At 52.0% G+C, this 60,948-nt stretch overlaps 1 protein-coding gene and 1 long non-coding RNA gene across 3 annotated transcripts; one reads left to right on the top strand and one right to left on the bottom strand.

Annotated features, from left to right (window-relative positions):
- Nucleotides 1-2,767: 2,767 nt before the first annotated feature.
- HLF (HLF transcription factor, PAR bZIP family member) lies at nucleotides 2,768-52,012 on the top strand. 2 transcript variants are annotated; one of them, XM_036340512.1, is made up of 4 exons: nucleotides 2,768-3,296; nucleotides 5,479-5,811; nucleotides 42,518-42,738; nucleotides 47,786-52,012. In XM_036340512.1, the coding sequence occupies exons 1-4, from the start codon at nucleotides 3,182-3,184 to the stop codon at nucleotides 48,002-48,004; spliced, it is 888 nt and encodes a 295-aa protein (XP_036196405.1). In that variant the 5' UTR covers nucleotides 2,768-3,181; the 3' UTR covers nucleotides 48,005-52,012. The 2 variants fall into 2 exon arrangements, with proteins under 2 accessions (XP_036196405.1, XP_036196406.1); XM_036340513.1 differs by having other exon boundaries at nucleotides 2,773-3,296; nucleotides 47,789-52,012.
- On the bottom strand, nucleotides 9,540-12,848 carry LOC118671754. The gene is made up of 3 exons (XR_004972842.1): nucleotides 12,620-12,848; nucleotides 11,387-11,461; nucleotides 9,540-10,098 (listed from the first exon to the last, which is right to left on the bottom strand). It is a non-coding gene; the product is annotated as an uncharacterized LOC118671754 (long non-coding RNA).
- Nucleotides 52,013-60,948: the final 8,936 nt, after the last annotated feature.

Raw genomic sequence — 60,948 nt, 5'->3', positions numbered from 1 at the left:
ATCTCCATCTGTCTGAGTCTTTCCCACTGACGTTTACTAGAGCCGCAGGGACTCAGAGAAAGGCGAGGAGAGCCTGCCATGGCCTCTGCATGAGTCACCCTTCGGCGGAGAGCTCAGTCTTCCCAGCTCGAGTGTTATTGCTTTCGGTTTGCCTGTTCCTGCCCCGAGCCCATAGGTCGGAGTGTCTCCGGTAGTTAAGCGAGTTAAATGTAATTTCCCTGTTTGGGGTTTCAGTTGAGTTTGGAGGTTACAGGAGGGACAAGCTGCGTTAGGCGTAGCCAGTGAACGGCCATGTGATGCCTTTCACTTCGGAATTAATTCCCTGGATCAAGTGCCCTTTCTGGCAACAAGATAAACAGGTTCCGCTAGAGGTTTGGCGGATTGGCTTGGAAGCCCTTTAGCACCGCGCTCACCTCCATCCACCCCAGGCCCCGGCCCTGGCAGGAGACAGTGGCGGGCATTGTGTGCTCGCCCAGGCTTCACACCCACCGGGGACCTGGAAGACAGACGCTGTGGACACTGCACAGATCTCTCCGCAGACCTGCAGGGCCGGGCCAAGAGGCTCCTCACGCCTGCGCCCAGGGGCTACGGAAAAGGCTTCTGCACCCACCCTCACGATTCAAACTCCCGAAACGGGGCAGGTGGAAACGGCTGGCTGGCAGAGGCTCTGGGGCCATGTGGGGCTGTGCTGGCGTCTCTTAAGCAGTTGATTCTGAGAAGCCTTTCTTCTACGGCCATTGCCGTTTCTAGAAGAGTTCCAGGCCCTGGTCGCCTTTGCTGTCCTTCCTGCCCTCCTCCATGGGCCCAGTGAAGGGCTTCCCACTGACTTGTCAAATCCTCTAATAATGTGTAATTAGTTTGGATTTTTTCCAAGAAGGAGATTTCTCTGGGCTTTATTTTTATTGTTGTTGTATCGAAGTCTGATTTACAAACAGTGAAGTGCTCAGATCTTAAATATATTGTGTAATTGGTTTAGACAAAGGTGTACACGCTTGTGTAACCCACACTCCTCATCGCCCCAGAAAGTAGCATAACTTTTTAAAGTAAAACCCAGAAAATAAAAATAAAAAAAAGTAAAACCCAAGGCCATTCTCTGTGGGTCTTTGATAGAAGTAGCCACTTCCATTTCACAGAATTCTAGCGATTGCATTAGCTAAACAAGTAACTCGGCTTTTAAATTTTTTTTTTCTTTTTATTGAATTGATTGGGATGAGGCTGGTTAACAAAATTCTACAGGTTTCAGGGGCACAGTTCCACAGCACATCATCTGACGCTGTATTGTGTGCTCACCACCCCACGTCATTTAGAACGTTACCTTCCCGTTTTGTCTTACTTTTCAAATGGGGGCAAAATGTAGAGGTCACTTGATCATGTGCCCCTTTATGGTGAAACGGCAGCTCAGAGAGAGAAAGGCAGCTGCTAGAAGTCACTCTGCCTGGGACACCCTGCCCCCAGGTGGCCCTCCTGGCCTCCTGGCTTCCAGGTGCCTTCTCTCTGGGAGGCTTCCCTCCTGGGGCTCCAGGGAAGTGGAATGCACCAGGACTCCGCTGTACCCCACCCTGGGATGCAGCCTTTACAGAGGCCTGTGTATTGCAGAAGAGCTTTCCGTCTCACTGACAGAACATTTTCGTCCATTTGTACCCATTCCTTCTTGCAGGCCCCACCCCCACCCCCACCCCACCCCGCACTCCCCAGATCCTGCCACCACAGTCTCAGCGGGAGATGGGGGGAGTGAGGGGAAGACCCTGCCTGCCTGGGCTCTGCAGGCCTGGATGCCATGGCCCGGCCCACCGGGGTCAGGAGGGGGTCCCACCCACGCCGGGGACAGGGGTGCCCAGAGCTGCAGCGGGCCAAATGGACAGCGGGAGGTGCTGCTGCTGTGGCAATGAACGCGGAGATCTCCTTTAGGGATCCTTTACAAAAAATCATTTTAATGACCGTGCTGACCTCTTAACTCGAGGCCATCTGCACTCGCCTGGAGCAGATACTCCTAAAATGCCACTCAGTGTCTGTCTGTGTCTCTCTCCTGCCTTCATTCAATTGTGCAACTGTGTATCCCTGCTCAGACCCCGCTGGCAGCGTGGGAAACAGTTGACAGCGCTCCTTCCCGCGTTCCCCCCGCCCCCCGCTCCCCTCTCCAGGGTACTTTTTGTATCTTATGAGAACTTCCAGTAAGGAGCTATTTTGGGTGGTTGAGGGAGCGGGTCAGGACAGGGAGGGGCCAAGCCCGCCGGGGCCAGGAGAAGTATTCAGAGGAGTATCTACCTTCCATTGATCTACACTTGTCCTTCCCCAACTTGATTGCTCCTGGGAACCACGGGGGAGCTTTAAAGACTAATGATGCCTGGATGTCAGCGCGCAGGTCTGACTCCGTGATTCTGGGATGCCGCCCGGGCATCTGGGTTTTTAAGCTCCCCCGGCTGAAAACCACTGAAGTAAGCTCCTCCCTCCTCTTCCCTCTCCGACACAATCAGATTCTCGGTCCAGGTCCTTGGCCCTGGGGATCGGGCCCCTATCCCTTCGCAACCTGCCAGCTCCGCACGGTCCCGAAAAATCCGCGCGCGCGACCACGCCAAACATGACGCGGCGGCGGGCGGGGCGGGGGCGTGGCCGCGCGGGGCCCCGCCTCCTGTACGCCTATCGGCGAGCGGTGCGGGCCCTGACGTCACTCTTGTCAGGGCCGCGGCACATGGGTGGCCGGATGCGCTGAGCCCGGCGCTGCGGGGCCGCGGGGCGCAGGGGATCAGCGGCCACCCGCGCGGGGAGGGGGTGGGGTGGGACCGCGCGCGGCCTCGGGTGCTGGCGGGACGGGGCCGCGTTGGCGCGGTGTCTTCCGCCCTTCTGCGATCCTCTGCATATTTTGTCTTTTTTTTTTTTTTTTTTTGCAATTTTAAACATTTTGCAAGGCGGTGGGTTCAAGACAGGTGAGAGCATCCCGCAGGTCGCCGTCCAGGAGCCGGGGGGCACTTGGCGCGCTCTCCGGAGACAGGCTGCACTGGAAACCTGAAAGTTTTTGGCTTTTATTTTTTTATGCAGATGCACTTATAAAGATATAAGTACATTTTTGTTCTTCCCTTGTCTCCAAGCGAGTACTTTTGGCAAAGGACGGAGGAAAAAGCTCAGCAGCATTTTGGGGGGCGGTTGTTGTATTTTTTTTTTTAAGAAAAATATTTGCATCGCAATGGAGAAAATGTCCCGACCGCTCCCCCTGAACCCCACCTTTATCCCGCCTCCCTACGGCGTGCTCAGGTCCTTGCTGGAGAACCCGCTGAAGCTCCCCCTTCATCCTGAAGACGGTGAGCGCTGCCCTCCTGGCTGCCCCGCTCTGGGAGGGAACGACGCTCCTGGGGTCCCCCTCCTTCACAGGGCACCCCCCTCCCCGCAGCTAGCTGGCTGGAGCATCCATCTCCCTCCGTTCCCAGGGACCCTGGCTCTGCTTTAATGACATAGAGGAGCTCACCCATCACCCCACCTCTCCTCGAAAAATGGGGACCCCCCCCCTCACTGTGCAATGTTTAAAATAGTGCTGGGGACCCGGCCCGGCCTCCCTGGGTCCCGCTCCGGCTGCGCGGGTGGGAGATGTAACTTGACAGGTCAGTGTTTCCCTGTCTGAGGCTTAGGCGCCCGCAGGGAGAAACCGCCCGCTCCAGGGCAGAGCTTAGGCTGGGGGAGGAGAAATCAGGGGGCTTGCTTCCGAAGGGGTGGGGGCCCGAATGGGGGCCTCACTGCCTAGGCCGAGTATTGGGATCATATATTGTTTCTGTTCTTAGCTCGGATTTGGAGCTCACGAGGTGTGCGCGGAGACCCTAGTTCTCCAAGTGAAGAGTAATTGAGAAGCGGGGGAGGGGGGGAGCAGGCGGGGGGGGGGCGGGGATGGGGTGAGGGGTGCTGTCTCTCAGCGGGAAGCCGTGCACGCCTCCAGCGCCGACACTCGCCCGCTGCACTTTTCTCGGTGGGAGGGGAGCGAGGAGCAGGCTCACGTGTAGCCGCGCGGGAGCCTCCTCTGGCCTGAGCCCTTTCCCGGTAAGTCCCAAACCTTCCCCCCGCGGCCTTGGCTGCAGCGGGACCTGACGGAGGGGTCAGGGGTCGCTCAAGGAGGCGCTGAACCCAGCTGGTGCCGCCAGGGATTTGCATTTGGGCTGATCCCAGTAGCAAATGCAGACCCTGTGTGGCTCGGAGTGTAAGGTCCAGATCCTTTGGCTGCGAAGAGCTTGGGCGTGCTCGCATCTTCTTGCATCTTCTTTCCTGACAGGGGCCAACCTGTTGCATTGCACAAGTTGAGGGGTTCCTTCTTGGTCTGCAGAGCACAGCTTTCCACGGAACTCGCCTTTAAGGAGTAGCTCTTGGCAGGGAGGTGCTGCCTGCAGTCTTTTTTGCATCCGTGGGTGTTTTAAGTCAGATTCTCAGGAGATGAGACTGTAGAGGATTAGAATGGATGGCGGTGGAGGCTGTGTTTCTCCGAGGAAGAAACTCAGAAGCCAAATTCCTTAATCCCAGATTCCACCGGCGCCTGAGTACTAGACTTGGCAAAATTCTGAGCGCTGGTTACAGCCCTCCTGGGGGGAGGCAGTGCTTCCAGGTAAAAATTGCTGCACACCTCCATCATAGGGATGCCAAGTGGCCACCTTCTCCGTTAGCTGTGCTTTCACAGCTTGTGTACGTGTGTAATTTTTGTGAATCAGGTCATACTTATGTGTTTAGGGGAAGAGACTGAAAACACTTTGTATTTTTTAAAAAAAGAGAGAAAAGAAAACTCGTTTTGTAAAATCCAGTGTAGCCCAGTGGATTTAGAAGCAAAACCTGAGCTTAGGCGGTGTTCTCAGTTGTCTTCTGTGCCAATATGAGGCGTTGGTCAAGTTCCTTCCGGCTTAGAGCCTCCGTGTCTTCATTATAAATGGGGGTAATCACGATTTGCAAGTTGGTTCTGAGAGCTGGGGAGTTAATATATGGAAAGAACCGGGAATGTACTAGGTGCTCAATACACGGTTTCAAAGAAGGGTGGGGAGTCCCTGCTTTAGCAGAATTAGAGTCACCAACTCCCCGGCTTTCCACGTCCGAACGACTTCATGTTGTTACGGTGATGACTTTCCCGGATGCTAAATCATACCTGGTTATTGCCCTTTTCCTTAAAAATCCCAGCAGTTTTATATAACTGCAGGTGTTACTTCCCCACTGTGGATTTAAATGATTTGCCTCCTCAAATAACGCCCCAAAGACTGTGCCCTCTTGTTTACGTCCCAGAGCAGTCTGTCTCCCTGACCCAAGGACCAGCGCTTTCTTTCCAAAGTAAATAGGAAGATATTGAAAAACAGGCCAAGATCCATGTCCTGCCTGAACTTTTAACTCTAGATCCACAAAAGCCGGCGGCCAGACAACCCTGGTGTTTGTGACCAGTAGCTTTGTAGCAGAGGCCGGGAGAGGTGGTGAAAAAGCCCGCACTATTCCTTTGTTAAATCCGACTCTCCCCTTTCCCCGCAGCGTTTCATAAAGACAAAGACAAGGACAAGAAGCTGGACGATGAGAGTCACAGCCCGACCATCCCCCAGTCCGCCTTCCTGGGACCCACCTTATGGGACAAAACCCTTCCCTATGACGGAGACACTTTCCAGTTGGAGTACATGGACCTGGAGGAGTTTCTGTCCGAAAACGGCATCCCCCCCAGCCCTCAGCACGACCAAAGCCCGCACCCCCCGGGGCTGCCGCCCGCCTCCTCCGCTGCCCCCTCCGTGGTGGACCTCAGCAGCCGGGCCTCTGCACCCCTTCACCCTGGCATCCCGTCCCCGACCTGCATGCAGAGCCCCATCAGACCAGGTAACCTCTCCGAAGGCTCTCCCTCCGGACTCCAGGCGGGGAGGGGGGCTAAGGGAGAGGTGGGGAGGGAGGGTAAACTTCTTCATTGGGGGACTTAGCTCGCTCTGAAAGAGGAGCCTCGTACAGGGTGGGGCAAAGGTGGGTGTACAGTTGTTCATTTGGAAAATGGTGCAGGGATGAATAAATGCTCATACAAGAGTAAACCCCGTTTGGCGCGCTCACCACTGTGCACCTGCTTTTGCCCCATGCTGTTCCACCCCCAGCAGCCGTGGTCCCACTCCAGTGAGTGTCTGTATCACCTGGGGAGTTGGCTGAATGCAGACCAACCCTGGAAATGCTGGGTTTTCAGGCCTGGGGTCAGGGCCCAGGAATATGCACTTTAACCAGCTCCCTGGGGGATTGGATGCAGTTGGTCCAAGGATGGCAGTTTAAGAAACACCAGCTGACAGGTGGTGATTTGGAGAATTCAGGATCCCTCTCATCTCCTGCCCCTTGTCCGCATCCCCCAACTCCCCGGATACGAGGCTCTTGCTCAGTGATGTGTGGAGACTCTATAAGGCAGTGGTTTACTTATGTCCGCCCTTGTCTGGCCTAAAGGGGAAAATGATGTGAGTTAAGGGTGTGGAGCAGAGAGCCTTTTTATCTTTTCATCTCTCATTGTCACGACTGAGAAATGGGCTCTCAGACCCCTCTCCTAATAAGCACGATTTAGCCTTTTTCAGCACCCGGCCCCACAGTTCTCTCTTTAGTGTTCCTCTAGAGCAGTGGTTCTCAACCTTCCTAATGCCGCGACCCTTTAATACAGTTCCTCATGTTGTGGTGACCCCCAATTTCATTGTTAGAAATGGAACATAATTAAAGCATAGTGATTCATCACAAAAACAATATGTAATTATATATGTGTTTTCCGATGGTCTTAGGCGACCCCTGTGAAAGGGTCCTTCCACCCCCAAAGGGGTCGCGACCCACAGGTTGAGAACCGCTGCTCTAAAGCAAGTTGTCCTTACATTTCCTTTTGTCATTTTCCTCTGTCTGAGCACACTGAATCCACTTTCATCAATGCCTGCAAGGCCGCAAGGTCGGCTGTAAATGGTGTTGAAATATTACAAAAACCATCCCCTGAAATGACCAGGACTTCAAAACTCACTGCTGAGCGCTCTGCTACACACACGGGTAGAGGCAGCTGTGGCTCCGTGCCTGTAGCTCCCTGTAGTTCAAAAATGAGCAGGAAGAAAGGCCGTGTTTTGTGCACAGGTAACGAGGAACAAAGATTCAGCCAGATCCATTGTCAGGAAGGCCGCGGAGCCGAGGCCTTCGCTGCAGGGGAGGACAGAACGCAGGACAATGGGAGATTGTGCTGGAGATCATTCCTGAACCCCGCGTCCTCCATGCGGTGCGGGGAGAATCTCTGTGACACACAGAGCAGGTTTAAAACGAAGGACACGCGGCAAAGGAGGAAGAGCGCCCCCCTGCCTTGAATTGTTAGTGTTGGGGTTAAAGGTCTCCCATTCATAGCTCTCTGTGCCGGCCCCCCTCCTCCAAAACCTACTTTGAATGATAACCCGTGGCTACTGGCTGGCATGGAATTCAGTCTTTACCTCTGACCACCCAGGAGGCTGCGGAAGCTCTCGGGAAAACACTCTTTTATGTGACCCTGAGCCCCTGGTACGAAGCGCGCACAGTGCCACTGTCTTCAACTTCTTCCCGGGGACAGACAAGCAGCAAAACAAACCACCGTTCAAAGTGGCACAAAACCAGGGAGAAGGGGGCAGAGCCCCAGTGGGAAGGCACCGCTGTGCCTCGGGCTTTCTGCTCTGGGGAATGGGATGTGCCACTTCGTAGCCCTGTGGCCATTCACAGGGACAGCCTCTCGGAGCCTGTTTCCCTTCGTGTAGAATGACAGAGCATCTAGTTCAGTGGTCGGCAAACTCATTAGTCAACAGAGCCAAATTTCAACAGGACAACGATTGAAATTTCTTTTGAGAGCCACATTGTTTAAACTTAAACTCTATAGGTAGGTACATTGTTATTAACTTAATTAGGGTCCTCCTAAGGCTTAGGAAGAGCCACACTCAAGGGGCCAAAGAGCCGCATGTGGCTCGCGAGCCGCAGTTTGCCAACCACGGGTCTAGTTGATTGAGCTGTTGTGGAAAGTGGAGGTAAGGTACATAAAAGGTGCGGTGACTGGCGCAAATGTTCTGCTCACGAGAGCAGCGATGACCGTTGTCATGTGTGTCAGCTTTTATCCTTTAGTTTGATCCCTGTCTTCTGAAATGCCTTCTTAGAGTAATGAGGTACAGTATGCAGCTACTTCGTCTGGGGAGAACTCTCAGGAGGTGTGGACCAATCGTTATTGGAGTGGGGTGCTTGAACCCTACCACTTACAATCAACCCTCTGCCAAATACCATGTTAGAAATACTGTCTGTTTTCCCAGGAGGTCTGCAAATACTGGGCCCCACACCTTGGTTCATTAGGATCCGTGTTCATCAATGACTCAGGGAGCCGAGGTGCCCCAGTCCGATTCGCAGCCCAAAGCTAGGACTCCTGGTTTCAGCGCTGTCACTGGTTAGGTTGTGGGGGGAGGAGAGGCACTAGGACCAAAGGGGATCCTGGGGTCTATACACAAACTCTTCGTTGACACGTCTTTTTTTGATCATGGAAGCACACTTCAAAATAATCTCCTTCTTTGCATTGAAAACACAGTGATATTCCTAACAAAAAAGGGAAAACATGAAAGCTCTCCTTCAGATACCAAATGCAGATGAAATGCCCTCTGCTGTTGATCCTTCCAAAGATCATGATACAAACTAGAGCTCTCAGGGGGTGGGCCTGATGCAGGGCTCCTCATGAGCAAACTGACAAAGGAGAGCGTTCTCCATTGTCCTGTGTCATCGCAGTGGTGATCAGGGCGGAAATGCCAGGTGAATCTTGAGGAAAATAAATCCTCAGAAGGGAAGGGCACAGAGGTAGCCTGGAGCATTCTGGGAATTGTGTAATCTCAGTCTAGAGCAGGACTTCTCCACCTTGGCCATGCTGCTGTTGTAGGTAAGTCTTCGTTGTGGGGAACTGTCCTGTGCATTGTAGGAAATTTAACAGCACACACACACACTCACACACACACACTCACACACACACATTCACTCACACGCTCTCACACACTCACACACGCACACACACTCACACCCTCTCACACTCACAAACACACATACTCACACACACATTCACAAACTCACACACACTCATACACTTATCCACACACACTCATCCATCCATACACACTCACTTATTCTCACACATACTCTCACACTCGCACATACACTCTCACACACACACTTAGATACTTCTCCACACACACTCACTCATTCACACATACTCAAACACTCACACACACTTATTCACACACACACACACACACACACACACACACACACACTTCAGCTGTGACAAGTGAAAATGAATCCAGTCGCTGCCAGGTGTCCCCTGGAGGCAAAATCACCCCTGTTGAGAACTGATGTAGACTTTCCATGTGGACAGCAACCTGGGGCCTGAATTCGGGCCCTGTCACACACGTGGATGCTTTTGACCTCCTGTAATGCTCTGTGGCCAAACTCTCGAGAATGTCAGGAGACATTAGGTTTCAAGAAGAAATGTAATGTTAATAGAGCACAGGTGTACACTTTTAGTTTATAAAGCATGGCATCGGTGAACCAGGAAACATTTTCAGAGCCATTTTATTAAACATTCGTTTTCTGCTGTTGCATCTTCCGCGTTATGCTGGGGAGCACGTGTCATTAGGGCTCTCTGTGTGGCAGAAAGGAAACGAGGCCAGGCGGTAGCACATGGGGCATTTCTAGGTCTGCCCAAAGCATGTCTTGGAATGACAAGGTGAGCGTTCCTGTGAATTCTCATACTATCGACTGTGACTGGCCCCCACCCCCTTTCCTATTTGGCACACCTGTCCTTATTCCTCTGTCTAGCTCTCTGATCAAGAAATGAATCAAGTGTCTGGAGAAATACACTTTGCCTTGAAGAAATGACCCAGGGACCCTGCACCCTCCTGTGGCTCTGGGGTGCCGTGTGAACTTGGGTTCACAGCTTCCTGGGCTGACATCCTAATGAAAGAAGAGGAGCGGGGGTTGCTGGATGCTCTAGCACCTGCTCGGGCTGCTCGGTCACCTGGGTGCAGCCTCCTGGGTGTCCCAGGCAGCAGAGGCAGGAGTCGCCCAGACCACATGGGTGATTGTGTTCCAGGTGCCATCAGGGGTGGTACTTGGAAGCGCCAGGTCCTGGAAAAATAAGAATCTGTTTGCCCGGAGGATGGAGCGGCTGCTGTAAGGACAGCAGTCCCTTTAGGGAAAGTCGTCCACAGCAGACAAAGGCTGAGTTATTTTTAAATCGCATGCTGTAAAGCCAGAGTTGAAATCGTTTCCTCTGGTGGTTTTTCTTTGAATAGCTTGGGGGTGTCCTGCCCTGGTAGACCCATACCCAGCTGAGGGTTGAGGATCCTCCCTTTCCAGGTCTGAGCACAGAGAACGGGTCACGATGAAGGCCGGCTACGGGTGATGAGAAAACCCTTCCATGTGGTGGTGGGGGGGGGGGGGGGGGGGCGGTGGTATAGGGGGGAGGGGAGCATCAGGGAGCACCCAGCAAGCCCATGTGAGACGGAATGGGCGTGGTTTTGCTGGCCTTGCCTTGGGAGAAGGTCTTGGCCTGGAAGGAAAATGCTGGCCGTGGGCCTGAGTAATGACGGCAGGAGGTCGTGTGCTGGTGGCTCTGGGATGAGGGGAGGTCCTGCCTAGGCACAGCGTTCTCTTGCTTTTCCCAAACTCTGGAGATGAAGCTTCTCCCCGTATGTGCAGCGGCTCATAAATTTTCCCACCAGCATAGTGGTGTCTGCAGGCGGCCTGGGGCCGGAAGGTGGCTGTGTGCTATGCCTTGGGGAAGAGCCTCAGGACCCAGGATGTCACCCAGGGGAGGGTGTCAGCTTCGTCCTGGCGGCAGGCAGACTTCCCTCTGTCTCCTCTAAGAGTGTGTCTTCGCCACCAAGCACCGTGGAGGATGGGCTTGCCCTGTTCTCCTGGCTTTGTCGTGCTGTGGCTCCTAGGACAGTGGTTCCCGGCCTCTGGCAAGAGGGATTTCAGATGGGCATGGACAGCAAGGCAACTCGGTTGTTAAGAGCGTAGGCGCCCGGCTGGGGTGGCTCAATGGTTGAGCATCAACCTATGAACCAGGAGGTCACAGTTCGATTCCTGGTCAGGGCACATGCCTGGGTTGTGGGCTCGATCCCCAGTAGGGGGCGTGCAGGAGGCAGCCGATCCATGATTCTCTCTCATCATGGATGTTTCTCTCCCTCTCCCCTCCTCCCTGAAATCAGTAAAACTATATTAAAAAGAAAAAAAAAGCGTAGGCTCTGGACCCAGGGACTTGGGCTCACATCCTGGACCCACACTGGCCTTGTCTGTACGTTTGTGTCGATTTCTCGACCTCTTTAAGCCTCGGTTGACTCATCAATAGAATGAAGACTGTACCTAGCCCCTCCCCTGGGGTTCAGCAGGGCTCAGTAAGGTAACTCACCACAGACGATGGCACGGTGTGTGGCACACGGATACTCCGCGCTGGGAGCTGTCCTGGTGGTGCTAGGGGCATGGCCTAGGGAAGAGAATGACTGTGTTCCCAACCCCTGCCCTTCATCTGGGATTTGAGTCCAGTCCCCTTCCCTCTGCAAAAATAGGACATGCATTTTTTTCCCCAGCATGCCCAATATTCTGTGCAGCCTGCTTGACTTTTCTCCTTCATTCTGGGCTGGAACAAGTCCCTCCCCTGATGCTAACCCAGCATCCTCACTTCTGGGTGAGCGCCTCCCGATCTGCCAGGGTGGAACCAGCCACGCGCTCGGTGCCCAGCCGCCCTCCTCCCCTGCCCCCAGCTCTCGTGAGAGCCCTGGCAACCCTGGCCGCCGGCCTGCCTGCCTGCCCGTGTGCTGCAGGCACGTGGCCATGCCCTGTGGAGCTCGCCCAACTCCGGGTGGCCTGCTGGCTGGGCTTCCTCCCCCTCCCCCACGCCGGCTTCTCTCCCCAGGCGAACCTCAGCAAGCCAGCCAGAAATTGTAACGCTGGCCCTGGCATGGGAAAGCTGAGCTCCGGAGGGCAGTTCGGATGCCAGGGAAACCTGCTCTCTCCAGCATCCTAGCCAGACCCCAAACTTGGCCCTCTCTCCTGCCCGTCTGCCCGGAGGCCCTGTCTTCGCCGCGCCGCTGTGGTGGGCAGGATTCCTGTAGGCCGGCTCCTGCCAAGGGTCTTGGCAGAGCCTTCCCCGTTCAGCACTGTGCCTACCAGACTCGAAAAACAGCAGCGTGCAGACAGAACGAGGTGGAGGAAAGGGAAGGGCTGAGGAGGTGGGGAGAATAGAGGCCTTGATGCCACCCTAAGGTAGAAGGCAGAGGAGGAAAAGACAGCGGTGATTTATTAGGTTTTTTTCCCCCGAAACCTCGCTGCCAGCCAGCACTAATCACTTTTACCCAGGAGTCATTTTTTATGTCTCAGCAGTGAGAAGAGAGGGAAGAGGGGAGGTGGTAGGGGAAGTAATAAGATTTTTTAAGACAAATAAAACATTGGAAAAGAATATGTGAGAGAGGGACGGGGGGACAGGGTCTGTATTTGACTCTGTGATGGGAATGGGTGAGAATATTTTTCATTTACTACCTGGCATAATATCTGGAATCGTCCCAGCAAATGTCGACCTGAAACCACTAAGCCATTGTTTTGGAATAAACAAAGTTCCTTAAGATAGAGGTGCCTGCTGGCTCACCTTTCACAAGGTCCATCAGAATGTCCTGCGTTTGAGACACTGTTCGCATCCGGGCAATAATATAGCGACCTGTTAGAGCATAGGATGCGGCAAGAAGCAGGCTGGCTGTGCGCCCCACTCCGCCATGCTTGCCTGGGTCTGCGGCAGGTCATTTAAACACTCGGAGCTTCTGATTTCCCATCTGGAACTTTGGAACCATCATTGGCCTGCCTCGCGGGAGCGTGGAAGGTCCCGTGAGCCAAGGCGCGTAGAGCACTGGGTGTGGCCCCGGGCACACACACACAGGAAGTGCCCAGTCACAGCCGCCTCGGGAGGCATCCTCATACCACCTGATCCCATTTCTCACGGGAGGCCCTAGCACAAGAGTCTCTGTGCTTTTCCCTTCCTAGCCGATTGCAGCGGTTCTCAACCTGTAGGTCGCGACCCCTTTGGCCATCAAACGACCCTTTCACAGGGGTCGCCTAAGACCATCCTGCATATCAGATATTAACATTATGATTCATAACAGTAGCAACATTACAGTCATGAAGTAGCAACGAAAATAATTTTATGGTTGGGTCACAACATGAGGAACTATATTTAAAGGGCCAGACGGTTGAGAACCACTGGATTAAGGCCTTTGCTCAAGCCATTTACGCTTCTCCTCTGCTTCTCTCCCTACGTCGTGTCTGCCCCTCTTAGCCTCTGAGGTTTAGGTCACCTCGGGTTGCTAACTGGAATCTTCATTCATTCCTCCTCGCTCATGAGATTAAAAAATCAAACAAACAAAATGCAGTTCAAGTAAGTTCTTGATTAGATTTCCCCATGGCACATTTGCCAATCAGTCAATCAATCAACGTTGCTGTTGCATTTTTAATCATAGGCATCAGTCATTGTACCTGAAGGCTGTAGAATGGCCTTGGGGATAAATAACTGGAAAGGCATGGGATGGTGCTGGGAGGGGAAGGCGGGGAGAAAGGTCTCATGCAGTTCCTCCTCCTGCTGGCCAGCAAGACCCGACATAGGCATCCAGAATAACAATGCTCCTGCCCCCAAAGGGTCCTGTAACGGGCAAGTCCTTGCTCTTTCGGAACATGCGCTTTCTTGTCTGCAGGGTAACATCTTTGTCGGGTTTGTGTGAGCTTTCTCGAGCTGACATGCATGAAGGGTCCAGCGTGGCGCTGGCACACAGGAGGCCAGCCTCTGCCACAGGTCAGTTCCCTTAACTTTTCTCTAGTAAATGACACGAAGGTTAGGAAGCTACAGGGGAAGTGGTAGGAGCAAGGAGCCACGTGGACAGTCCCCAGAAGTGGCGTTGGCTTTGGGCTGCACCCTGGGGAAGACAGACAAGGGCACGATTTAGCTGCTGGTCTCAAGGAGTTGACCATGGAGTAGGGAAGATAGAACGTTTAGGTAAAAGGAGGAATGACAGGGCAAACTAGCATGTTCTCGGTGCTATACAGTGAGTACAGGTTGGCCTCCAGGATTTGTTGAAAAGAGGAGAGTGAAAGAAAGTGAGCGAAAACTTTCAAAATAAATAAGGGAACCGTGCAGACAATGAGATCTGCCAGACCTCACAGGAAGCAGCCACTGCCCAAGGCAAGAGTGCCCTGGGCGAGGCTCCTTGGAAGGCATGGACCTTCAGCTGGGCCTGGCCTGAGAGGTGGAGGAGCCAGAAGGGTGAGTGGGCCACGGTGCCCCAGAGTTGTGGAAGCAGGAGTGCCCACAGGGTGTTTAGGGAACAAGGTGTAGATCCAATTTGGCTGGTGCAGAAAATTCATCTGGAGGAGGCAGGGAGATGAGTCCGGAGAGGTGGGTGCCAGCCAGGCTGGCAGCTTCGGGGGCGCCAGGCTCCAGCGCCTGAGCCCGGTCCAGCAGGCCACAGGGAGCCCTGGAAGGGTTTTGAGTAGGGAAGTGGCCTGTGGACATTTCCCCTTGGGTTCAAGGTTGGATTGGAAACATTTTTAGACACTTCACAATAGTTTCCTCTGGCAAGCCGGGACTTCCTTATTATTATTGTTTTGAAAATAAATACTCTGCCCTGAACATCAAACAGCTTTCCAAAACACAGTGTTCTAATGATCTAGACAAAGTAATGCAAAAACACAGGGTTTAGGTTTCACTTATAAAGCCCATAATTTGGGTGATTGGGGGAAACACTCTTTGGCAAGAAAACCATGTGAGGGATTTGAATGGTTCCGAATTTAAAAGCCTGAAAGCAGGCCTGGTCTCACAGGAGTAGAGAAATAGATTTTCATAAACCCCAACCCATTCACGTTCATCACTTTCAAATGCTTCTATTTTATAAAGCTCACGAAGTTTGCAAACAAGTATAAGGAACAGATTTCTGTGAGTGTGTGTGTGTCTTTGATGTGTGTACGTGTCCACATGAGAGAAAGAGAGCGAGAAAGCAGGCGTTACTGCCTCAGTGATACAGATAGTCCTTGGTTATGAGGACTAACCTGCCGCAGGAATATCAAGCTAAAAATACTTAGCTACGTTTCCGGCCAGCTCATTAATTTTACTCCTGAGAGACAAAGGAATCATTATTGCAGTTTTGCATTCTTGAGTCCCGACCTTGTATGTGTGGCTTCCTTCTTCCCTGGAACGGGAACTAATTGCATGTCGCTCGGAGATACGGTGGCTCTGGGGGTGTGAGTGTTCTCTGTTGGGGAAAGGAGCATTGAGGGAGGACACGGGTTCTTGGGGGATTGGGGGGGGGGCTGCCGAGCGGCCCAGGCATGACATGACGTGCTCAAGTACCTCTGAAGTGGGCTTTGCCAGCCAGCCAGGCGTACAGAGAGCCGGGGAGTTGTCATGACCCAGACCAGTTCGCTCAGATAACAGGTAACAGTGGACATGTGCAATCTCACCTCCAGCTATGCAGAGCAGACAGTGACAGGAGTGTTGGCAGAGTTGAGTGTCTGTTGGGGGAAAACCACACAGTCCTTGTTTCTGTCCAGTTGGCTTCTGGTGGATACACACTCCATGACTTCATGGGAAGGTTCCTGAAATGTCTCCCTCCTTCTCTGACTTGACCAAATACTGTTATTGTCTCAACTCGCTCCCTCCCCATCCAACTCATCCCGGGCACCCGGCCTCGGGTTCCGTCCTGAGCAGGCCCACGGTTCCCCAGAAGTTTTGCTTTTGGAAGTTTCATCTAGGGTTTTGTTTTGTGTGTTTGTTTGTTTTTTTTTCCATGAATGATTTTTGGAAGATGCTTTGGAATCTGGGGCCTTATCATCAGAGACGGCTCATGGCTAATTAAACCCACTTCCCTCTCCAATCTTGCCGGGGAGACCCGAGATTCCTGAAAGCAATGAGTGCATGCTACAGAGAGATGCTCGAGGGAGCCTCCACACTAAATCATCTGTGACAAAATGTTCTCTCAGGAAGTGGGGTTGCATAAATGGATCAGCAGAAATAAATGCTTTGGCAGAATCTCCTTGAGTGGGAAAGAGCAGCGCTTTCTTTCCTAATTAGCTCTGGGTAGCAATGTGCCTGGATGTCTTTGCTGAGAAACCCAGGTGTGGACAGGGGGGCCAACAAGGGAAATCTCTGCACTGCTCTGTAAGTGCTGCTGCCCTGAATGGAAAGAGTTAAGCAAGGCTGTTCATTCATGCGCAATAAATGCCTCTTGAATTGGATGGAATGGGAAAAGCAAAAGCTTGCTTGGGGAAGGATGCCACCAGGCCCTGACCAATGGGAGCCCATGCTGTAAACCAGATGAACCAGATCATCTGGCTGGGCAGTAAGCAGATTACCGGGAGCGGAGCTCGCCGTACCCAAGACGGGCAGAGTGCTAAGGAGCGCCACAACAGCTAAACTCCACCTGCCCTGAGCCCTGGAACAGGAGACTTAAGTCGCCTTAGAGTGGAGTCATTATGCCGTGGCCTTGAATCGATGAAGGAGGCTTTTACTAGAGAAAAAAAAAACAAAACAGGATGGTGGTCAATACCCTCATGTCATTCTCTCACTTTCTTCTTGACTCTCCCTGCAAGAAGGAAACGTGGCAGGGCGGTCTCCAGGTGGGAAAGTGGAGCCTTCCGTCAGAGTGGAATGGAACCAGGAGGAAACTGAGGAAACAAAAGTAAATTATTTGGCCCAGGCTGGTGTGGCTCAGTGGTTGCACCTGTGAACCAGGAGGACATCGTTGGATTCTCAGTCAGGGCACGTGCCCGGGTTGTGGGCTCCATCCCCAATGGAGCATGCAGGAGGCAGTTGATCCATGATTCTCTTTCATCAATGATGTTTCTATCTCTCTCTCCCTCTCCCTTCCTCTCTGGAAGACAAGTGTGAAGATAGTTTTTACACAGAGGGGATAACTGAAAGTTGTTTAGTTAAGACTTGGTTTGAACCTGACATGACCGTTTCCCAACCAGATGAGAGATGAGGAGTTCTTGGCAATGGTCTTGATACAGTCTGTTATGTGATGTCCATATGGGTGAGGCAGGTTAGAGCTTTTGAAGGTACACCAGCCCAGCGTTAAGGACAGCGTCAAACTAGGCAAAATTTTCTCCTCTCAAGAGGGAGGTTTGAACCTAGCTAAAGCTCCCTCAGTGTATTTTTACATCCAATCAAATGTCTCTGAGTTTTATAAGAGAGTGCACACACACCGTGCTCCTAACTTTAAATCAGCGAAATGCATATGACATCATAGCAGTACCCATGGGATGTGAAAGCGGGGATGGTGCTAAGCATTGGCTGTAAGAGGCTGCAGGACATCAACTCATATTAGAAACGATGCTGGTTCGGGAATTGAGTCCGCTCCCAAGAGGCTGAGTGGTGGCTGCATTGCCAAAGTGTGTGTTCTCTTTCCTTCCCCAGCTCTCCCTTCTGATTACAGGCAGCTTAAAATACATGTGGGCATATCTCAGTGGCCAAAAACCATGGAGATCGGGATGAAATCATTCTCAAGGCAGAAATAGCAAGCTTTCACGAGGATATTCAGAGAAAAGCAGTCCTAATAGCTCCAGCACGTCACTGTCAGGCCCTCGGGCACTGAACTAGGTTGGGTTTGGAGTCGGAGGTCTCCTGAGAAGCCAGGATACCCGGACAAGTCACGTACACTCTGAACCCCTCGTTTTCTCCCCTGGAACACGGCAGCCTGTTGCACAGGACGTCCTGGGGGTTAAATGACATTGGGTTGGCTAACCAGTGAGCCAACCTGGGTCTGGGCCTGGGCAGAGCTGTCACCCAGCCAGCTTTAATTCCGAGTGAAAATCTGGTGTTTAAATACGCTTTTTCTAAGATATACTTGTAGTTCAGTTTTTGGAGTCGCACTTCCAGCTTTCTGAGTCGCTGGGCTGAGTCCTCGCGAGGTCCATGGTGCTCCCCGGATCCACTGGGACATTACAGTCCCAGCGATGCTGCTCATTAGAAGCATAACCCTAAGCAAGTCATCCGCCTGTCCAGGTTTTACTTCTTCATCTGTAAGGTGGGAACAGTCTGTGTCCTTCTCATTTACCAGTGTGTCATAATGTCAAATAAGATAGCCTATTCAAAAATTGGCCAAATAAAAGTCCAATCAAAGTATAATCTGGGGCCCGGCCGGTGTGGCTCAGCGGTTGAGCATTGACCCAGGAGCCAAGAGGTCACAGTTCCATTCCTTGTCAGGGCACATGCCCGGGTTGCAGGCTCGATCCCCAGTAGGGGGCATGCAGGAGGCATCCGATCAGTGATTCTCTCTCATCATTGATGTTTCTATCTCTCTCTCCCTCTCCCGACCTTTCTCTGAAATCAATAAGAATGTATTGAAAAAACTTAAGCTGCAAAGCAAAAGACATCTGACACCTTTTGGGGGAGAAATGCAACAGCATTAAATGTAGTTATTTCTTTTAAAATGGTCTTCGTTCTGAATGGGAGCCACTGGCTTCTGGCTGGTGTCCAGCCTTCCAGGGAGCCCTGAAACCAAGTTATCCGGGGGAATCATCGCCCCAAGGCTTGGATACTGTAGCAGTGGTTTGTGAGCCGGACAAAATAATTTTAAACAAGAAAAGGAAGACCCCCAAGACCCCCCCGCTCAGTCTTCTGATGACAGCTTTTCTGGAAGGGCGTGGCCAGCTGTGCACCTGGGCTGCGCCTCTGGGTGGCTGCTGGCAGGTCTGTAGGACCAGCCTCGCTCCCCCACGGCTCGTCAATGGACTCTTGGTGCTCAGATTGTCATCTTGTCCGACGGAGGCTGGGTCTGGGCACAGAGGGACCACCTCCGTGCCGGGTGCGGGCTGCCCTGACAGAGCAGGCTGCGAGGATCCTCCAGGACTTGCCCTTCCCTGGGCACAAGGTCAGGGACACGGGCCAGTGCTCCTTCCTGTGTCCTGGAGACGTGTTTTTCCAGCCCCGGGCACGTGCTGTTTTGCTCTCTGAGGGAGGCTTATCCTCGTTACCTTGACAGAGAGAGTGGAAGAAGGGCGGCCTATTGATTCCGCTCCCTGGTCACAGGACAGGAAGTGCGAGGTTGGCGGAGGCTGTAATTCCAGCAGTGCCCGTCGCATCCCCATGGGACCGGCAGCACACAGGCTGGGGGCTCGCTGCTCCAGCCACAAACCACAGAGCCTGGTGGCCATGGCCAGCGGTCACGGCTGCGGATTCCCTGGAAACCCTGCCCTTGGAAGGAGTAGGTGGCTGTCCTCTTCCCCCCCACCCCCACTCAATGCCCTGTGAGCCTTGCTGTTTAAGACAGAAGTGTCGCTACCTTCTTCGAGAGGCCCTGGGGTGTGTACCAGTCTGCTCAGGGCTGGAGATGGCCCTTAGGGACCCAGGCTGACGGCCCGATGTTCCGAAGGCAGCTTCTCTTCACCTTTGGAAAGTGCTCATGCGGATCTCTCCCGGTGATGTGTGTAGTCTTCAGATGCTCCTTCCTGTCAAGAGCGCTTGAGGAGGAGGGGCCTGGTGCTTCTCACAGCTCCCCCAACGTGCTGCCCACAGCCAGCCAGATGCCCCGGGCGCCGCCGCGGCTTAAATCCATGAACTGCACCAGTGGGAAAACAACAGTGGCATTTTACTGAGCACTTACTATGTGCTCCCTGGCATCCAGGTGGCCGTGACAAGGAGTGGGTCTGGGTGGGCGTGGTGCAGAGCGGGGCAGTGGGCTCGAGGTTACACAGGATCTGTGGACAGGCTCTCACAGGGAGTGGACCTGACTTCCTCTGCTTCTGCGGTTTCCTCCCGTTTCCCCTGGCTGCACCTGAGCTCTGCATCGGATTAACTTTCCATTATCCCAAGGCCGGTTAACCGGTTTGCAGATTAACCCTGGGGAGGGCTCGCCTGGGCCTGGGAGGTGCCCCTGCTCCGTAATTAGCTGGTTTGGGCTGATTGCCTGCCCCTGGTCAGGGAGCGGAGGTGCAGTGTCTTCTAGAACTTTCCTCTTCCTTCAACCAGAGGAGCCCGTTGGCCCATGAAGTCCTGCAATCCCCAGCATAGTCCTTAAGAGGTTCCGAAGCCCCACCAGGTCCTGGTGCTCTGCCCCGGGCACCTTTTGGGCCCAACACACTTCCCAAGTTGGGAAGATGGTGTTGGCTGGAGGACATAGGGAATGTGAAAGTTAGTGATTAATATGTTGAAAGGAAGCCCCAGGAGCAGGGCAGCAGCTCTCCTTTCTCCTCAGCCTGTGGACCCCCCGCACCACACCCCCAACTGCGGATTGACAGGCTGGAGACGCTGAGCAGCGGGTCCCTCCTGAGGGCAGAGGAGGCCACGGCCCAGTGGCAACGAAGCAGGCGTTGCCTACAAAGCAAGCTCCTGGCGGCCAAGGCCGTCCCACGTGATTACTGGGGCTGCTCTGAGCCCTCCCCGTGGCTGCATGGGTTCACAGAAAGTTGACTGCATTTGCCAGGCCCCCGTGGGATGAGGGAGTAGAAATAGGCGAATTTGCCGCACCTCCCACCAGACCAGAATGCACGCAGTTGAACCTGGGGCTCGCTCAGACTGCTGCACATTGGGAGTGATCTCAGGGTTGTGCGGAAGGTTCCCTGGGTCCCGGGTTTGCTGCCAATCCCGAGAAAGTGCGCACGAAGGACTTCGGTCCACGGGCTGCGAGAAGGAACGCGCACTCGCGTGGGATCATGCTCCACGGGTTATTTTTATGTCTGAAGCGGCGTTCGCCCGAGCCAGGGACATGTCTTTTCCTCTCCCCCCCTGTTCTGCCTTTGCATCTGGCAGGCCGGGGACGCCTGGCCTGGACACAGCCGAGCGTGAGGCCTCTGCGTCCCTTCCCGGCCAGGGCCAGGGGTTTCCTCGGGCCCTTCTGGCTGGCTCACGTTCTCCCAGGGCTGCCGGTGCGTACAGTCTATTTTATTAGCACAGAGGATCTGCCTGGGCTGCCTGGCTCTCGCAGTCACGTGGCGAGCAATGTGCTCCCCGGCTACGCCAGCCTGCAGCTCTCTGTGCAAAACACAGCCGCGCGCCGGGCGCCGGGCCAAGCTTACATTTCACTTTGGAACACGCTTTCGCATCGCTCCTGGCAGAACATCCACGGCGGCGTCTATTTGGGGAGTAAGTCGGAGAAGTGTTGTTTCCCTCTCCCGAGTGTCGAGAGATGGGACCTCTGCAAGCCACCCGACCTTTTCCCATCGTCGCCTGCAAGGTGCCCAGTCAGAAGGTGATCCAGCTCCGGCTCCTGGGGCAGCCTCCTCTGCAGAGCCCCGGCCTCCCTCCCTCCCTCCCTCCCTCCCAGCCTCTCCCGTTTCCCGTGCGAAATGAGTAAACACACCCAGGACCGCCCGCTCAGGACAGAGAAACCCAGGCCAAGGTAATAACATCAAAACCAAAGTCCTGGAGCTCTTGAGTAAACGAGTTACCCTCCCAGATAAAACAACGCTGTGGCCCAAACCTCTCTTTCCAAAGATCTAAGACTTTTCAGATGCTGGTCCGAGGCCAGGCCTGGGAGGAAGGAACACGGGCGAGCCTCCTGCAATGGCAGGCTCTGTGCAAACAAACACGCGACTCTCCCATTCAGCTTTCCCTCGCCGGCCTGTTTTTATTTCTCTGGCCATTTGGTAGTGGCCTCCCCTCTCCAGCCCTGCTCCCTTCTCCATCTCCCTTTTCTCAGGGCCCCAGCTGATCGGTTCACCTTCAGGAAAACAAGTATCTCGTTTCAGAAAGAGGAGGTGGCGTGGTTTACTTCCCCCGGTTTTTCCTCATACTCGGCCCTTTGCAGGTGGCTGCCTGAAGCTGGGCTCAGGGTTGAAATAAAGTTGATTTTAGCATTTTAAACCCTGCTTAGGAAAGGTCAGGATAGTTAGAAAACAAAGATTGATGGGAACAATACTGACTTGTCTTTTCTCAACGAAATAGACCCCTCTTGTAAGAACCATTGACAAACTCTTCCTCCCCCATCACACCAGCCCACAGATTCCATAGGACTGCCGGAGTGCCAAGCCTTACTCTGATTCTAGTGTTTACTGCCTTGGATCGTTGCATTTGCTGTCAGTACCCCCCAGCCAAGCAGCGACGAGTCAGGATTTAGAGGAGTTTTTCCAGCAAAGTGCATATGCCAGGCTGCTGTTTCTCGGGACAGGCCGCCCCGGAGGCCCCCACCGTGGCCAGGCTGCCCAGTCCCTCGGGGGCTGGGATGCAGATTCCTGTCTGTCACCTGGTGATGCTGTTGCCTGCTCTGCTTAGGGAGGTGACAGAAACCCATCCCACCTGCCTCAAAAGCCTGCTGGTAATTAGCTTTAAAAAAATAATGCCAAGTTGTCACATGGCCGGGAGATACACAGGCTCCGTGGGGGGGGGGGGGGGGGCAGAAGGAGGGGGGAAGAGTGCTACTTCCCAGCCTAACGCTGTTGCAATCTCATTAGTCATCCCTGGGGCGGTTAGCTAAAGTTATGGAGGGGTGAAAGTCATCCTGCTGGGTCAGAGCGGTCTCCAGAAAGGACAGAGACAGGGTTGAAGTTCAGAACTTTGTTTGAAACTCTGTTCCCCTTACCCTTATCCGCCAGATTGGTACTTTTGGGGGGGCACATTTTCTTTTCTTTTTAAAAATATATTTTCATTGATTTCAGAGAGAAAGGAAGAGGGAGAGAGAGAGATAGAAACATCAATGATGAGAGAATCATTGATCTGCTGCCTCCTGCATGACCCCCAGTGGTCGAGCCCTCAACCTGGGCATGTGGCCTGACCAGCAATCGAATCGTGACCTCCTGGTTCCTAGGTCGATGCTCTACCACTGAGCCACACCGGCTGGGCAGGTTTTCTTTCTTGAGGGACAGGAGCTCTGAGAGATGATTGAGATGGTCTGTTGTCAGCCTCGGGCATCCGGTCTCCATGGTGCATTAACCTCTTGGTGTCTTAGCCACGGTTAATATGTCAGCCCTGGCTGGTGGCCATTTGCCACCTGACGAGACAACACCTCGAGGCCTGTGCCCCTGCGCTCCGTTGGGGAAGAGTCCAGGGGGTGCAATTTCATTTTATAACTAACTGATGTCTTTGTACGGCGTCAGTTAGTGTGCAGACCGTTAGCGTGCAGCATTCACTGTGTCTGGCCCACTTTGAAAATCAGTATGTTCCATGGTTGGACCTGAGTTGGGCCAATCCTCCTGCCAGTGTGAGTACTTTCACGCTGCAGGATCTTGTCATTTTGCATAAAACTGGTGAAGGTCGGGGAACTGCCCCTCTGGGTGCTCTCGTCTCGGTAGCTGCCCGCTGGCTCTCCGCACCTCCCTGGGAGGTTTCTCAGAGGCAGGGACTGAGGAGGCTTCTATCCAGCACTACGCACATGCGCTACGCTACGGTGGGTACTTACTTAGCATTTGTTATTGCATTTATTTGGGTGACATTGGTTAGTAAAATTATATAAGCCCTAGCTGGTTTGGCTCAGTAGGTAGAGCGTCGGCCTGCGGACCGAAGGGTCTCAGGTTCGATTCCAGTTAAGGGCGCATGCCCAGGTTGGGGGCTCAATCCCTAGTAGGGGGCGTGCAGGAGGCAGCCAATCAATGATTCTCTCTCATCATTGGTGTTTCCATCTCTCTCTCCCTTCTCCCTTCCTCTCTGAAATCAATAAAGATATATTTTTTAAAAATTATATAGATTTCAGGTGTGCAATTCTATAGTACCACATCTGTATATTTATTGTGTGTTTTCCACCCCTAGGCATGTCTCCTTCCATCACGATTTGCGCCCCCTTTACCCTCTCCTACCTCCCCCTACCCCTCTTCCCTCTGGTAATCAGCATGCTGTTGTCTGAGTCTGTGAGTAGCCCCCTTCCCTCTGACAGCTGTCAGTCTGTTCTCTGAACCTGTGAGTCTGTTTCTATTTTGTTAGTTGGTTGATTCTGTTCATTAGATCCCACCTGTGAGTGAAATCGTATGGTTCTTGTCTTTCTCTCACTGGCTTACGTCACTGAGCAAAGCACTCCACAGGTCCATCCATGCTGTCGCAAAGGGCGTGTCGGGTGAGTGAAATGACAAGGACCTTACTTTCATTAGTATTGATTTTTAAAAATGTATTTTCATTGATTTCAGAGAGAGGAAAGGAGAGGGAAAGAGAGAGAGATAGAAACATCAATGATGAGAGAGAATCATTGATCAGCTGCCTCCTGCATGCCCCACACTGGGGATCGAGCCCGCATGCCACCTGGGCATGTGCTCTGACCAGGAATGGACCTGTGATCCCCTCGTTCACAGGCCGATGCTCAAACACGCCGGCGGCCGGGCAGTATTGATTTTGAAAGAGTTCCTGTGCCACCTGATGTCGTCAACGCGGTGCATCTTTGCCAAGGGTCATGATGGCGGGACGAGCTTTGGGGCTGGGTGGTCTCAGGAGGCGAAGTGCAGACAGGCCCCTGCTGAAGTGGGACGGGTCAGGGCTCCTCTGAGGCTTCAGTGAGCTGCTCTCCCACATGAACATTTCCCTGTTTTCTGATCGGTTGTTAATAGTCAAGGAGGAAGGGTGTTTTCAGACAAAGGATTAGGTGCGTACAAACACAGGTGCATCTAGCCCAGCCGGTGTTTCGGGCTCGATCCCCAGTAGGGGGCGTGCAGGAGGCAGCTGTTAAATGATTCTCTCTCATTGATGTTTCTCTCCCTCGCTCTGAAATCAATGAAAATATTTTAAAAACACACACACAAACAAATACAGATGGATCTTGACACAACTCCCCCCACCCTTTTTTCCAGCCTTGGTGACAGGGATGGAACTGGAAATTGGTAGCATGTTCCAGGATCACCTGTAAAAGTTCTTAAAACTCATCTCACACCTTAAGTGGGAACGTCCGCGGTGTGTGTGTGTGTGGTGGGCGGGGGTGGGGGGAGTGGAGGGGATGCCCATAAGAAACGCCGGCTTCCTTTGGTTTGGCTGGCAGAGGCGGGAGTTGCGTCTCCATGTGGCTTTTTGGAGTGCAGGCTTAGGCAATGGCACTCCTGCCCGTGCCAGCCAGAGGTGGGGCTACTGCAACGGGCACGGCCCTACCCTGGGAGGAGGGCAGGGCTCCCAAGGCCCACGCCCTGCGCATAACCCCCCGCCGAGGCTACGCTGCTGGTGGGCCTGCCCTCGGGCTTGCTGCGCGGGCAGCAGCAGGCCAGGCGCTGGGACGGGCTGATCCAGGGATTTGTGTCCTCAATCCCCTGGCAGAGTTCACCCGAAGCCCCTCCACGCTGTGTGCCCACCGGAGGGTCTGCCCCTTCCCATGCGCTGCTGCTCTTCATTTCCTGCGTCTCAATGTAGCTGTCTACAGGGGAACCCATCCCTCCTACCGGCCAGGCACCGAGGCCTCAGGCAGAAGAAGGCAGAAAATTATTCAGACCACTGAGGCGTTCGAAAATCATTTTGAGAAAGATTTAAAATCTAAAAAATAAAAATGCATAGCACGTGCCCTTCTTCCTACCACCCAGGTTAGCAATTTGGCATATTCACCATATATATCCATATAGACATTTATCTATTTATGAATTTAAACATTATAGGCCAATTAAGGTTCTGAGCAACTTTTAAAAAAGAGAAATGGCCCGGCCAGTGTGGCCCAGTGGTCGAGCGCCAGCCTCTGAACCAGGAGGTCATGGTTGGATTCCCAGTCATGGCACATGCCCAGGTTGCGGGCTTGATTCCCAACGGGGGGGCGTGCAGGAGGCAGCCGATCAGTGGTTCTCTCTCATCGTTGGTGTTTCTCTCTCTCTCCCTCTCCCTTCCTCTCGGAAATCAATAAAAACATATATTTTAGAAATAAATAAAATAAAAAAGAGAAATGTATTCACTAACTCATAAGGCTGAACGGTGATATTCCAAGTCTGTTTTCCGAGGTCTTCATCACTCCCTGTAGGAATCAACGCCCCTGTTGTGCATGCAGTTAGAAGGCAAGGCCGCCTCCCTCAGTAGAATGCTGAGTCCCCTTTGGTTGCACTTCGTCGGGGGCGGGCAGGCAGCTCTTTGCACAGGTTCCGGGGGTGTTTCCCTTGAAATGTGGGAGGAGTATTCCTTAGCCCTGGGAGAAGCCGCACCAGGGTGGCCTTTCCTCAGGGCCAAAGAAACACACACAGAGGCACAAAGCCGACCTCAAAGGAAGGGCCTGAAGTCAAAGGAAGGGCCTGGAGCGCCCGAAGGCCTCAGCCGAGTGCTGGGACACCAGCTGCCCCAAGGGCTGCAGCTGACGGGGGCACCGGTAGGAAGGCTGTCCTGCATGGTGGTCTGGGACCTGAGATTTTCCTACCATCCTCTTTTTTGTTCTTGGTTTTCAAGAACAAAATGTGCTTTCTCTCCCAACGTGAAACCCTAAGAACCGGGCACTCCACCATGCGCACCAAGTTTTCTCTGAAGAAAAAGCCTCCACCAGCCCTGGCCAGTGTGGCTCAGCTGGTTGGGCATTGTCCTGTGCCCCGAAAGGTTGCCGGTTTGAATCCCAGTCAGGGCACATCCTGGTTTGCAGGCTCCATCCCCGGGGCGGGCGGGGGGGGGGGGGGGGGACGGGGGAGGAGACAGCTGATCAATGTTATACTCTCACATCAATGTTTCTCTCTCTCTCTCCCTTCCTCATGCTCTCAAAATCAATAAAAACAGGAATTTTTTTTAAAGCATGCATGATTTTATGGACAGGCCGGCCATCAGCTCTGCATTTGGCCATCCGTTGGATGAATGGAGGGAGTCGGAGGAGCTCACTCAGGGTTCACCTCCCTGTGCTTTTCAGAGACATGCTTAGTGCGAGCTCCTCACAGATTTGAAGCCTGGGGAGAAGGTGGTCTTGGGAGCGGGTGTGTGAAGCGTCAGCCCAGGGCATGCGGCGGCACTGGGTGAACACGAGTTCCCTTCCCCTTCCTGCGTCCGAGGCACAGCACGCTGTGGGAGAGGCATCAGCGGTCTGGAAGGCAGACATAGGTCTGTGTGAGGACGCGCCTCTTCTCCCAGGTGAGGGCCAAATGCCGGCTGCCCGCTGAGGACTCGGGGAGTGTGATGCCTCCCCTCGCGGGCTGCACTGCCCTGCCCCAGATGGCGAAGCCTCCCTTTTGACACACCTCTTGGATCTGAAAAACAAGAACAAAAAAGAGGATGGTAGGAAAATCTCAGGGCCCGGACTCAGACATGGTCATCGCGTCATTGCCCTAGCTATTTAACAACAATAAAAAGTAACGGAGAACCACAAACAAACAGACGTTGGTTTGGGAGTGCATTTATCCATTTGGTCAGCAGACATTGACTGAGGGCCAACTGTTTACCAGACACTGAACTAAATGTTGGGAATTCAGATAGAAGGAAGAGGCCAGCCCTTAAAAACGAGAAGCTTACCAATTGCAAAGAGATAGATAAATAAGAGTATATGGGGCCTGGCAGGTGTGGTTCAGTGGTTGTGCGTCAACCTATGAACCAGGAGGTCACGGTTTGATTCCCAGTCAGGGCACATGCCCGAGTTACGGGTTCAGTCCCCATTGTGGAGAGTGCAGGAGGCAGCCCATCAATGATTCTCTCTCATCATTGATATTTCTATCTCTCTCTCCTTCTCCCTTCCTTTCTGAAATCAATAAAAATATATTTTTAAAAAGAGTACATTGAGTATGTACCAGGTGGAACCAGGAAGGCCAGAATGATCTGCTCTGAATGAGATGTAGCGGGAAGGTCAGAGGCGATGATGAGCTGTGTCTTGAAGAATGAGCAAAAATTGTATTGATAGGAAGCATACATTGAAGTGACTCACTGAGGTCTTTCTTGACTGATATGAAGAGTTCTTTGCTTTGTAATACTTTAAGCAATAAAAAAAAAAAAGAGAGTTCTTTGCCATTAACTATGCTCAGGAAATAATTCAGATTATTTGTAGTGTTGAGGGACATGGGATTAGAATAAAAAGAGGGGGAAAGAGAATAGAAAGAGTATGTGTGGTGGTTAATCTACCAAGTGACTAGCTTCCTCCTACCCAGATGAAGGAATCTTTGCTGCCTGGGCGGGCCTGGGCTCCACACGCCCAGGGCGGCTGCGTCGCGTGTCTGAGATGTGGTAATATATTTAAAGAAGATATTGGGAGGTTAGAGGCAGATAATTGATGGGACTTGACAGTTGCTGTGGCAACACACCCACTTCAAGAAAAGCAGTGTTAGTGGGAGGGCAGGAACACTCATGGCACTGCCCCGGGCTGCCCTAGGCCTCACACGGCTTGTCCTGGGCCCCAGGCGTGGGCAGGTTGGGAAGCACAGACACCCCACATGGCTGATTGCCGCCCGCCTTTGTGGAATTGACTCTGGAGTAAAATAAGGAGATGCCTAAACCAGAGCAAAGACCACAGGGAAAACGGTGCGAGGAGGAGGCGGGGGAGGTCCCAGCCAGCATCGCCAACTCCACTCAGGAAAACATCTACCCAGTGCTGTATTTTCATAGATTGGATGACCCTGGGTTTCTGTGAAAAGGAAAAAAAAGTATATGGCTTAAATGTGTGAAAACTTCCCTTCTGACTTCAACAAAGCATGCTTTGGGTATAAATAACATAGAGTAGCGAAAGGACTTGGGCTAATGAAAAATTGGTTTTGACAAGTTTGGGCTGAAGCGCTGGGTGATTTCCTCTGGCCCGCCACCTTCTGGCAAGTTAGAGGTATGACACGTGAAAACTCCCCTCCTGTGTGGGCGGTGCATTTCCTTACAAGCCTGAGTGTATGAGCTACTGACATCCACAGGGCTAGCGACTTCCTCCAGACCTCAACCAGGGCCTCACGTGAGAATCATCAGTGGATCTTTTCCTTTTTGAGAAAAAAATTACCCAAAAATATTTCATTGTGAATGTAGTATGTGATCATCTAAGACAGTGATGGCGAACCTATGACACGCGAACTCATTCTTTTGGTTGATTTTTCTTTGTCAAATGGCATTTAAATATATAAAATAAATATCAAAAATATAAATCTTTGTTTTACTATGGTTGCAGATATCAAAAAATGTCTATATGTGACACGGCACCAGAGTTAAGTTAGGGTTTTTCAAAATGCTGACACGCCGAGCTCAAAAGGTTCGCCATCACTGATCTAAGAGCTAATATGCAAATGGTCATCACGCCCTCGCGTCCTTGCACGGGGACTGGGGGACCTGAGGCCATGCCCCCCGCCCGCGGGGTCTGACGGGGGACCTGAGGCTGCGTCCCACTCCCCTGTGGGCTTGACGGGGATGGGGCTGGCTGGGTCTGGGTCTCGCACGATTTCGAGGCACACGCGGGTGGGCGGGGACTTGACTCTGGGCCCTGTGGCACGCCCCAGACTCGGACAGGAGGGAGATTTTCATATACATTTTACTAATCTTCTTTCATCTCTGACACTTCTATTATAGAGAAAGGGCAAATAGCAATATTAAAATATTTCCTCTAATTCCCTTTTAATGTGCACGAATTTCATGCACTGGGCCACTAGTTTTAAAATAAAGTCAGAACTGAGTGCACAGTACTGCTTGAGTGCCAATATCCCACTCACAGACTTAACTATTAATGGTTTCTTGGATACTCTTCCAGACATTTTCTTTGTGTATGTAAGCATATATATATTTAGTGAAATATACAGTTCTGACTTTATTTATGTTACAATGACCGTATGTATAGAATGTACATAGGAATGTGGTAATGTATGAATATACATTCTACATAATGTCATGCAACTTGCCTTTTTTATATAATATCTTTTGGACATGTTTTCCTATGAGTACAGCTTCATGAAATCCTATTGTCTGGATGTGCCATAATCTATTTAACAAGCACCTTTAGCTTGTTTTCAGCCTTGGATGCCATTCTTTGTAGATTCGCATGGCATATCTAAAGTTTAAATCCTTAGATGTGGAATTCCTAGATGCCGGATCAAAGGGTGCAGGCTCCAAAAGAACGGTGCTATTTCAAACGCCCACCACGAGTGTGTGTGTGAGAAGGCTCTGTCCCCTTTTATTAAACAAAAACCCGACAAGAAACAAAATACAGGGCCAGGCCCCATGTCCAGTGCCTCTGATGAACGCGGAAGAGCTGCTGAGCGTCTGTGTTGTTTAAAAGATCCACAGTGTCCCTGGCCTGTTTTCTCAGTGGTTAGAGCGTCGGCCTGTGGACCCAAGGGTCTCGGGTTTAATTCCCGGCCAACGGCATGTACCTCGGTTGCAGGTTTGATCCCCAGCCTCAGTTAGAGCATGAGTGGGAGACAACCAATCAATGTGAGTCAATGTGTTTGTTTTTTTCTCTCTCCCCTTTCCATTCACTCTACAAAATCAATGGAAAAAATATCCTCAGGTGACGACTAATTAATTAATTTTTTAAAATAAATAAATTAAAGCTCCACAGTGGCCCTGGTCCCTCACAAGGGTGGGATGTGACAGCCTTGGGAGGAGGGGACAGTGAGGGGACAGTGCTTCATGATGAAGCCTCGGCTACGCCCTTTCAGACCCAACGGCAGGGCTTCCCTTACCGTGGTCCATGGGGAGAAATGGAACCCTGTTTGCTCGCCGTTTCCTGCTAAGCTGCAGGTCTTCCTTCACACACACACACACACACACACACACACACACACACACACACACTAAGTGAATCTGTAATTAACATCCGATCATAGTAAAGCTCTGAGAGCCAGAGAAGTAACACCTACGTACAGTTGGGTACTTTTAAAAAATATATTTTTATTGATTTCAGAGAGAGGAAATGAGAGGGAGAGAGAAAGAGAAACATCAATGATGAGAGGGAATCATTGATTGGCTGCTCCCGCACCCTCCTCACTGGGGATCGAGCCCGCAACCTGGGCATGTGTCCTGACCGGGATTTGAACCGGGACCCCCTGGTTCATAGGTTGATGCTCAACCACTGAGCCACGCCAGCCGGGCCAGTTGGGTACTTTTCTCATGTTTCTGTATTGTTTAGTCATCCATTTCTTCTTATAGCCATTTAAGAAAGAATGATTTTGTTTCTTTGGGTGTTGCCTCAGATTCCATTGAAGCTGGTACAGTTCGAGTAGATGAAAAGTCAAAAACTGCTCTTTATCTTATTTCAGCATGAAAGTCCCCGGGCTGATACACAACTTGCCAGTCTGGGGATGGTCTCCTTTCCTTTGCTTTGTAGGCCTCAATAGATGATAGATAGATAGATAGATAGGTAGATAGATAGATAGATAGATAGATAGATAATAGATAGATAGATGGAAAGGGAGGGAGGGAGGGAGGGAAGGAAAGGGGAAGAAAATGGACTTTTGTTCTCCAGAACACCTGTTCTAAGAACTGCCCATGTTATGCAGCTATTCTGGTAGTTGACCTTCACAACCTGTTTCAGACAATGGTCACTAACCTTCAGAGATCCCTTCTCTTGAGGTCATGCCTTGCCCACTTCTGTGGGTCCCTGTCTACTGAGCTGCTGCCAAGGACAGTGTCCCCAACTGGGAAGCATGTGACGCCTCTACCTGCCCCCCACCCATCTAAGACCATTTGTCTCCATCTAACTTTTCCTCCTTGAGGAAGCTGACTCCGCCCCTCCCCCCTCATCTGCATGTGCCCTGCATGCATATCTTCACTGTGGCCTCCCTTCCAGCCACTCAGGCCCTGATTAGGTAAGAGCGCCTGCCTTCCATGAAGGAGCCTGGGGTTAGGAAGTCTGAACTGATGGGGTCGGGTTGATCAAAACACTGGAATGGGAAAGGATTTCAGAGGCGGTGCAATATTCCGGGTCCATGGAAGCTTTGCAGCATGTGATGGGATTTCCCTTCCCACGCACAGTCCCGCTGGGCACTTGCTTCAGAAGCTAAAGGAGAAAGCATGCAATCAAGTTCAGATCCTGCACAGTGTTTGATACTGGCTTAGCGCCTGGCTCCTGTGCACCCACGAGGCACACAGACCTCACCTCGTGCCTGTGGAGCACAGAGCGGATTCCGGTCCCAGACAGATTTCTCCTTAGACAACACCAGTAGGGGCCTGGCGGGGTTGCTCGGCAAACCCCAGTGCAAGCTGGAAAACTCCCAGCTTTTCCAGAATGACACATTTCTAAGAAATTGAGTGTTGTTCCAGTGTATGTTAGAACTGTGGGACCATCGGCTGGCTTAGAAATGTGCCTGAGCCCAGCCGGCGTGGCTCAGTGGTTGAATGTCAACCTATGAACCAGGAGGTCACGGTTCGATTCCCGGTCAGGGCACATGCCTGGGTTTCGGGCTCGATCCCTAGTGTGAGGGGTGCAGCTGATCAATGATTCTCTCTCATCGTTGATGTTTCTATCTCTCTCTTTCTCTCTGAAATCAATACCAATATTTTTTAAAGGAAAAACATATATGTCTTAAATGTACCTGCGTCTCCCCTCTTCCCCCACCAGCGGATTTAAGAAACCGCTCCATCGTTACTCCTGGTCTAAATCAGTGACTAGAAACTGTTCTCCTATGTGGGTGGGACTTGAATTTTTTTGAGAAAACCTGAGTGCCCACCTTTTTCCAAATTTTGGTTTGCATGTGAGCGTGAAAAGCAGGCGCATGCCCACTGAATGTTGATTCAGATTACAGATGGCTATAAACTCTCTACATTGCTCCATCATCTTCCCTTTCTCTCTGCCTCAATGACTGGTGCCCGAGCTGCCCCTGCTTTATAATGTAACTCCTCCCGTGACACCTTGTCTCACAGGTATGAGCCAGTGGGCAAGACTAGCCTCGTGCAGTGAATTCATGAAATTAGTCTGCCTTGTAGCAGCTGCCTGGGCTGCAGTATTAGGCCATTACTCACCTTCCCCCAAATGAGACGCTGGGGGCACAAGTCCATTTTGTTTAGTTACCAGCTGACTTCGTAGAATTAAGTTGATTTTCCCCCCAGGATCCATATCCCTGATTTAGCATAATCCCCCACCCCCCCTCCTCAGGCAAGTCCTATTGCCTAGCAACACTTGTTCAGTAACCCTTCTGAATGATCATTAAGGAAGATGGAGAAAACGTCCCCATTCCGTGTTATTCACACAGCCCATGGCACAGACCTTTCTAATTGCAGGTGGTCCAGGGGGTCTCTACAGGTTTTCCCCTACCATCCTCCCTGCCTCCATAGCCCAGGCACCCCAGACAGACACTCGCAGGACCAAGAATAAAAAAAGATAGACCGTGGGAACTTGAGGTTTGGTGCACAGGCAGCAAAGGGAAAGACCTCTCTTAGGCTGGGTTGCTCAGCATCTCAAGATGCAGACACGCCTCACAAAATACTCCCACAGAGAAGGGAAAGTAGGCACCCGATGTCCCGAGAAGCGTGTAAGCACCCCGGGGTCCCTGCCCGGGTAGAAGTGGCTGCTGCTGCGTGAGGGAAATCGCCGGACACTAGCCATTGGCATTCCTTTGGCTGGTGGACATGAGTGGGTGGAGGTGGAAGTGTAGACAGGGCTTTGGAGTTCGCCTTAATTTGAGTGTGCTCTTCCAACTATTTGTACTTTTAAAAAAAAAAAATTTTATTGATTTCAGGGAGGAAGGGTGAGGGAGATAGAAACATCGATGATGAGAGAGAATCACTGGTCAGCTGCCTCCTGCACACTCCACACGGGGGATCGAGCCCACAACCCGGGTATGTGCCCTGACCGGGAATCAAACCATGACCTCCTGGTTCACAGGTCAATGCTCAACGACTGAGCCATTCCGGTTGGGTTGTTCATAATCTATGGGCAAGGTATTGGCAAGGACTTTGCCTGACATGATTTCCCATCTAGTTTGAGAATAGCTATTGCTTCAAAATTATAGTCATTTAATCTGATAAATCTTCTAGGCTGGCATATGCCAAGTGCAATGTGATACAGACATTAAATGTAAGGGACGTTGGAAGTTGTAATCGACCCTGGGACAGTCAGGAGGAGGAAGGCTTGACTTGAACTTGATGGACGGTCGGCCTGGTGGAGGTGGAGAGGATGTGAGGGAAGAATGTCCAGGGAACAAGGCAGACCCGTTTGGCGGGAACAGAGAACACGGGATGGGAGCTTCAGAGTGGAGGTTCTCGGGCGCCAGACAAGGAGTGTGGACAGGGAGGCGGTGGGAAGCCATCGACCACCGTTGATCATGGTAGAGATGTCCTGGGAAGAGCAACCTGCTGGCCGTGTCGGCAGACAGGACTGCATGGCAGGGAGACCAGTTCGGAAGGTACTGCAGTTGGCCAAGTCCTCCGTGGACGGGCCTGCCCTTGCCCTATGACCGGGATCTGAGCCACCAAGGAAAACCTCCACGGAACGTCCGGGAACATGTATTGCTAGAGTCCGAATGAGCCTCTGCTCTCATCCCAGACTCTCATCCCAGGATTCACTGAAGCCAGGGATTCCCACAAATTCCCACAGCTCTTGGGGTGCGGGGGTTCTGGCCCGGGGTTCATTTCTCCCTCCTGCCTGAGAGGTGTGTGGGTGACTGACAGGACGGAGAAATTGTTCCCAGGCCCCAGGAGTCCCGGAAGAGAGTGTGGTCACTGGGAGTCTGGAGGCTGAATATGGCTCCGAGATGCCCGCAGACTGGAGGCAGGGATCGCGGCGCACAGAGCCGGCGGGGACTCTGTGAACTTGGGTGAGAGAAGGGCACGGGGCGCTGGCCAGGGGCCAAGGCCAGGCAGCGTTGGAAAAAGCGTGTTTACTTGTGGGCGCGCAGCTTGGAGACGCGCACAGGAAAGCGTTTCTGTGGATCTCCTTGAGAGACCGCACCACCACAGACACACCTGAATGCTATTCGTGTTCATCCGGAAGCTCGGGCTTTAAAACAATCCTGTTTTTCTTCCTATGTTTGTTCGGCTTGGTGTGGGGGGTGGGGGCGCTGGGGAGAGGAGGAAGGGTGTTGTTCGGGCAGAGCGCGGGCGGTTTGTTCACCGTGGGCTCCTGCTTCTCAGTGGGTGCGAGGACCGTGCCACTTATCCCGTCCCCTGCCCCACTCTCTCCTCTGTGTTCAAACGAAAATTTAACTTTGCCCGGAGGAGGGCAGTCAGCTTAATCATCCGCCGTGGCAGCACCTCAGAAAGTGCGGGTTCCCGATGGCTGGGCCTGCACCTTTCACCAACTCAGACAATTAAGGAGGCCCCCAGGGCCCACGTGGTGCCGATTCAAGGGGTGCACGTTGGCATCAGAAAAGGAAGGAGCCTCTGAAATAGACTCCAGGGACGGGCGAGCTTGTTTCTCTGCTGGAGAAGAAGGCATCCCCATCCTCGGATGCCCAGTGAATTGCTCAGTGCTCAGTTTTGCCATAGGCAAGGGGTACCCATTGACCTGCTTCTAGGGACGTCGGAGGGCAGAGTGAGGCGGCTGGTGGGGGACACATAGTCCACCCAGGGCCAAGTGAGCATGGACATGAAAGCAGCAGCCCCCCGCCCTGCTCCTCTGCGGGGTGACTGTGCCCACGCCCCAGGGGGTCTGAGGACGGCCTCGGACACACGCTGGACTGGAGCTCCCACTTGAACCTTCAAATGTCTCCTGTGGCTTGGCCTCCGGTGTGTGGACGTGGGGAGCTTGAAATGGTCACTGGCTCTCACAGCCACTGTCGCCAGGGCAGCCTAGGGAGGGACTGGGCCTCTATGCTTTCAGGACCGCCAAAGCACAGAGGAATTCGAACACTCAGAGCCAGTGGGCAGCTGGCTGGGACGTGACCGTCTGTTTCCCAGGCCTTCCCCTCACCACGCATTCCCTATGGTACAAGGAAACGAGGCCTGCATTTTCCCACTGCAGTTCCGTACCTGCGGGGTGTGTGTGTGTGTGTGTGTGTGTGAAGGACATCGCCTCTTGTTTCCCACTCACAACCCTCCATACCCACTTCAGGGAGCCAGTGTTGCAAGCTCTGAACTGTATCTGATGCAGGCCATAGTCTCAGGCACCGGGAGTTCATTTCAGGCCCATCTGCTACTTCTCTGTGCCCTGAGGTGCTGGGGCAGCTACCGGGAAAGGAGACAGGGAGAGGGGGCTGTCTCGGGGCATGGTGAGAAGTCAGGGCCCACACGAGCTCTGACCACAGCTGGAACGTCTGCTGCATCCTGTGTACCTGACTCCAAACGTCTATGGTTTGAGCTCCTCTGGTCTCACCTCTCAGTTCCAGGAGGTGGGTTTCCTGCTGACACGCTGGCCTGGAGCGTGATGATAAACGCGCTCGGAATGAGAGGCCGGTTAAGCCAGCCCCGGCGCCTGCCAAGGCAGGAGCTGCTGAGTCACGTCCGGGCACCATGGGCACCTGCACAGTCCCAGGACAGAGGGCTTGTCCTGGACACGAGGTCACACGGGTGACGTCACAGGCCTCTCTCGGGCTGCAGGTGGAGGAGAGTGGGAGCCAGGGGAGTGTGTGAGGGGAGGCGTGCCCCCACAGCCCTGGAGGGGCCCTCCCACCTACTGCCCATCCCACCTAGCCCTGTGAGATGATATCATTTCCCCACTTGACAGACGAGGGAACGGGACTCTCCGTGCTGGAGCGACAGGCCCTGGGCCACAGAGCTGTTTAGGGGCAGAGCCATGATGAGTCCACATCTGTCTGCACCTGCTGATGAGCCATGCGTCTCAGGGCAGGTCAAGGTGGAGGGACGAAGGCCAGAGCAGAACCTCAGCACAGAGTCCCAAATGCCTTTCTTCACTCGAACGGGCCAAGCAAGCGTTCCTGGAAATACTGATAATGTAAGGGCATGGACGTACAACTTGCCTCCCTGTGCCACGCCCTTGGAAGCCAGCTTCATAGCCCCCTGAGAGACTATGTGAGACATCCTCTTAGCCAGGAGTCCTCCCCCTCCCCCAAGAGGCAGGTCTCAGCCATCAGAGGCTTTTTAAGGGCACATGTTGGGTTGCGGGCTCAGTCCCCAGTAGGGGGCGTGCAGGAGTCAGCTGATCAATGATTCTCTCTCATCATTATTTCTCTCTCTCCCTCTCCCTTCCTCTCTGAAATCAATAAAAGTATATTTTAGAAAAAAGAAAGAAGGAAGAGAGGAAAAGGGAATGGGGTACTGGTTGCCTATAACTTCCTGAGGGCTCTTGACCATGAGGCTATTCCTGCCTTTTGGGGGGGGACCACCTGCTGCCCAGGAACATGTGGATCTAGAGAGGAGGGGCCTGCAGGGTCCTCCCCTTTCTTCCTCTCCTGCCCCTTTGAGGGGAGCGAAGTGGATGGGAAAGAGCATGGGCTGTGGGTGGAATGGACCGAGACTGGACTGCACCTGGCCTTCTAGCTTTCTGGCCCCACCCCCATTTCCTCGTGCAGAAAGTGGGGGGCACCCACCCCCTGCAGTGTGGACTGAGGGTTCAGTGCCATGGTCTAGTTAGGCGCCTGCCCAGGCCCCCACCAGGACTCACTTGGGTGCACCAAGTCCATTGCTTCCCTCAGGCCATTTCCATGATTGAGAACTTGCATTTTATCCCGACCAGCAAGGCTCAGTGGTTGAGCATTGACCTATGAACCAGGAGGTCACGGTTTGATTCCCGGTCAGGGCACATGCCCAGGTTGCGGACTCGATCCCCAGTGTGGGGTGGGCAGGAGGCAGCAGATCAATGATTTTCTCTCACCGTTGACGTTTCTCTCTTCCTCTCCCTCTCCCTTCCTCTCTAAAATAAATAATATATTATTTTTAAAGAAAAGAGCTTGAGTTTTGGAGTCAGAAAGATGGTAAGGTTAGTCCCTGCTTCTTCTACCAGCTGGGCAGCCCCAGGCAAATGATTATTTCTGAACTTGTCTTATACTATTCCTATTCTTTATTTCCACGTCTGGAAAATGGAAATACCAATGATTCCACCTTCCTAGGGCTGTGGTGGGGATTAAATGAAGTAATACATCGGCTGGCGAGGCAAGGGCTCCGCCCAGACACTATGGCTGTGACTCAGGGTGATTCCACCCGGGACTTCACGCGTTCACCCCTCAGTAAAGGGTAACAGATGGACCCCTTCCATTGCTTGCATACTGGTTTGAACTGGCCTATAGTTTTACCCGTGTTTCTGTTGACAGCGGTTACTGTGCGGAGAGAGGTGTTGGAAAAGGGCCGCTCAGACCAAAGCGATCTTTACAGCAGGCCGTTCAGTGGTTTGTGCTGGAGTCCTGGACAGCACCCACTGGGCACCGTCTGAGGCTGGCGCAAAGGAGGGTGTGTGTGTGTGGGGGGGGGTGTGCGTGTGTGTGGGTGTGTGTGTGTGTGTGCGTGTGCGTGTGTGTGTGTGTGGGTGTGTGTGTGTGTGTGTGTGTGTGTGTGTGTGTGTGTGAGATCCGTTGTCGCCTTAATGTCAGCGCAGCAGCATGTGAGGCTCGGACACTTGGAAAGTAGGGGCGTCTGGACAGATCCCCAGCTGCTGGGGTTCAGGGGACGCCTCCTTTAACCTGTGCCTGAGCGTTTTCTTTCTCATCCTCTTTCTCTTTATTTCCCCGTTATGTCCTTCTTTCCTTTTTTCCTTCCTTCCTCACTCCTTCCTTCCCTTCTTTTATTCTGATGGTTCTTCGGTTTCTCAATTCCTTTCTCTCTCTTTCTCTCCTTCCTCCAGCCTGCTGCCCCCTCGGTCTCCTCCCGCTCCTGCCCTCCCCTCTTCCTTCCTGAGCCTTTGCTCTCGGCCATGTTTGGCATAGCCCCCAAGCGTATTACATGCAAAGTAAGCAAAGTCCGTTTTTTGAAAATCATGTTTTTTTTTCTGATTTTTAAAGTAAAAGATACTTATGATAGATAATTTGCAAAATATAATAAATAAAAAGAAGAAAAGTCCCTGTTTCCAACAAGTGTCCTTGTTGGGACCTGGGAGTGTTTATTTCCGGTGACCCCATCGTTTACACGGAGCTTCCTCTCCGTGTGTGCTCTACCTCAGGACCGGGATGCCCCTGCCAACGAGACGAGGTCCCCATCCCGTGGAGCTTCCGTGTGAGCGGAGGGAGGTGGTCAAGAAATGTCAGACACGAAAGATGATTCTGGGTGGAGACAAGTATTGTAAGGAAATGAAACGGGACGGTGCCGGGGAGCCGAGGAGGTGGCGTTCGAGCTGGTGTCTGGATGTGTATCAGATTGGGAACATTTAGAAAATGAATATTTAATTCTGAGGAAGTGCATTCTCGTAAGTGTTGGTGCAAGTGTAAATAGATGTGACAGTTTAGCAGAACGTTTGGCAACATAAGACGCACATGCCCGTTGCATGAGCAGTGCCATTTCGTGGAATCTTTTTTACAAAAGTGCTCACATACCTAAGAACCCGTTCGTTGGAGAGTGAGGAAATTTCTGAACCTTTGAGAAGAACAAAGGCGTTCTCTTCCTTTACACTAACACGGGAGATGTGCCTGGTATATGGAAAGCGTTATGGAAGACATACGGTAGTCATAGCATGTCTGTGCAACAGCCAAGGTCTGAAAGGCTCACACAGGTAGTTAAGGGGGACCACCTCTCGAAGGGGCAGCAAGATGGTTGGGGGACAAGGGAGAGGATGGCTCCATGACCCATTTCTGCATTTGTTTAAATGTTGCAATGAGCATCTTTGGTGATTTTTTAAAAGTTATGCAATGATGCATTCTCAAATTGAGAGTTCTTACATTACAATTTTGCAAACCCACAGAAGGTAGGACAAAAAGTAAAGATCCTCCTCCCCATTACCCAGTGAGACTTGACATTTGGAATAAGGGGGGTTGGGGAGATGAGTCCAGCCAAGTTAATTCAGTAGAAAATGTGGATAACCAAGATGGTGAGAGGGTAGCTTTGGGGAGAAGGGGGACGCCGCTGTGTTGCTCAGGTCCTTTGCCCTTTGCTGTTTTTGACGCTGAGGAAGCCATGGGCCTCGTCTGGGGTCCAGTTCGGTTTTCCCTATTCTGCAGGTAGGGCTGGGCTACTTTCATCGGAAGAAAGGCCTGGAGAGAAGGAATGCCGAGGAAGGCTCTGCCTGACCGGGAAGTGTTTTGTTTTGTTTTAAATATATTTTATTGATTTTTTACAGAGAGGAAGGGAGAGGGATAGAGAGTTAGAAACATCGATGAGAGAGAAACATTGATCAGCTGCCTCCTGCACACTCCCTACTGGGGATGTGCCCGCAACCAAGGTACATGCCCTTGACCGGAATTGAACCCGGGACCCTTGAGTCCACAGGCCGATGCTCTATCCAGAGCCAAACTGGTTAGGGCGGGAAGTGGTCTTGTCAGAATGCCCAGGGATGGACGTCAGAGACCAGCTCACCAAGGGCCACCGTTAATGAGCAGCACTCTTTGTAGAAGCTGGACTCTGATGTAGGGACCACGGTGAGGGGGGTGGGCATGAAACAGATCAACCACGAAAGACCATGAGGTCTGGTAGAGGAGGATGTGTGTGTGTGTGTGTGTGTGTGTGTGTGTGTGTGTGTGTGTGTAAAGCTTAACATTTATAAAGTAATAAAGGAGAACATTTTACTACTTTTAATATAGCATAACAAACAGAATACTGAGGTACTAGGGAGGAAGTCACAGTAACTTGGAGCCATTCGATTTAGGAAACACTAGTTAAGAGAGGCTTGCAGAGGGTAGGAGAAGCGTGTGCACGCCTGTGTGAGTGTGCGTGCGCTGGGGGAGGAGTGGGGAGGTGGTCATAGACACGGGGCACCGGGAGCTATGTTATTAAGTTCAAAGAGAAATTCCAAAGGGAAAATAAAAGCCCCGTTTGACTCAGACATGGTTCGCTTTCTGAGGCGATGTCAAGAGGCACGAGATCAAATCCAGCTCGACACGGTCCAATCCAGAGCCCAGCTCAGCCTCTGCCAACATCTCCATCCTCTGCCAGCGCCTGGGGGGCCCTTCGCTTCCCCTTTGGCAAACAGGAGACAGGGAGCTCAGCGAGGAGCGGGGGCTGGAAGGTCACCCAGAACATTCGTTTTGCAAGCTCCCCACCAGGCCTTTCCAGGAGACAGACGAGCCCAGTTTCACAGTTTTGCTAGAATGCAAGCCCCTGGCTGCGCACTTCAACCTGGGGTGAGTTTTAATGGAAGCTGCAGGGCACGCACACGCTGCCCAGCCACTGGCCGTGAGGAAGAGGAGGAGACGGGCCGCGCAGAGCTGAGCCGTGTCCACCCCTTTATCCTGAGGGCCTGAAAGGAGCGATTGAAAACTTCAGGCGAAACGAGAAGTAAGATTCAGAGCTCCCCACGTAAACAGTGTGGCCCGTTAGGGAGTTCATTTCACCAGGGAGACGCGCCATGAAACTCAGGAACCCTGCTGTCCAGTGGAACCGGTGCGTTTCCGGGGGTTAGCCTGTAGGACCTTCAAGTGGAAGTGAGGCCGTCTCCACTATGTCCTTCCTGCTTCGTTAGATGTCCCTGGAGCCTGTCCCCGGGGCCCGTCGTCGGCGTGCGTGCGTGGGTTATCACAACGGCCTGGGAGCTGGTGTCCCACCCCAGCCTTGCCCCCTTAGTCCATCCCTCACGCCACCTGAGTCTTCTCTCCAAAGCTCAGCTCTGCGCCCCCTTCAGTGCTCAGAACCCTTCACCGATGTCCACTCAGGGCTTTTATATCACCCCACTGCCCACCTTCCTGCTCCTAGTTCACTGACACCTCGCCCCTCCACGTGTGCTCTGATTCAGTGCTGCAGCCACCAAGCCTGCCTGTGGTTCCTCAGAAATGTAACCGTCTGTCTTGTGTTTATGCCCAGGTTCCCTTTTCGGGCTAATTATCTTTTGTCTCAAGATGCGGCTATGCCAGGCGTCATCTCTAGGAAACGTCCCCTAACCTCCCTGTTATGCACTGCTGCCCACGCACTGCTGCCCACACTCTGGACGCACGTGAGGTTGGCATCCATTCGGGCACCATCACTGTGTCCTCACTGGCTAGTTATTGGTCTGGTTCCCTGATTTGCCTGGAAAACCTTGAAGGTAACAGTCATATATTTCTAGCCATTGTACCTGTAGCACCTGGCATGGAGCTGATACATGGATGTGTTGCAAAAAAGAATGAACACAGGTGTTTGTTTGTTTTTTAATATATTTTTATTGATATCAGAGAGGAAGGGAGAGGGAGAGAGAGAGAAACATTAATGATGAGAGAATCATTGATTGCCTGCCTCCTGCACGCCCTCTACTGGGGATCCAGCCCACAACCTGGGCATGTGCCCTGACAGGGAATCAAACCCTGACCTCCTGGTTCATAGGTCAACTGCCAACCCCTAAGCAATGCCGGCTGGGCTGAACACAGGTATTTTTTAATTTAGTTTGTGACCACGTGTTTGTGGGTCTTGGTTGTGCACGATCTGAGTGAAGTCCTGCTCAGTGGTGCTCCCAGGAACATGGTGGGGATGAATAAGATGAACAGGGTTAGGGTCGGATATCAGTAACACGCAGACTTGTCACTCACCTTGAAGCATCACCAAGCTGTGTCTACTGGGTCTCCCTGGGGCAGTGGTTCTCAACCTTCTAGCCCTTTAAATACAGTTCCTCATGTTGTGACCCAACCATAAAATTATTTTCGTTGCTACTTCGTAACTGTAATGTTGCTACTGTTATGAATCATAATGTAAATATCTGATATGCAGGATGGTCTTAGGCGACCCTTGTGAAAAGGTCGTTCGACCGCCAAAGGAGTCTCGACCCACAGGTTGAGAACCGCTGCCCTAGGGTGTTGATGAATTGAAACTCCCGTGTTGTTCCAGGTCAGCTGTTGCCGGCGAACCGCAATACACCGAGTCCCATCGATCCCGACACCATCCAGGTCCCGGTGGGTTATGAGCCGGACCCAGCAGACCTCGCCCTGTCCAGCATCCCTGGCCAGGAAATATTTGACCCTCGCAAACGCAAGTTCTCCGAGGAAGAACTGAAGCCACAGCCCATGATTAAGAAAGCTCGCAAAGTCTTCATCCCTGAGGATCTGAAGGTAAATTGGAACTGGTAACCAGGCCATGGGCAGGTGGAGAGTGGGAGGCTCAAGAGGCGGATTAAAAGGGTGACCCCGGGAAGATCACACAAGCTGGTGAACAAAGGACTCTTGATTTCTGATCCTATTTCTTGGCATGTGACTCTCAGCAAGTTGCTTCCTCGCTGGGTGTCTTCTGAAACATGCCTTTCATGTCTCGATAATGCCCAGAAAGAAGGAGGAGCGATACAATGTTGGAGATATTTGCAGCCCATGAAGGAGGCAGTCTGCAAGGAAACACATGAAAGGCCAATAAAATCAAACTATAACCTTTCAAGGTTGGAAAGAGAGAAAATCACTGGGGAAGGGCATCTTGGCCTCCCAGTCTTCCAAGGGAAATGCCCTGTGGGGATTGATTGATAACTAATTGCTGTCCTTTCCCGGAGGGCCTCGGGGAACAACAGCTGGAGACAGGACCCCTCTCCACATGGCCAACCTCGGGTGACCAAGGCGGGATTTTGTTAAAGAAGCTGGTGGGTTCCTGACACTGTTTCTTTTAATGTTCACTCTGGACCTCAAATAATGATCACTTGAATATCTCAACAAAAGGTTAATTCCAAGTTGGTTTTTCTCTGCTGTGTTGAAGGGACACATGATTTATAAAGGAACGTAGGTTTATCTTGGGAAGTCAGATGCAACTTAAAATTATTCTGACACATTTAATGAACCTTAGGGAGGGAATTCTTTAAAATGTTGCATGTCCACTGGCATTAAATTAGAACCACTTTTGATTAGCTGTTGCTTAGACTTGTGTGTTTATGCTTCATTCCAAGCATATGGACAATGAAGATATGGTTATCTACATTCAAGGTATTGGCACCAAGCGTAATCCATTAACCCTTTCCTAATGTCTGACCCCCATCTCTCAGGCCTCAGTCTGGTTCAGATGGAGCGTGGCTCCTTGGCTGGGAAATGGGAGTTTGGGGCCTTGTCCTGGGACTGGCTTAGACTCCTTACCTCTACTTTTCCATCCAGAAAGAGCATTGGAGGGGAGGTGCCTGGCAGAGTTGAATCTCTGCTATCATCTCCGTACCTGAGATTACCTGGAGGGATGCAGAATTGTCAGGGCTGAGCAGACCTCGGAGATTCACTAGACCAAGCTACCCTTTTGTAGTTGAAGAAATGGAGAAGCAGAAAGTGAGATAGGTGAGCACTGCTCACTGCTAGGTAGAGGAAGGCCTAGCCTGGTCCCCGAGTCTTCTAGTTTCCAAACAGGTCACTGTAGCGCGTTGCCCTTGCAGGGGCTACAACAGGGGTTCCTGGGGGACAGACCAGGAGCTGTTCCCCTGAGAATCAGAAGAGGAAAGTGCATAATAAAACACCAGAACATCTAACCTGGCCAGGGAATTGCTGCTTAGCCTACGACGGGGTGTGAAGGGGCACCATCGGGTTAGGTCCCTGGGCGAGTAGGTATCTTCTTTGGACTGGATGGTTTCTCTCATCCTGTGCGCGTAGCCGTCCGGCTGTGTTTCAGAGCTCATCTCTTATACTAAACCCAGGAACCCGTTCGGCCTGGATTTCCTTTTGAATGGAAGGTAGTTTGAACGGATGCTGCCAAGTAAGAGATGTAGCTCCCAGCCAGACCTTCGTAGGGTCTCCAAATTTACAAGGTCAAAGCAGAGGGCAAGCCTACCTAACATCCCAGGTAACCTTGGCAACAGAGAGACCACGTGGAAACCTTCTGGGCTGGGATTCTGCATCTCACTGTTGTCAGAGCCAGGCCTGACCTTTTCCCGCGGAAGGTGGGAGCAGGCAGCGACATCCTCCTGCCACGTGTCCTTGGATTTCTCCAGTTGGGAGGAAGCCTCGGGCCACAGACCATGCGCTCGTGGGAAGCGGGAAGCTCTGAGCTTGGGTTGGGGGGAGACCGGACTGTGGCCCCAGCACTGGATGAGCAAACCCACTGAGTGAACCGGCCTTCCCCACTGCTGCCCGTGCTTCCTCCCTTGAGCCAGGCATTTGGGTCAGCATGCGTCCCCTGGGAGGGTGAAGGGGTGGCACACTGGGACTCCCAGCTGAGACTCTGATCACTTTGATATCTTCATACTTTGCAACATCCATTCATTCACTTGGCACATATTTTTCACTTGAGACGGAGAAGTTGGTTGAGTGAACTGGTGACTCCCTGGGCCCTGTGATGCTGCTGTGTGTCAAGCCCTGTGTCAGGGGCTGGGGATGCGGAGGTGAATTGGTCCTGGCATTGTTTCTTACCCTCCAGGCACTTCTAGTCTGGTGAGAAGGGATGCTGGCCTGGTTGGAGGAGGAGGCATCAGGAAGATGATGGGAGAGGACTGAGGGGTCGGTCCTTGCTGGGTGAGGGTGACTGGGCAGCCAGGTGGCATCTGCCCCTGGGGGCGGAGGAGAAGGGGACAGGGGATGTGGTGCCAAATGTATCAGCCCCTCAGTCTCCTGCAATACAAAGGGTGGCAGCTTGGCTTTTCTCCGCCAGGACAGCCCTGCATCATCCCTGCCTTCTGCATCCTCCCTCCATTCCTGTCCCCATCCCTCGCCTTTCCTAACCCATCTCCAGGTGTGGACGGGGGAGGCTGGGGGTGTAACCGCCTCAGAGGTGAGAGCTCCCAGAGACAGAGAAGTTGGTTGAGTGAACTGGTGACTCCCTGGGCCCTATGATGTGGTCACAAACCAAGTCCATGGCCTATACCCCATCTGTCCCCCCAACACACACAGCTTCTACAGTATCCCAGGGGGTGATTCTCACATCCTTCCACACCTCGTGGGCGCCTGTTGCCCTGGGTGCAGGTTCGGACACATCCTAAGTCAGCCTCTCTTTTGAATGACCTTGGAAACCACACTCCAAGGAGCATTGAGAAGGCTGGCAGACCTCCTGACTCACCACGGGGAGGGGAGGTGCGGGGGGGAATTGGGGTTTACATCGAAGTAACACAAACAACTGGGGGCTATACCAGAGGCTACACTTGGGCCCATTCAGCCCTGGGAAACCTTTCACTCCCCCAGCTCCTCCTAGCCTCTCTCATCCACTGGCGTGGCCCTCTGCTTCCTCCAGCCCCCTGCTCCCTTTTGGAAGCAAAATAACAAATCCCACCAACAGCCGTTGCACACCTGCCCAAGCTAAGTCCTCTCTAAGGACAGTTCTGGTAGCAGCCAGTACGAAGGTCTTTTGTTTTCCCAGTTTGTTACATATCATCATGAAATATATAGAAAGCTGAGAGCGCTTTGTAAATAAAATTCCAGCTTGTGAAAGCCACAGAGGTGCCTGCACACGCTGTCCGTCTCACACCTTCTGTCCTTGATTAGGGCGGGTGTCTGCTGAGGGTAAGGGGCCGGTATGGGGGTGGGCCACTGACCTTGGACCTGGCTTACAGCCTTGGCCCCAACCCATGTGACCTCGTCCAGTGCCAACTGCCCCTTGGAATCCTGGGGGAGGGTGAGAACTGGCCTCACCCACTTACTCTGGGTGGCATGTAACTGCACCCAGGCTTGCCAGGATCCAGAGCGATTTGCTCTTGCCAGTTGTTGAAAAGAGGGGCGGGGGCAGGGGGAGTGGCAAAATGCACCAGGTGACACCACAGATCAGTCAGGAAGGTCTAAAAGAAGGCTTGCCAGGAGTGTTAGTCTTCCCAGGAGTGTTTTCCTTTCTTCTGGCAGGAGGAGCCGGGAGGGGGGAGGGGGAAGAAGGGACCGCTTTCTTGTTGACCACAGTTAAACATTACTCAGGCTAATTAATGCACAGAGACCCGTGAAACAGGAAATCAGAGTAAATTATTTAAATGCTAGCCACCACTATGAGTATGTTGATGTGGTGGCAGGTAGAAGTTTGGTGGGTTTTTCTCAATTTCTGTTTTTCATTGCCAAAATGTGCATGCCCATTGTGTCATATGCCAACAGTTCAGAAGGGTATAAACTGAGAAGTTAAAGATCCCCCCTTTCTCCTTGGACCCCTCCCTCGAATCCTCCTCTGAAGGCATCACTTTTCACAGCTTGGCATCAATCACTCTGGGCCTCTTTGTACGGATACGTAATATTGTGATTTTTTTTTTAACCAGAGTGGGATGAGGCCACACACATTTATGTACAGATTACTGTTGTTTCCACCCACATCATGGTCTATCATGGACATCTTTCTGGTTCGACTGGATTATCATTTTTAATAGCTGCAGAGTATTCACCATCAGTATTTAGTTATCAAATCTCTTACCAATAATTACGTTCCCCTCCCCACTTCTTTCCTGTTGCGAACGGCGCCGCAGTAAACATGATGCCTGTGTCTATGTGCACACGCATGCAGGTGGCAGCAGGAGGAGACGTTCAAGGTGGAGTAGCTGGATCAGTAGTGCGTGCATTGAAGTAGCTGACAGATGTTGCCCAGTTGCCCTCCAGCAATATTGTGTCAACCCTAAATCCAAAAGCTTATGAGGCTGGGCCAGCGTGGCTCAGTGGTTGAGCCTTGACCTATGAGCCAGGAAGTCATGGTTAGATTCCGGGTTAGGGCACATTCCTGGGTTGTGGGCTCCATCCCAGTAGGGGGTGTGCAGGAGCCAGCCCATCCATGATTCTCTCTCATCATTGATGTTTCTCTCTCTCTCTCTCTCTCTCTCTCTCCTCCTCCTCCTCCTCCTCTCTGAAATCAATAAAAACATGTATTTTTAAAAAAGCATATGAGTGCCCATGGAAGAGAAGAGTTCAAAAAATAACGATTTCAGCAAAAAGAGTGGAGAAATCTGGAATGCCATTTAGGGTGTGCGGGGCGCCCCTTGCTTTCTCTCAGCCTCCGACCTCTCCTCCTGGGGCACATGCCCTGCTGGGCAGAGGGTAGGAGTGTGTGGTGGCAGGCCGGTCCCTGCTCCGGGAAGGGGGCCATGGCCCACGGACTCCACTCAGGGTTGCTGAGACTGTCAAGGAAGGAGCCGCAGATTAAGACTCCTGGGCTGGTGCCTGGGCGCAACCCCAAGGCCCGCCAGCCGCCCGGAGGCCCTCAGCTCTGCCGAAATCTAATATCCTGTTTCCTTTCCCTTCTGCACCTACCGAGCAGGATGACAAGTACTGGGCAAGGCGCAGAAAGAACAACATGGCAGCCAAGCGCTCCCGCGACGCGCGGCGGCTGAAGGAGAACCAGATCGCCATCCGCGCGTCCTTCCTGGAGAAGGAGAACTCAGCCCTGCGCCAGGAGGTGGCCGACTTGCGCAAGGAGCTGGGCAAGTGCAAGAACATTCTGGCCAAGTACGAGGCCAGGCACGGGCCCCTGTAGGACGGTGTGGAGGGGGCTGGCTTTGGACTAGATGGACACTGCGTTCCCCGTATGACAGCACCACACCCCACCTGCCCTTCCCGACGTCAGCACTTTACCGGAGGCATCAATCAACACAACTGACTCCCGCTGTGGCGTGTGCGCGCTGGGCGCACGGGCTTGAGCGCGCGTGTGGCCAGCGGTGTGCGTTCCTTTGCACTTGCCATTTCCAGAGAACCCTCTCATCCTCTTTTAGCTCCCCAAACAGAAAGGTGCCATGTTTTTACTGGACTATGGAGACCTCCGGCGGGGTTTCCTGCCCCTCTCCTCCTCCCCACTCCTGCCCTTTCCACGCGGCTTCGTGGTCGCTCTTCCCTGCTCTGCCAGGACCCTGTGTTTGGATCCACCGAAAGGGCCCTGGGAGAACAGTAGCTCTCAGTTTTCAAGACCCGGCTGTAAGTTACCATGCCAACACGGTGCACAAAAGAACCCAGCACTACTCCGCGCCCTCTTCAGCTGTAGGTCGCTTTCCTCATCTTTTCAGTTTGGATGATCATCGTCTTCGCATTGAAAGTGCTGTTTAGATTCATTAGATCCCATATTTACTTATCGTGCCACCCACTGAGTTTCCTGTCATTCCGCCCACCCCGGATCCATAAGAGTACTCTCACAGACCACAGAGTGTGTGTTTGCACTGTCTGTACCTAAAGCAATAATCCTATTGTACGCTAGAGCATGCTGCCTGAGTATTACTAGTGGACGTAGGATATTTTCCCTCCCTGAGAATTCCACCCTCTTTTAAAAAACAAAAATGACAGCAATGCATTTGAGCATGCCCAGAACATCCCCACCCAGGACAGGGAAGTAGAGGGAAATGGCAGGTCTGAGAAGGAAGGGCTACTTTATCAGCATAGGAGCCAAAAAAAAAAAGAAAGAAAAAAAGTGCATTTTGGGAATGGCTTTTGACATGGATATGTTTGGTTTTGTTCTCTCCCTTCTCCCATAACCCTCCCCCCTCACCCCATTTTTATAGTTAACTTTTTCCATAGCCCTCTTGATATTCCCAACAACTCCATTAAGATTCAGTTTCCCCCGTTTTTTGTAATATATATATTTTTGTGACTTCTACCTGGCTGTTTTTAAACATCAGTTACGTTAATGAGTTGGTGTTTTGTATGACCCCTTTTCCTAGCGGTGCCCTTTTCGAATGCTTCATAAATTAATGATTCTGGAGCCTACAGCTCTTATCCTGTTTGCTTTTGAACGTATGTGCTTTTATAATGTGGACTTCTGAGAAATGAATGTAAAAGACACTGGTGTATCTCAGAAGGGGGTGGTGTTGTCACAAACTGTGGGTAATCCAATCAGTTTAACTGTTTACTATAGACCCAAAGGAGAGATGATGAAATTGTCTAATGTTTATACAGAGTAATTATAGGAAGTTCTTTTTTTGTACAGTATTTTTCAGATATAAATACTGACCATGTATTTTGGAAGACATATATTATATAGAGCAAAGAGAAAAGGAAAACTAGTCCATGTTTTGAAATTATATAGCAAAGATATATATATATATTCATCAACGTTGTACAGAGAAGGGCTTGGGGGTTTTGATGTCTTTAATATTGTAAGCCTATCACTGACACATCAGCATGTTTTCTGCTTGGAAATTTCACGACAGTATCGAGGCTCGCTGTGCTGAATCCCGCTCTAACATATAGAAGGAGGTGTCTTGTTTCCTAGTTGGTCTCAGAAAGAAGTCAGTGAACGTCACCCAAAAAGCACAAAATGGATGTTAGTCAAATATTTATTGGATGCTACCGCGTTTTTTAGGGAAAGCATCTGCCACAAAAATGTTCACTTCAAAACGATGACTTCCTGGACTGGAATCTCACTGCACACACCCCGCGCAGCTCAGTCCTTCCCGTGGGCACGCGCGTCTTAGGCAGTTGGCGGTCGATATCGGTGCTATGTGTGACTTATGACTTGATGGATGTTCTGACTTTAAAGATAGTTCTTCCGTTTTGCTCAGTTGTGTCATGTCAAGAGATTCTGCTGTTATTACAAAGAAACACTTTGTGCTGGATTAAAACACCCTTTCCTCCGTGAGATTTCCTAGTTTCCTGCGTCTAGAGTACCTGATTCTTTAGTGACCCGGTGGGCTCCTGGTCAGCCCGCCAGCAGTTGTCTCGTGGTGTGAGAGTCTCGGGAAACCCGGCTGGGCGGGTATTCCCACCAGGTATTCATTCGGTCCCAGGCGACAGAGGACAGTGGGCGATGGAAGAGTGTTGGAACTGAAATGCAGTGCTCAGGTGAATCACTCACAACAGAAACAAGCAAGACCTTGGGCGATCTCAGGCCGATGTGAAGAAGCGATATTCAGTAAGACACACAAGTGAGCCAGGGTTGGCCTTTTTATCGGAAAAGAGGCTCATTGCCATAATTGTTAAATGGCACTATTCTCTAAAGCAGAGACAAATGATATATGTAAGTGGTGACGTTGAAGGGAGCATACCCCGGACCACCCAATCCATTGATGTATAAAATGGTAGCGCCCCCCCCCCCCCAAAAAAAAACAACAAAAACTGCATTTGAGTGTTGGTCTTTCTTGAAATTAGATTGTTTGTATCAAATGAGCATCACAAATGTTTTCTGCAGAAGAAATAAAATGATCATAATAAAACGTACTCTTTCACGTGCCAGGAAAGGTTTCAGAAGCCTACCTCATCTTCAACAATTTTGAACTTTGGAGTCTGCACAGGTGCCTTATATGTAGGTCATTGCCACGGCACACACGTGAGCACTCGCTCCTGGACTCGCTGCCTTCCGCCCAGGCCAGTTACCTGGGAGCGAGGCAGTTCTGCTAAATGCGTGGGGGGCCGTGGCCCAGTGTGGCATGACTCCAGTCCACCGGAGTCAGAGGAGTTCTGCAGACTGCAGCTATTCTAACAGTCCTGCTGTCATTTCCCCCCTTTCCTCATAAGCATCTTTCAGAGATCAGTTACTTGGCCATTAACAATGAAGCCCAGTGGTGGCGTGCCAACATCCTTTAGACACGATTTGGAATGAGTGGTCCAGGGCTTCCTGCTGAGGTCCCATCGCCATTTCTTCGGCCCAGACTTGCAGAGAAAGGCCGGAATTGCTCATCCTGTCCTGCCCATGCTACCTGTGGCGGCAGGCGGGGGCGGGCGGGCTGTAAGTGGCCCTCTCCTTCTCTTGAGGAAGTGGCTGCCTTGCCCCTGCAGGCGTGGAGGGCACCTGCAACACCGTCGCTTAGAGCAGAAGGCCCTGTGTTGGAGGAGGGTGCAGAGGCGATTCTGGCGTGGGCTGCGCAGGACGCTGTACTAGGTATCCCAGTGCTTCCTTTCAGCTCGCTGGTCTTGTGAGGGGCTCAGAATAATTCTGCATGTGCATTGACAAGGTCTTGGGTCTATTTTTGTTTTGTTTCTTTAGCCTGTTTTTTTATGTATTTTTATTGATTTCAGAGAGGAAGGGAGAGGGAGAGAGAGATAGAAACATCAATGATGAAAGAGAATCATTGATCGGCTGCCTCCTGCACGCCCCACATTGGGGATGGAGCCCACACCCTGAGCATGTGCCCTGACCAGGAATCCAACCGTGACCTCCTAGTTTGTAAGTCGACTGAACCCCACCTGCTGGCAATAATACCATTTTTAAAAAAATGAGCACAGCCTTAGCCTCGATCTTGATGAATTGAACTTGGCACAAAAGTCAGTACATTTCACAGAGGGCCAAATGTATATAGGGGTGTGTGTGTGTGTGTGTGTGTGTGTAACTATTTAAGTCAAAACATAAAAATCTTTAATTTTGGAGCACCTTACCAAACATCACAATAATCTACCATTATCTTTTTGGCAACACCACAAAGATTGCATCCGCTAAACAGGTAAAAGTTCACAGGAGGTCGGTTTAATTGTGTACCATGATATGGGCTGTGTTTATGCTGTTCAACGCAAACCTTTATCTGTTATCCTTAATGTTTAATAAACTTTGAATTTTTTTCCTTTCTTTCATGTATTTTTGTTGACAGTCTGCTAGAAATGACATTCTGTTCCCAACTCTATCGCCAAGAGAACATTTACAGAGATTAGTTACATAGATGATAAAATACTACTACATCATTAGCGAGACATAAACATTTCTTGCATATTTATGAGCCAGACCCGGTGCTAAACACTCCCATGGAATATTCAGCCCTATGAGGTAGGGACGGCCGTTATTCCCGTTTGACAGAAGACAAAATAGAAGGTTCGGGGAGGTAAAGAGCGGATCGAACATTACACAGGTAGAAATGACTTCTCATCCGTTGAATGGGTAGTATTTAGAGCAGGGGTGGGGAATCTATTTTCTTCCAAGGGCCTATTTGGATATTTATAACATCCTTCGTGGGCCATACAGAATTATCACCTTAAACATCAGCCTGCTACATTTGGTCAAACATTTAATTAACTCACCTCTAATGCTTTGGCAGGGCCAGACCCAGTGGTTTCCCGGGCCTTACATGGCCCGCGGGCTGCACGTTCCCCACCCCTGATTTAGCGCCACGGCGTCTGTTTCAAACTCCCGCCCAGCGTCTGTTTCCTGGGTGGATATACAAGAATCATTGGGGAACATACCACAGGGTATAGAGCCAGTGATGCTGACTCGGTAGAACTGGGGTGGAGCCAGGAAGTAATTCTTTAAAGGCCCAGCTAACTCCCACGTGTGGCCACGAACCAGGAGCCAAGGATTTCTAGGCTCAGCCTTAATTCGAGTTCATGACCCTTGGTGGAATCCACGTATAAGCTCCAGGAAGTCCGTCATTTCCTGAAAGTGAACGCTGTTTTCGTGTATAACTGAATTTATTTTTTTCTTGTGGAGTCCCTCTCCTCCCCTCTCCCCCTTCCCGCCCCCGCCCCCCACAGGAGTCTGGGATGCAAGATGGAATGAAACCCCGGAGTATATAGGAAGGCTGATGTCAGAGTGGTTCCAGCCCAGGCAGCCTAGCAGAGCCACCTGGGGAGGCTGCGGTCCCGGCCAAGGAACTCGGCGTCTCTGGCACGAGACCGGGACTCTGCGGTGAGGAGCTCGAGGACTCAGATCTGTCACTTAGCAGGTATGTGACCTTGAACTGCTACTACACATTTTGGAAGCTAAATCTCCTGTGAAATGTCTGTGAAATGCCGTTCTCACCGCCACCCTTGAGGGCTGTGGGGAGGAATAATGACAGAACCAACGTGCAGGTGCCCGCTCGTCCCAGGCCCGCAATCAACAACCTCGGAGGGAGCCCAGAAAGGAGAATGTGCCCAGAGCACTTTTTCCAGTTCAATGTTTCAGACCACTTGTTCCTTCAAAAAGGACGGAAAACAGGTCTCTTGCTAAGGAGAAGGAGCAGGTGGCTGGTGGGGTGGGGAGGGCAGTTGGGGGCAATCAGGTTGGCAGGGGAGCGGTTAGGGGGCAATCAGGCTGGCAGGGGAGCGGTTAGGGGGCAATCAGGCAGGCAGGGGAGCAGTTAGGGGGTGATCAGGCTGGCAGGCAGGTAAGCCGTTAGGAGCCAGCCGTCCTGGATCAGGCCTAAACCAGCAGTTAGACATCCCCCGAGGGGTCCCAGATTGGGGAGGGTGCAGGCCAGGCTGAGGGACACACCCCCCCATGCACAAATTTCATGCATTGGGCCTCTAGTATATATATAAATAAACATCTATATCAGCAGATATAAATATGTAAATATCTATCTGTATAAAAGCCTAAGTGATCATCTGACCACTCAACCATCTGACCAGTAGCTATGACTCACACTGACCACCAGAGGGCAGATGCTCAACCCAAGAGCTGTCGAGCTGCAGTGACTTGGCAGCTGTGGTTCTCAGGTGACGCACCCGGAACCAGAGAGGAGGGAGCCGATTCTGGGGTGGATCACCTGAGAACCACCCTCTCATAATCTGGGACCCCACAGGGGATATTGGAGAGCCAGTTTCAGCCCAATCCTCACAGGCCAGGCTGAGGGACTCTAGTATCTATAATAATAAAAGGGTAATATGCTAATTAGACCAAACATCCTTCTGAGCATCATTCCAGACAGCCTTCCAGATGAAGCTGGGGCCAGAACAAAGCAACCCAGATCGCGGGTGCCAGGGGGAAGCCGGTGCCGGCAGCCGGGGAAAGGAAGGCCTACTCGTGCATGAATTCTCATGCATCAGGCCTCTAGTGAATATATAAAAATAAATATATATATAAACATATGTATCAGCAGCTCACCAAACCCATTCCTTTTTCCTCTGGACAGGGTGTCTGTGTTACTAACATGGCTTCAAGTTCTTCTAGCTGCACCTCTTCTCCCAAGTAGATGGCAGCCCCTAAGCCACTTCGAGCTGGAAATTCTGAAGCCCCTCCTGAAAGTGGGCCCCAGGATATAAGGACTTGGCGACCTGTGATCTTCAGCATGACCCTGCCGGCCAGGCCTGTCGGGGATGGTGCCCCCAGCCTCAGTCACAGGGTCCGCTACCGGCCAGGTTTCTTCAGCAGCAATCAATGCTGTGCTTTCTCTGGGTGATCTCCTGGGACTGAGAAGGGGGTGGGAGGAGGAGGGAAAAGGGTGAGTCTCCTCATGAACCCCTCACTCGCGGAGGATGCACTCAGGGGAGGAACACGGTGCCCTGCCACGCGACGAGGACACCCCCCCCCCGCCCCCCGTCCGTCTGGACAGCCTGGCACCGCCGAGCATTCCCTCCCCTGTAGCTCAGGTGGCCTTCCAGCAGCCCTGTGAGGTGCTCGGGGTGGGATCAGTAAGGAAACTGAGGCAAGCCCTGTCCAAATGCAGAGAGGAAGGGGGCCGTATTTTGACAGCCCTCATTCCCTAAGGGGGTTGTGCTGACCCCAGCCCATCCGTGTGTCTCCTGCACGCCTGGCAAACATACCCCAACTCCCTCCGAGATAATGAATGAGTTTTGGATAAATTTGAATAAATAAAAGCCCCTGACAGGGTGCTGACTCCCCAGCCCTCACCCTGGGGCTTCTCTCCCCACCACCCCAGGGGTCAAAAATTATGGTCTGTTGCCTGGCCGGCATGGCTCAGTGGTTGAGCGTTGACCTATGAACCAGGAGGTCACAGTTTGATTCCTGGTCAGGGCACATGCCAGGGTTGGGGGCTTGATCCCTAGTAGGGGGCATGCAGGAAGCAGCCAGTCAATGATTCTCTCTCATCATTGATGTTTCTATCTCTCCCTCTCCCTTCCTCTCTGAAATCAATTAAAAATATATTTAAAAAATAAGGATTATGGCCTGTGAGGGAGGGGCCAGAGCCTAATTGAATTCCTCTGAGCTGGGGCTGCCTTTCCTAAAAGGAATCTGCCCCATCTTTAGCCTTATTCTCCTTTTCTGAGTGTGTCTGTTTGTAGCTTTGAACGTCCTTAAATGAGTGACCTTTGACCAGGCTCCTGTGGCAGCCAGACACGCCCTCCCTGTCCAGCCCACCCCACCTTCCATGCAGCACCACAGAGAACCCAGCACCCTTCTCTCAGCCCTACCCCCCACCCCCCGCCCCTGCTGCTCCCCCAGCCACAGAGGGAAGTGAACATACACAAAGGCTTCATGAAAAGGTCCCCTTGAGAGACCAAAGTGCCTTTCTTCCTTTTGAATGATGATGAATCTCAGGAATAGAGGGAAAGGCAATGAAAAGAGGAGCCAGGAAGGAACCTTCCCCGTGGCCTCACCGTTCTCCATGGGAAGCTTGGATCCGAGCTATTTGTGCACTGAAATGGCCATATTCTCCCTCTCCCCCCTTCTGTCTCTCGTTCCTTCTCCCCTCCCCTGCTCCTTCCCTCTCTCTTTCCTTCCGTTCCTCCTCTGTGGTTGAGGTGGAGGGATGCGGGTGAGAGGTGGGAAGAGGGGAGAGAGATGCAGGGCCCGGGCAGGTGGATGGGACAGGAGAAGCCCAGACTTCCTGGCCCCTGACTGCGACCTTGTAAACACCCCAGTTGACCCTCTTGCTCCCCATTCACCAGTGTCTGCGTGAGCAGGAAGCTGGTGCTCAGACGCCCACCCCGAGGCGCTTTGAGGATCACACAATCCTGTTGGAGTCAGAGGGCGCCTTGGAGCTGTTTCATCTGGTAAAGCCTTTGATTTTCAGATGAGAACACTGAGGTCTGGGGAAGGCGAGGGATGTGCTGCCTGTCGCACGCAGCCAAGTGCAGCCGCAGCCGCCCCTGCCGCCCAGGCCCCGCTGTCCCACGGGGCGCCCTGTCCCCTCTGCGGCTGTGTCCCCTGTGGACCCAAAGGGCAAAGACGCTCAGATCCTCGCTCTGCAGGGAGAAGGGGAGGCCCGAGAGGCTCCCCCTCAGCCCACTGCCTTCCCGGCCTAAGCTCGGTCCTTAAGGGCCCAGTCCTGCCCATTCCTCAAGACACAGTGAGATGTCACTTTTCTTTTGAAATCCTCTCCAGAAGGTCCCCTGCTTGGAAGCAGTCACCCCCCCACACCCCTACCCCCCCCCCCCAGACCGCACCCCACTTCCACACACGCTCTCCATCTGGCCCTCTCTCTGGTGGCTAACTCCCTGCCATGTGGTCTAGACACACATGCCCCTGGCGGAGCCCTCACAGATGTCAGCTTCTGGGAGGCACACTGCGAGGCATCGGAAACTAACCCCAACTACGCCACTCCATGCCGTCTTCATTCTCTAAGGGGTTTTTGTATTTGCATATTCTTTTTGCAAAGATTAAACAACCAAGAAAGGAGCTAATCTTGGGCTCTTTCATTCAACGTGACCTCTTTGCGTTAAGAATTCAATCCATTGAGCCACAACTGTCCAGGGCAGCTTATTTCTCCGCCTCCTCTTTCTCCAGGTCCTGTCTGGGTGGAGAAACTTACAAGGCCTGGGGGGAGAGGGACTCACTTCTGGGTGCTGGCATTTTCTGGGTGTCTGCCTGGGAAGGGACCCTGCTTTGTCCTTCAGAGCGCTGTGTGTGGCCCCGACTTGGCCTCCAGGGGTGAGTCCCCACTCCCTGCGGCCACCTTATCTACCACCCGCATCTATTTTGGTCCTTCATTCCTTCCGGCCTCTGTATCTCCCTGGGCCCTGGGAACTCCCAGGTGTGTTCCCTGCACCACGCTGGAGCCTGCAGGTCTGCCAGTCGGACTCCGGCCCCCTCACCTAGACGCCCCCCTCAGCCCGGTACCTGCTGCCCTGGGGCAACGCTGAGTGTGTGCTGGGCCCTCTCAGGACTCTCTAAATCACCTCCATTTCCCAGGGTGAGTTACCCCATTTCCCTATCTGGGTGCTCCTAACCACTGCTAAAAATCTTTCCTCCTCTCCTACCCCAACAGCCCTGATCTTGACATTGATTTGGGAGCAGAAATATCCACATCTGCCCCGCCGGTGTGGCTCAGTGGTTGAGCATCGACCTATGAACCAGAAGGTCACAGTTTGATACCTGGTCAGGGCACATGCCTGGGTTGTGGGCTCAATCACAGTAGGGGGCATGCAGGAGGCAGCCGATCAATAATTCTCTCTCATCATTGATGTTTCTATCTCTCTCTCCCTCTACTTCCTCTCTGAAATCAATACAAATATATATATTTTTTAAAGTTTATAAACCAACAAGACCCTTTTGAGAAAGTAATGACAACCATAAAACCTCTCCCCAGAAAAATCCACACATAAAACATTCTTTTCAATATAATTTTTTTTTTTTTACTTTTTTACTTTTTACAGATGAGAAAATCAAGGACCAGAAAAGATAAGGGACTTATCCAAAGCCACTTGTCTGGGACAGTCACACCTGGAACCCTGTTGTCTTGACTCGCATCCTGTGGCCCATCCTCCAAGCTGGCAGAGCTGCTAACGTGTGGCCCCTGTCACGGACGGACACGGAGGCTGCAGATAACCATCGGAACCATCCCGGGAACTGGCCCGGGGAGGATTCTTAGAAGGCAGGAAATTGCCGAGATAATAATTCCCTGGGCTGCAGGGATCGGAGAGCCCAGCGGGCATTTAAGTCCTGAAATCGAGTGACTACTCCATTGCTGCTGAGAGCTAGGCAGTAACATACAAAGCGAGTGTTCAGGAATCCACAGCTAATTGTAATCACTAATGAGTTCATTTCCAACCTCCTGGGCACAAACACCGAGAGGCAGCAAAGTGCTGTCCCTGCATCTAGGCTTATTGAGGATAAAGTCCCAGGGGGTGCAGGCACTGGGATGCTGCCCGGAGCCTGCTACTCTGAACGGCTAAAGCAGAAGGAGACACAGGTTCCTCCTGCTTCATCCCCCTGGGTCCTGCAGAGGGAGAGGGAGGAGCGGGGAGGAGGAAGGAGCAGAGAGTGTGGTGTGGAAGAAAAGGAATAAGCCACCGTTCTCTAACAATGCCAGGGTCTTCCCAGCCTACACGCTCTTGCTCCGTCAGTTACGTCACCGAGTCGGCCGGCACTGGGAGTGATGGCCAGAAGACCTGGAGAAAAGCAGTAGTATTCCCCTGTGGCCAGCCTGACCGTGTCTGCCTTCAAGAGCCATGAGGACGAGTCCTCAGGAAAACCGAACAAAGCCAAACACACTCACAAAAGGACAGCTTAGTCCCTCTGGGGGTTGTCATTAAACACACGATGTCCAGGAGGAAGAGACGGTAAGCCAAGCAGCCATGTGGACCAAGTCCCCGCCACCTCTCCTTCCTGGCTCCTCACAGGACACAGGCCCCTGTGCCCCTCGGACTGACAGGAGCTTCATCTCCACGCCAGTGGCTGCTGCTGATGGGTGGGATGATGGAGACACTGTCATGCTCTCTCTCCCCTTTGGAGGCCCTCCCTCCCTCCCTCCCTCCCCAGCCCTGCAGGCACCTGGCAGGTTGGCCTGCAGTCTCTCCTGCAGCCAGGAAGGCGCCTCTTCCGTGCGGCTTCTATTCCTAGAGGCACTCCTTCCTCTGTGCTTGAGGACGCTTCCATTTATACAGCTATTGTGTGTTCGCCATGTGCTGCGCGGTCTCTCAGCCTCAGAGCGGGGAGCAGCTGGGTTCCTTCTGCACAACTCCTCTGCATTCTCCCTGGCACCCGGAATCGCTTAGCGAACCAGATTTCCTGTCTTCATCGCCTTGGAGGCTACGAAGCTCAGAGCCAAATCTGTGACCCATCGCCAGCAATTACAGACTCTCACAAGTAATCTAACATCTAGCCTTAGCTCTTGTTTGTCATTCTGCTTGTCCTTCACCCTGGTTTTATTCCCTGCTTTAGAAAGAATGTCATTGGGCTAATTTTTTAAAAAAATATATATGTATTTTATTTCAGAGAGGGAGAGAGAGATAGAAACATCAACGATAAGCGAAAATCATTGATCAGCTGCCTCCTGCATGCCCCACATTGGGGATTGAGCCCGCAACCCGGGCATGTGCCCTGACCTCTTGGTTCATAGGTCAACGCTCGACCACTGAGCCATGCCTGCTGGGCTGGGCTAATTTTGTTGCAAATGGGTAAACTCAAAATCCTCTCTGAAATGGGTCATGATACAAACCAAAAGTAAAGGGTATTCCATAAACATCTCTGAAATTTTCCTAATAATCTTGGAACTTTCAAGGGAAGGGAAGCTCAGAGACTTTCCACGCCTTATCCAAGGTCATGCAAGGTTGACCTTGAAGAGCCAGAAGTCCGATCTATGTCCACCTGACTGCTGGGCTCCTGCTCTTGGTAGTCAGAACTGCTTATAGTTAGCGAGTGCTTCCCATGTACCTGGTTTTATGCTCAGTGTCCTCCGTGTAGTAACTCACTTACCCTCACAACAACCCACAACGAAGCAGCCACTATTATTACAACCATTTTCCAGGTGAAAAAAGCGAGGCCCCAAAAGACCCAAGAATCTGCCCAAGGTTGCTCAGCGTACTGAGATTCAAACCCAGCGGCCTGAGCTTTGAATTTGTGAACTCTTTCCAGTTTCTCTAATTTATAATAGAGATAAGCATACCAAAAAGAAAAGGAAAAAATGCTAATTAAATGTTTGACTTCTTTCGAAGGCCCAACTGCCTGGTTATATATCACAAAGGCATATCCACTGACAAGTCCATGGAGAAATGGGTGTCTGCGGCAAGTAGGTATTTCTGAGTTTCACAGTTCTTCGAGGAGCAGATGGATTACAACCACAGAGTCTGTGTGCAGTGCTGGGTTTAAATGCCAGCCTGAGCACTGAGGGGAGGGGGCGAGTTACCTAGAGCCCAGCGGGTGGAAAGAAAAGTCTTTGCAAAGGGCAGCGCTGCTCACTGGCGCCCCCTGGCAGTAGAGGTGCGAAATTGCTCTGAGAATGAAATCTGCAAAGTGAAATCCCGGAGTACAATGTATTAGGCCCCTAGCATGTGGAGCGCTTAATAGGCATCCCTTTCTTTCCTACCAAACCTGCAAAGAGATATCGTTATTTTATAAACGAGGAACTCGGAGGTCAGAGTATTAATCGACCAAGGTTAATGCCAACGTCTGGGCTCAGAGGCAGAGCCTAGAGCAGGGGTGGGCAACCATTTGGTGAGTACGTGCCAAAACCAGCAAAATCTCTGACTCAAAAATCTTCTGTGTGCCAACCCTAATTTTGTGAGAACAAGTTACGCCTACTTGATATCTCTTAAGGTGTACGTATGTGAAGAACCTTGAAGAAATAATAAAATTCATTCGAGCGACATAAACACAGTATATGATGATGAAAAATACATTTATTTTTTAATGTATACATGTTATGTAAAATTATTTATTTATCTAAGATGCACCTACACTGAATTTATCTGAAAAATAAAAAAATTCGATATTAAAAAAATTGTAAATGGAAGATTATAAGAGAGGGTTTCGCATGCCCGCAAAAGTTACTGGCGTGCCATGTTGGGCACGCATGCCAGGGGTTGCCCACCTCTGGCCTAGAGTAAGGCAATGGACAGAATGCAAAGGAAAGCAGGAGAAATGGTACAAGGAGGAAGAAGGCAACATGCCTAGGATGCCGCTGGGATGGA

Source organism: Myotis myotis, unplaced genomic scaffold (assembly GCF_014108235.1).
Source record: "Myotis myotis isolate mMyoMyo1 unplaced genomic scaffold, mMyoMyo1.p scaffold_m19_p_17, whole genome shotgun sequence".
Lineage (NCBI taxonomy): Eukaryota > Metazoa > Chordata > Mammalia > Chiroptera > Vespertilionidae > Myotis > Myotis myotis.
The sequence above is the reverse complement of the archived record's forward strand: the minus strand, read 5'-3'. Positions and strand labels throughout refer to the sequence as shown.

Coding starts and splice junctions, on each gene's coding strand:
- HLF (XM_036340512.1), top strand. CDS start 3,182: ATGGAGAAAATGTCCCGACCGCTCCCCCTGAACCCCACCTTTATCCCG. Junction 3,297..5,478: donor CCCCCTTCATCCTGAAGACG/GTGAGCGCTGCC, acceptor CTTTCCCCGCAG/CGTTTCATAAAGACAAAGAC. Junction 5,812..42,517: donor GCAGAGCCCCATCAGACCAG/GTAACCTCTCCG, acceptor GTGTTGTTCCAG/GTCAGCTGTTGCCGGCGAAC.